The sequence below is a fragment of the Amphiura filiformis genome, chromosome 7 (genome assembly GCF_039555335.1).
Source record: "Amphiura filiformis chromosome 7, Afil_fr2py, whole genome shotgun sequence".
In the NCBI taxonomy this organism is placed as follows: domain Eukaryota; kingdom Metazoa; phylum Echinodermata; class Ophiuroidea; order Amphilepidida; family Amphiuridae; genus Amphiura; species Amphiura filiformis.
The window spans coordinates 51,207,021-51,279,109 of NC_092634.1; the positions used below are offsets into that span (position 1 = coordinate 51,207,021).

General features: G+C 38.0%; 1 protein-coding gene across 1 annotated transcript; it reads right to left on the reverse strand.

Annotated features, from left to right (window-relative positions):
* Nucleotides 1–12,230: 12,230 nt before the first annotated feature.
* On the reverse strand, nucleotides 12,231–54,130 carry LOC140157304 (splicing factor 3A subunit 3-like). The gene is made up of 15 exons (XM_072180447.1): nucleotides 53,930–54,130; nucleotides 44,718–44,765; nucleotides 43,706–43,758; nucleotides 42,140–42,245; nucleotides 41,226–41,390; nucleotides 39,852–39,934; nucleotides 37,830–37,968; nucleotides 37,029–37,097; nucleotides 36,258–36,433; nucleotides 35,268–35,340; nucleotides 21,848–22,012; nucleotides 21,023–21,133; nucleotides 17,605–17,695; nucleotides 15,537–15,592; nucleotides 12,231–12,971 (listed from the first exon to the last, which is right to left on the reverse strand). The coding sequence occupies exons 1-15, from the start codon at nucleotides 54,023–54,025 to the stop codon at nucleotides 12,894–12,896; spliced, it is 1,509 nt and encodes a 502-aa protein (XP_072036548.1). The 5' UTR covers nucleotides 54,026–54,130; the 3' UTR covers nucleotides 12,231–12,893.
* Between the last annotated feature and the right edge of the window lie 17,959 nt (nucleotides 54,131–72,089).

Consider the following 72,089-nt stretch of genomic DNA (forward strand, 5'->3'; position numbering starts at 1 on the left):
TTTGTATAAAAGTAACAATTTGATTTTTTTTTCACTTTCGCTGGGATCACTGAATGGGGCTTTGCAACGCGATATATTCAAAACTTGTATTCACCTACTGTTATAGCATTAGTCCGATTATTACACAACTTCGCCAGCGTATTCAAGACATCCAATGCAAATAATCACCTAGATTATGACGTAGCATACCGTAAATATGGCGGAGTACCATTCATTCAACAAAAGCATGATTACAAGCTATTGCAATCTACCGCGACAGCTCGTCTCACACACATAACAAATGCACTATACGATCAAATAGGTTGACGACAACGTTTGATTGAATGCACCGCATTGCGCCATGATTACGGTGAAGGACACCGGTTCAAATCCTTTGTATGGAGCCAATCAATAATTTCACGCACATCCTCTATTATTGCCCAATTATTGCCCGGGATGATTGCACACTGTAAAAGAGCTATTGTTATAATGTTTGATGAAATCGTGTTTAACTATTTGCTTAAGAACGGCACAATACAGATAAAGCAGACAGATTTACTACATGTGGTACATGTATTAATAGGCCCCTACATATAGGGAATGTGTGTGAGTCGAGTATTACCTAGTTATAATAGGGGCGTATCCAAAAATGAATTCACGCCCCTTTCAAATGTCGAGCCAAAGTGCAGGCCCTATGTCATTATTCGGTCTCTTTTCATTATCCATTATGCCAACAAAATCAGTGATTTTATGAACAGCTTTCTCCATACTTAGGTACCCCACCAGAACCAAAGTGTATATTGTTGATGAAAGACCATCTCAAAACTGGTATTAATGCTTAGATCATCTTTACAGGCATTTTGCAACAGATTGAGAAAAGATTTGAATTTGTTTTCATAAAAATGAAAAGAAATTAGCAATTTTTGTATTCACTAGAAACATGAGGTAATACTTAAATTTCCATTATTTACAACATCCTCTACCCCTACAACTAAGAAAAAGTGCTGATTATGATCAGCAGGGGATGTCAGACATTTTGAGAGTTTCAATTTTGATTATTTCCATTTCAATGTTCAGATAGGCCTAATTGACTTTTTTTGTGAAAATAATGAAAGTTTTGGTCAAATTGAAAAAGTGATGCGGGAGGTCAATAGGAAACTAACAATCGAGTTCCATTAGCCAAAAGCCTGTTTCAGAAGTTGAAACTTTTTTTACAGCTTTGTAAATGCATAATACATCATTTAAGAGTTTTGTGACCACTAGAGGGGCTACCTCTAGTTCACCACGTAAACTTGTATGGCTCAAAATCGATGGACAGGTATCAGTTTGTGAATGAGGACATCGTATAAGTTCCTTGTACTAGCCTACCTCTCAAAACAATAAAATAAAAAGGGCCTCCTCCTTTTTCTCAGATATCAATCTGTATGTCGAATACACAAAATATGGTGCCAAATGTATTTAGCATCGTTTTCCAATAAAAAATAGAAAATAAAAAGCCCCTCATCATTACTCGTTGACTGCCGATAAAACGCCCAATAAAGACTTAGTCACCGGACCGCGCCGGCCAGTTAAAGTACATGCCCTATCACACCACTCCACACCATACATAAATTCTCCCAGTCACATTTCCCAAATATGAAATTAAAAAAATTCAAACTTTAATTTACTTCTTTTAAAGTTTGGCAGAGGCGGGGTTCGAACTCACGGCGCAGCGCTTAGTACTCTATGAGCCTAACGCCTTAGACCACTAGGCCACTTGTCTTCTTGTTATTCATTTGAAACTTATTTAAAAATATAATCGCAACTTCAACATAGGCCTACCACGTGACAAGCAAAGGCAGAAAACGTATTATATTTTGGAATTTTATCTGCTTAAAACATTAATGTGTATTATAATAGAGCTACCATTATTTATATTGTTGAATTCTCAAGCGCATAGAGACAATTAATACGAGCGTCCTATGATACATACACAATACATAAAATCGATTTTGATCTTCGGCATTACTCGGTGACCCCCAATAAAACGCCCAATAACGCCGGTCAGTTAAAAAAAATGCTTAAGTACATGCCCTATTGAGATAAGCAATCCTTTTGTGATATGTCCATTCATCCATATAATAATAGCAATCAGATTTTTGGATGGATGTTTTACACAGTGATTGGAGAAGAAGCTATGTAAATAATCAAAAGTACATGTCTACAAATTGACAAGGACAACTCCTTTTGTCAAAATTGTTTTCACCTATTGCTCAGTATGTTAATTAATCCGATTAATTACGTAATTTCGCCAGCGTATGATATATCAGTACTAATATGTAGGCCCAAGGAGGTTAGATATAGAAAGAAGAGGAAATAGATTACGTATCGCATATTGGTCCTTTGTGCCTATTAGAGTTTCCGCCAAGGGAGGAAGAAAAAAGGAAGGAGGGGGGGAGGAGAGAGAGAGAGGGAGACCGATGGAGTCACAGGGCTCTAAATTACATAGGCGTAGATCGGGGGGATAAATGCCACAATATTTTGCCATGGGGATGGTCAATATAATCCCCCCCCCAATATTGACGCCTGTGTATTGGTTTGTGTCGAAATTAACCTCATATTTGGCCATTTTATAGCCACAAAATGCCATTTTTAGCGCTTTGCGTGAATTTATTCCACTTGTGTCCCATATTTCACCAGTTTAGTTTCAATAGGCCTATGCTAAAATTTTCGCGCGCATTTGTACCATAAGGTTCACTGTACTGGGTACTTTTAAAAAATCCTAACCTAACCTAAACATAACTTTAACCCTTAGATTGGAGCTCTACTAGAAGTAAAAATATTGATAGTGAACGAATTTAGTATTTCTATATCTATGTGAGAATGATACAATTCAGTATCGAAGTTACGTAATGTTACTATGTCAACGGGATCACGCGCTAGAGTAATGAACCACGATCGAAATGATCACCACATAAAGTATATGGCACTCGAAGGCATACCAAAGTAGCGTGATCCGGTAACCAAGAGAATTACGTAACCACTTCGATGCTGAATAGAGGCCCTGCATGAAATTATTGATTGGCTCCAAACAAAGGTTTTCAACCGGTGTCCTTCACCAGTCTTTCACCGTAGTTATGGCGGAGTGCAGTCCATTCAATCAAAATGTTGTCATCAACCTATTTGATCGTAGTGCAGGATTATGTGTGTGAGACGAACTGTCACGGTAGATTGCAATCATGCTTTTGGTGAATGCATTTGAGTAGTCCGCCATATTTACGGGATGATACGTCGCATGCAAGGCCTCTATATGACATGATGAACATAGTCATTGATGCATCAGTTTTAAAATAGACTAGGCGGTTACCCATATTTGGCGGTTCTCGGCTGGGCGCGATTACCAGGCTGATGGTGACATGCCCATATGACAATTTTTACTAATTTGACCTCAGATGACCCCAGGGTGACATTGGATGACCCCAAAATGACCTAAACTTATAACTCTAAATGTTGACTGTACCTACCAAGTTTCATGCCCATATATGAGCTTTTACTAATTTGACCTCAGATGACCCGTGGTGACCTTGGATGACCCCAAAATGACCTTCAAAAAATGCTGCTTTAAATGTTGACTGTAGGCCTACCTACCAAGTTTCATGCCCATACGACACTTTTTAGTAATTTGACCTTAGATGACCCCTGGGAGGGGACCCCGTGGTCAGATGACTTAACGAACATAAACATCTTCTTGCCAGCACAGAACTATACCCACCCACCGAGTTTGAGCCCCGTACGACCTAGTTTCATGCCCATATGACAGTTTTTAGTCATTTGACCTCAAATGACCCCTGGGAGGGGGGCCCCGTGGTCGGATGACTTAATGAACATAGACATCTTCTTGCCAGGACAGAACTACACCCACCCACCGAGTTTGAGCCCTGTAGGACCTAGTTTCATGCCCATATGACAGTTTTTAGTCATTTGACCTCAAATGACCCCTGGGAGGAGCCCTGGGGTCAGACGACTTAACGAACATAAACATCTTCTTGCCAGGACAGAACTACACCCACCCACCGAGTTTGAGTCCCGTACGACCTAGTTTCATGCCCATATGACAGTTTTTAGTCATTTGACCTCAAATGACCCCTGGGAGGGGGCCCCGGGGTCGGATGACTTAACGAACATAAACATCTTCTTGCCAGGACAGAACGTCACCCACCCACCGAGTTTGAGTCCCGTACGACCTAGTTTCATGCCCATATGACAGTTTTTAGTCATTTGACCTCAAATGACCCCTGGGGGGGGCCCTGGGGTCGGATGACTTAACGAACATAAACTTCTTCTTGCCAGGACAGAACTACACCCACCCACCGAGTTTGAGCCTCGTACGACCTCTTGTCATGCCCATATGACAGTCTTTAGTCATTTGACCTCAAATGACCCCTGGGAGGTGGGGGACCGGGGTCGGATGACTTAACGAACATAAACTTCTTCTTGCCAGGACAGAGCTACACCCACCCACCGAGTTTGAGCCCCGTACGACCTACGACGGCCTCACATTAGCAGTCACAGACAAAACCTAAATCTACAGAATATATCCATTACTCGTCGATACTCGAAAGAGCTCAAAATAAATAACTTAGAAAATTTTCTTGATGTCCTTTAACATGTTTTCATAGTTAACCATCGTTAGCCATGGAAATCTATCATGAGAACTGACCGGTGACTAAGTCCGATTTATTGGGACGTTTATCGGCAGTCAACGAGCAATGTCCTCTTAATTTTTAATAACCCGGACGAGAAACATATTTGTATTTTTACTTGGCCTAATAGGCCTATAAGGCGGAAAAAATAAGACTCATAGCATTGATATAGAATGGCGTGCACGCAGTCAATACAGTGGTTGCGCCCGGGGGGTCACTCCGATTGTGGCCTGTAGGCCTACACCATCCGCGATCATCAACTTTTGAAAAGCACCCTAAACAAGGATTTAACCCTTGGCTAAAACGATACCCTAAACAGGTAATATGCGCCTGTTTTCACACCCTAAACAGAGATTTCATTCCTTGCATCAAATTTCATACCCTAAATTTTATTTCCTCGTATTAGCAATTGCAATTTTGCTACCCTTTTTTCCAATTTTTCATGTTTTTGACACCCTATAAACACGATACGCGCATATTGTGCCTACCCAAGAAAAACCTACCGGTACCCTTTTTAGCGTTTTTATTATCGCGGATGGTGTACAGGCCACAATGGGAGTGAACCCCCAGGGGTTGCGCTAGTTCTGCATTGAGTAATGCATGACTGAGGACATGAATTGGGACTTAAAACCGAACAAACTTTAGTACATTTAGTACGGTACGCTCACATTTACACCATCTAGACCATTTAATTTGTGTATATTTTTGCATGTGGGGGGGGGGGGCATTTTTGTGCCGAGATGAGTGGTAACTTATTAAAAGCAATTTTTGACAGGATAGTGCTATTTCCCGGTGCTCTTTTTCACCTCAATGTGGCATTCAGGTAGTGCCCATTTCATTGGGCACAGCCTCAAATTGCTAGTTTTTGCTAAAAGCACCAGTGTACGCACATGTTTGCAGCGTGCGAAACAACTACTTCAAAGCCACGTCAGGGTGAAAAATGGTATAGGCATCTTTGTCGCTGTGATCCTGGGGCTATGACTCATGGTCTCCCATATGGGCCTGATAGAAGGTAATTTGGGAGGGTTGGGCCATACAAGGTCAAATTGGGCCAAATTTAAAGGGCCAGGGGACTTTGGGATGTCACTGGCGAGAGTGAAGATAACCACATTTGCTGGAAACTAATGTTAATTCAATGCATTGAAATCGAATTGATTGATTTTGGGGCGATTTTCATTGTGCCTACCCAAGAAAAACCTACCGGTACCCTTTTTAGCGTTTTTATTATCGCGGATGGTGTACAGGCCACAATGGGAGTGAACCCCCAGGGGTTGCGCTAGTTCTGCATTGAGTAATGCATGACTGAGGACATGAAGCTACATGAATTGGGACTTAAAACCGAACAAACTTTAGTACATTTAGTACGGTACGCTCACATTTACACCATCTAGACCATTTAATTTGTGTATATTTTTGCATGTGGAGGGGGGGGGGGGCACTTGTGCCAAGATGAGTGGTAACTTATTAAAAGCAATTTTTGACAGGATAGTGCTATTTCCCGGTGCTCTTTTTCACCTCAATGTGGCATTCAGGTAGTGCCCATTTCATTGGGCACAGCCTCAAATTGCTAGTTTTTGCTAAAAGCACCAGTGTACGCACATGTTTGCAGCGTGCGAAACAACTACTTCAAAGCCACGTCAGGGTGAAAAATGGTATAGGCATCTTTGTCGCTGTGATCCTGGGGCTATGACTCATGGTCTCCCATATGGGCCTGATAGAAGGTAATTTGGGAGGGTTGGGCCATACAAGGTCAAATTGGGCCAAATTTAAAGGGCCAGGGGACTTTGGGATGTCACTGGCGAGAGTGAAGATAACCACATTTGCTGGAAACTAATGTTAATTCAATGCATTGAAATCGAATTGATTGATTTTGGGGCGATTTTCATTTCAATGCATTGGAATTGAATTGGAATTGAAATGAGTGGGCTTGGGCATGAATTGAATTGGATTGGAATTGAAATCATCGTGAGCAATGAAGAATTGAATTGGATTGGAATTGAAATCATGTTGAGTAATGACGAATGAAGTGGAATTGAAATGAAATTCAGCTTCGATTTCAATTCAGCATTTCAATTCACAAGCAGATGTCTGTGATTCCAGATCACTTACAAAACATTGCAACTAAGTAATCTGGAAAGCTTTCATTTAAAAATGATAGCATAAAATACATATATATTAAGAAAATTAAAAGTATGATATCATTTCTCATACACAGGTATAGTTAAACTTTTTGAGATTTTTTTGGAGTTCTTCTTTAGAAGAATATCTCGTCATGTGGAAGAATTATAGGTTCTATGTTCATAAAGACACTAATATCTTCTAATACCGTATGATGCAAATTGATCCCCCCAACTTGCCAAAGATCTCAAACTTTTGGCACTAATATAACGCCCCTATTTTTCTCAAGCTCCTAATTCTTATGCTCAAAAGTCATTGTACATTTGAACAAATTGTGAGAAAACCATTAAGAAAATGCTAAATATCTTTGACAGCTTTTTTCACACTTTTTCAAAAGTACAAGGATTTTGGGTGAAATTCTTAGGAGGAGCAGGAGACAAGTAGGAGCTATCTCATGTAGTATCAAAACCCTGATTTTTGACATCTTTGAGGTCAGTATGGGGACAGGGTCCCATTATCGATCGTACCACATTAAGTTTAGAAAATAATGTGCATGGTGGACAAGAAGTTAAGACAAATATTAGGAAGTCAGTCACCTAAGAACTAAGAAGTTCCAAAGTTTCATAAAATAGGACCAGAGGTCAAGGATCACTCGCATTGTTTGAATGTGAAAAGTGAGTTCACATAACAATAAAGTATCTTCTATTGAAATGCTTTTGTGACAAGTAGTGTACTTGATTTTGACGTTGTGTTGCTGATTCAAGTGTTTTAAAATTGGTAGTAAAATTTAAAACATGCGCTGCAAAAACAGTGTCTAGATATTAAACACCATATATTCTAGACACCATCTTGTCCTCGATTTGTAAACATGTCTAAATGCTAAACATGTTTAGTAATTTGATGCCTTGTGTTTAAATATTAAGCACTTGATGTTTTGATGTTTGACATTTGTGTTTAGATTTTACATGTGTTTATAAATCGAGGACAAAAAAAGTTCAATCTCTCGACACAGTTTTTGCAGTGTGCCTTAATTTTGGTCAATTAACACAAACTGCAACTGTATTGGAATTGGAATTGAATTGGAATTGAAATGAATGCTCAGAATTGAATTGAAATTGATTAGCTGTTAATTTCACTGCATTGAATTGGAATTGAATTGAAATAATTTTGAAAATGAAAAATTGAAATGGAATCGAATTGAATTAATTCTAAAGCAAGGTGGATTGAATTGGAATTGAATAGTAAGACTCCAGGTGTAGGACGAATTGAATTTGAATAGAATTGAAATCAATTTTCTGGAGTGAAATAACAATACTGGAAACCCTAACCCGTTCCGGCAAATACGGTCCTCTTTACTGCTGGCTGTCATGAACTTGAACCCTATAACCCCAAAATCCACTAAGATGTTAACTAAACTACCGATGACTTAATACATTTGAGTATTCAGTCATTTAATGATTATAATTATTTAATATGCAATTATCTATATCATTACTATCATGTTAAACAGTATATAATACTAGGGGACCGTTCACAAACACTTGTAGGGGGCTGAAGGCTGAAGGGGGGCCTTTAAAAATATCACCTTAATTTTTCTCATGGGGTTGATGTTCATTTTTCGTGTCCAAAGATCGGGCCCTGAAAATAATTTTGGGTCCGAAAGGGGGGCCCTGAAAAAAATATGTGAATTTTTCTATTAGCATCAGGCCCCTGTTACAAGTGTTTGTGAACGGTTCCTAGCTTTGGGACTACCCAATACAGGACTACAGGAGTGAAATTTCAAGTTGCTCAAATTTTGTTGAGAATCACTTTGATGTATTCATCTTGCCATAATGAATCAATAAGTATAATGAATCTTCCTTGTGTATGCCCATTTGGTTTCAATTGATGGACCCCAATTATATCACTACTTTACAGAGAGCATGAAGCGCGCTTCAGACTCCGCATTGTACGTACAATATTGTATGTACAATACTTTTCGTGACGTCAAAAAGTATTACACGTGCAATAAATAGTATGTACCGGGAAAATATATATTTTGCTACAATCATTGGTTGCTTAATTGATACGGAGTTGCAAAATTCTAAGAGTGGTAAATTTAGTGAGTGTTCGTAACGGAATGATGAACATCTTTTTATGTCTTCTTGTATTCAACTGTACTTAATATTAAAAGGCCTATTAATACTAATAATATTAATAATATTAAAATTGTAATAATCATATAAATGGCACATTCAGTTTTTATTTATTTATTTATAGATTTATTTATTTAGGCCTATTTGTTTATTTATTTATTTATTTATATATTTATTTATTTATTTATTTATTTATTTATTTATTTATTGGTTGATTGATTGATTGATTACTGATTGATTACGTGATTTAGCGATTCATTTATACCGACATTTAGTCATATATTGATTTAGTCAGTTTCTTAAGTATTATTTGTAGGCCTATGTATTTATTCTGGTTTTGATTTGATTGATACCGATATTTTTATTGTTTTTAAAGTTTTGGCATATAACATTATACATAATAACACGTTGTGTTATGAATTTGCAACAACTTTTTACATGTTGATATCGTTGAGGCATGTTATGATGGTGTATGTTATAGACCTACTTATGATCATCCCAATACATCCATAAACGTGTTAATGTGAAACGAGATTACTTGAAATATATATTTCAGAGTTGAAAGAGTTTCAACGATACGAACATATTTCTGAAATATGTCTCTCTGATTGGTTGATTGTCAAGAGGATTACGGCATCCTCAAAGCCTCATGCTGTAATTCTCTAATCGATATCTATTATAGGACCGATTTTTTGAAATCCATACAACCGTGTCATATGAAATAGTCTCGGATCATAGTTTGTGGACCGATACAACGTTGATACGTCAGATTTCGGAATTGTATTAAAAATAGGCACAAATCACATTGAATAGGTTGAATGGTGGCAAAAGTAGATAAAATAACTATGGGTCGAATTTACATTAATCAGTGTCCTGGGCCAGGATAACATTTAGGACTCCTTCGCATTCTAAAACAATACTTTGAACACCAAAATGTCCTTGCTTTCATTTTCTCATTTAATTTGTTTTAATTGTAATTAATTTCTTTATCCACTGGCTCTGTGGTAAATCGTATTGCCAAATATTTATCGTCCATTACCCGTGTTAATCTATTTATTTATTAAAATGCACCATCTATTAAATTCCTGTAATACAACATAGGCCTAGTGTATTTGATAACAAATTTGTTTTTATTTTTGATTGGAATTTGGGTGCCATTACACGATTTCATATTATATAAAATATGTTTGGGCATGGCGGAATTAGTATATGATTAAAAATAGACATACTCTTAGGCCCCTTTTTTAATGTTTGTACATTATTAATATTAATATTTATGTACAAAATGCAAACGAATGTATATATATTTTATTGTTTTGTAAACATTAAATTTGATGTTTACTCATAATTATGTCTGGAAAGTCAGGGAAAAACTAAGGAGTATCGGTATTTAGTTTCCTGGGAAAGTGGATCAGATGAGCAGTAATTAAAAACATTCACCCTAAATCTTTATTTGATTTTTATTTTTTTATGAATTTATTAGGCCTACTGGTAAAGTGCAGAAAAAACCTCCAAACGCACTCTAGGATTTTTCATCAGCAGCAGTAGAAATTTATCTTGCATAGATTTTCTGGTGTCCTCGCTTGGATTTAGCAAACAATGAACCGTCAGGGTTATAGCGCGTTATTTAATCTGATTCAACTAGTCGTGGCACGTATATTTATTGCACGTGCAATAATTTTTGACGTCACGAAAAGTATTGTACATACAATATTGTACGTACAATATGGAGTCTGAAGCTAGCCTGAGTCACTGCAGCGATAAGGGTACTCTGATCCATGAGGTCCCTCCTCTTAGGCTGTGTTCACATAGAAGTATACTATTCGGGTATACGGTGCACGTTTTGCAGGTGCACGCGTATAGCTCAAATCGAGCAAGTCAATTTCATAGTACCGGGTCACATAAGGCTACGATCGCATAGAAGTATACTATTCGGGTATACGATGCACGCTTTTGCCGGTGCACGCAGTATAGCTTAAATCGAGCAAGGTAATTTCATAGTACCGGGTCACATAAGAGCTATTCGAAAAGGCCGTATACCTGCGTATAGTTTAGTATAGTGGGAATCGTGCGTGTTCGATTTTAGTGCAGCGTATACCGTCCTAATTTTAAAAACCTAAATCATATGTGGGTAAATTCATTTTTTAATAGATGCACTATCTAATTCTGCACATTATGACACCTCATTGAATGCAATGTGACCTCAAGAAGTAAAGTTACAAGCATTTGATAAGACGAAGAAAATGGGTAAACTGACATACTAAGCTATCCGCTATCTGAAATACGCTCATTCGATCAGGCTGAGTTCACATAGTATACTCCTATATGAACTCAGCCTGATCGAATGAGCGATTTCATATAGCTTAATACCGTATACTTCTATGTGAACTCAGCCTTATGCTACCTAATCTGCCCAAAGGAATGGTTTCACCATGGACAGACTGATGAGCATAAGTGTTAAAATATATATTGACAATAACCTCCATTTTACCTCTGAAAACTTACAAAATATGGGGAAAATATTAATTGCCCAACAAAACACACAAAGATACTTGCAAATAGACACTTATGTCAAATTACCCTATTTTATTAAACTTATGTACTGGTATGCAATTTTCAGAACATCTTGCTGTTGATTTTACAACACAATACTTCTGTTCCCAAAAGTGAACCATTCTGACATGTTACCGTTTCAATAATACATTTGTACAGCAATACAAAAACACGAAGTACAGTAGAAATCCGTCTACAAGTGTAGGCCTATATACCTCTAAACCAGGTTTATTTTGACAAGAGAAACAAAAGGCAAGTACCCTCCACAAACACATTACAATAGATTGGTCTTATAATAATACGTATTTGTACAGCCGCCTTTATCAGTAATATAGTTGTTCAAACTCCAAATAATGTTTTTGTGGAGGGAGGCTGCCTCTTGCCTCTTTCATCAAAAAGCCCATGAGGCATATATATATATATATGTTTGTAGATGAGGTTTTAAGGTATATCTTGTTGCCAGAGTAATGGAAAGTAAACCATTTAATTTGAAGTAGCTGGGACCTAAAGCCATTATTATACATGTTTTAAAACAACTTAAAACAAAATATTACTTATGGTTTAATTCTTTTCAATATTTAATTTTCATTTACTTTAGTTGTTAAAACTAAAAAAATATTGTCACATGTTCCTATGTAATAGCATGGTAATATTCAGTATTATGCGGACTTGGATGTCGACCTTTTCCCCTGATACACCACGATTACATCGCAAACCGCCGGCGGCGCCCTTATTGCGAATAGCAAGAATTGTACTTTAAATCTGTGGATTTCTAAACCTAAACTGATTTTTTTTTGGGGGGGGGGAGACAGTATTTTGCAATTACGCTGAAATAAGTCTTGTATGGGCTGTATCAACATGACTATTGTCCATCCACTTAAAATGAATACACCACTCAGTGGATCCACTTGAAATGACAAGACTTTATGTTCTATAAAAGTTTGCTTATTTCAAGGCAATGTCTCTATACAAACTATGGGATACTAAGGAATTACAAACAGCGGCTTTCATGGCATTTTACAGCCATTTCTTTCCTTGTAAATAACCATCTAAATGCTATAATATTTCATACAGCATTCTGAAATTTGTTCGAGTCAAGCCGTAATTCCATAATATGGTGCATCAAACGCCCCCTATGTCAACCGATTTTCTTCTAACTTGGTCAAAGTGTGCCACTTTCTAAAATATTAATCTCCACCTAATTCGAATTCAATCAGATGTCGTCTTCTGGGTCCACAGGGAGCTCAAAGTTTGGACGGGATGTTTGCAGCAAATTACACAATCGGTTGACATAGGGGGCGTTTGATGCACCCTATTCCATAACCTTTCCTGACTCAATTCAGCCACCCACTGTAAATGTCCCTCTTCCATGATACACTCCCTTCTATAAACTCAATGGCTATTTTCCACATTTCCATTGGTGTTGCTATAATAGTCCTTGCCTCTTCAGATCTTCAAAGGTCTTCTTGTTGACAACATTACCGCTGGAGTCTTCAAATTCCTCCTGGAAATTACAGGTCAAAAATATCAATTATATAATACTCAATATTAACAACTAAATCTACGCAGACTCATAAAGATATGTAGAAAGAGACATTTCACATCTATCTTACTAATGTCTAACACAAAATTATTAACCCTTACTGAACTAGATCTCACTATGAAAACCACTGCTCGTGCACGCATTGCACGTGACTTGATTACGCAATCAGCCTAAATCATATATGCCCAGGGAATCGTCGGCCGGGCCAACGTCACTTGTGTGGCTACATGCTGGGGATCTTCTGCGTGGCATGCGAGGAGTCCCGAGGTTCGAATCCCGGGGGTGCCAAGTGACTTCTTTCTTCATCTTCCCTCCTTTTTTGTTTCTTCTTTCCCTTCCGATAGCAAAAAACCCTTGTGTTCAGTTAGGGTTAATGTAGAGTCCGAAGTTTACCGTTTTCTAAAATCCATTTTCCGTGTTGTAAAATTTGTAAATCTGTGTCATGAATAAAGCTTAAAATGTATGAACAATGATATTAAGGGGGTACTACACCCCTCGATAAAGTTGTGTCTATTTTTGCATTTTCTCAAAAACTAATAACAGTGGTAACAAAAGTTATTTATATTATTGGGGCAAGGAATCCAATTACTACACTGGAATTTCATTTCAGTGACCCAAGACAAGCGGTTCGTTATTTATGATAAGAAATAAGGTACCGCTAGGATGTACCTCGTTTTCTATCATATATACTGAACCGCTTGTCTTGAGTCACTGAAATTTCAGTGTAGTAATCGGATTCCTTGCCCCAATAATATACATAACTTTTGTTACCAGGGTGTAATTATTTTTGGAGAAAAATGCAAAAATAGTCACAAATTGACCACAGGGTGTAGTACCCCCTTAATGTTACAATAAATTGTTCAATATATCGCGATCAATATGCTCTGATTGGCATATTCTCACGATAATAGGCCGACTATTACGATGTTTGGAGGGATATAGGGGTTCATGCCTTGGTAATATACCTTTATTTCGGTATTATTAAACAGTATTTTTATCATAAAATTTGATATACACAACTCATGGTTGTTTTTAACATTTATTTCTCTTATCTTTTAACAATTTTTGTCACATCATATTAAAATGTCATTTTCTGTGTTGTACCTCCGATTCCGTGATTTTCTTCCGTTTTCCGTAAAACGGAAAACTTCGGACTCTAGGTTAATGGGCTCTGATAACAATTAGGCAATGGTGATAAACCAAAATGTAGCTAAGAACAAGAGTTCTACATCACATTTTTCTACATCAAAATAGAATTTTAGAGGAATTAGTAACACCATCAGTGCTCCAAATATTTTCTTTATTTGCACACCATCAGGCATTTCGAAAAGAAACAATTGGTGCCTTGGTGAAACATGCAGAAAAAGAGTCAACTTGAGAGCGTGTACATGTACAGTCCAACCTCTGTTATCCGGACCTCTTTTATAGGGATCTCTCCGTTATCCGGACATGTGATCTTCATGTTTTAACGTTTTGAAAGCTTGATTTCATGCACTGAAGCATGTAAATACCAACCTAGCTTCAGTGTTATTATCCCATTTTGAGGAACCTTTGCTGTTTCAATTTTTGAACTTCAGACATTTACTACAGAATTACATATAATTCTTTTATCCAGATTTTTCACTTCGACCAATGCTTGATCCCAAATGGCTGGATAAGAGCGGTTGGACTGTAATTGCTTGAATTTGTCGGTCGCAAAGTGGCATAGACTGATTTTTTCCAAATTTTCTGTTTCACATAGTGGCAAAAAGGTAGCTAGCTTGCTGTATCCCATAATAGTTATTCCTTGTTAACTATTAAAGATACAGTTTAATAGTTCGAACCTTAAAGGATGACTCCGGCAATCACAACATTATGCCTTATATGTTAGAGAAAATAATTATCAAGCACAAATCGCATTATTTCCAGGGGCGGATCCAGGAATTTTCAATAGAGGGGGCGCCGAGCCAACACCGCCGCCGCCACGGCTCGGCGCCCACACAAAGTCAGGCGCCGCTCTGCAAAAATATACAGAGTCAGGCGCCGATCTGCAAAAAATAGAGGGGGCGCGCGCCGGGTGTGCCCCCCCTCTGAATCTGCCACTTATTTCATTAAAAACAAACTCATATTTACCATAAAAGTGAATAAAAACAGCCGGCTCTCAACACGCGATATTCAAAATTCCCGCGCCGAAATTATCCAGTGCTCAATTGTTGTCAGCCTTCATTGTATTACTGGGACGTCATTGCACTCAACAACGGATGTTTTAATTCGTTTTTATGGTCATTATGAGTTTGTTTAAAATAAAACCATGTGATTCGTGCTTGATAATTAATTTTCTAACATATATGTCAAGATGATGGCCGGAGATATATCCTTTATACTTTAATTTCAAATGGATTTGAGTCACTGAGAGATAAAAGTATCGACTCCGTTACTAGTAGCATATCCTTCAAAAATGTTTGTCTCAGATACATATTTTGTCATATGTGTTGCGACCGACGAATTGAACATTTCATAAAATTTACATATGCAGATCTGTCTTACCTCAGTGTCTGGCTGCCATCTTTCATTGGCCTTGGTTGATTTTAACTTCTCCCATACTGTACAAATAAGAAAACATAACAAACATTATTGGTGATTTAAACAATGTAATCACCATGAATACCACAGATTCTGGAGTACCGAGTACTTTAAAGGAGATTTCATTATTCCAAGTGCAGTCAGTCATTATCTCAAGACCCACTAGGATCCACAACATGCTCATCTATCAGGGCACAGTTCTTTAACCCAATACATTTGCACTTATTGAATGACCTTTCGCAATTTGGGAACAAAAACTCATACTCTGCAACTTGAGGTCAAATTTTGCACTATGATTGATTCATTGAGGTTATTGAACTGCACCATTGGGATGAGGCCATTGTGGTCCATAGTGAATGAACGGATTCACAGAAGATGCTAGACTTGCATCTAGATTGACTGCCGTAGTGATCTAAACTTGCCTTTTTCATGCGTAAATTAGCGACAAACTCAACCAATACATGCAAATACAATAAGGTACAAATGGATTAGTCCCACCATTGAAGCAATATGCATGCATTTACATAGGCTAAGAAAATAGTTGACTTGCCCTTAACCCTAAAGCTCCCGGATTGCTCAATGGAGCAGTTATGAGACTTTCTGACCCTGTTTTGAACTCTTAATAGTAATATACAGCCCTCCAAACTAAATATCATATTAGATATAAGTCTGCTATAACCATAAATTGTAACCGAGTCAATTTGGGTGTATGGAGAGGTCTACTAACGTGGTCACTGGGGAATACCTGTTGGCTCAAACTCCATATCTTTATATAGGATAGCCAGGGACCTAGTGACTTGACTTTACTGGTTTTAAGGTCATCAGATTGGTTTAGAATGACTCTTAGATTAAAATATAAATACCAGTGTACTCTTTAGACAACAAATACGTATTCAGAAGAAGGACTTTGCCTCTGTAGGGCCAGGGAGATGAGTCGAAGTTGATATCCTGTGATAGAAATATTGGATTTTCATACAAAATGGGCAAAATTGTGTTATTTATAAATTTTCCAGTATAGATGTATGTTTTTTGTGATAATAAGCATTCATAAGAATTAAATTATCAATAACAATCACTATTATGCCTATTTTACCAACTTTTTCTGGGTCTACAAGAGCATTTATTGAATGTAAACAGTTGTGACCTTGGTTGACCTCAGACCGGAAGTAGTTGGTAAAGTAGGTTCTCCAGTGCATAAATAGCTGTATTTCTCTAAATATTGGTCTAAAAGGGGTTTGATGCATCATAATACCTTGTGTGTTACATTATTTAAACAAATAGGGTCATTTGTGGTCAATTAATGCCAAAAACTAATAAAATGAGCACATTTTTACCTATTTTTCTCATTATTGCACTAATTAATTAATTTTACCTAATTAAATGTCACAATTTTATATTTGCTTGCATGATATAATCACTACATAACAAAAGAGCATAGATATGTGAAAAGGAACACCACCTTTGATAGTTTTGGCATTGTTTTGGCATATTTTGAGATTTTTATTTGCACCCCCTAAAAAAATAGAAATTTGAAAATTAATTAAGTTCTGTCTAACGAAATGTTTTGAAATTATTTTCACGGCATCAAATGACTAATAAGTAATCTAGGATAATAAATTCTAATAAAATAACCTAAATTATAACTTGTATTTAGATTTTTAATACCTTTATTGTTATACATTCTTATTTTCTTTTATATTTTAATGTAAACTCATTAAATATTCATGAGCCTAATTTGCATATCGAGAACGAAACACCAATTTTCTTTTTTTCATTTTACTTTATGTTCTATATACTTTCCATTGATATAGTACTTGGTTTCCTTATACAAAAACATAATCCTCTAATAAGTGAATGAAATCAGCAGGTATAAAATCAGTAACATACCCCCCAAAATGGCTGGGAGCTTTAGGGTTAAAGGGCCAACAGGTGGGTCGGTCAGTCATTTTTTGGTTTCAATCTTTCAATTTCATCATCCATGATTTTACAATGTTGCTCACAAACAAATCACCACTGAAAAAAAAAAACTTACATGCTAAAGCATCTTCTATGAGTGTGACATTGGCAAAGTGGGCTGTGTTTGGTATACCCAGACAACGCATACCATGAGCATGACGCCATTCCTGTAGGGAAAACAAACAGAAAATATTACTTTGATCACTTAATCCTGAAATGAAATTTTATGCAGAAAACTTTTATTTTCCCAAAGTGCCATCCACCAGTTTCATCAACTAATTAGTTTTTTGTCTGACTCTTCAGATAATCTTAAAATCAAGTTGTTGATTTTTTTTCTGCTGTAAACAGCAATTACCGTATTGATTCCATTAATCGCCCAGGGCGCTTAACAATGTCAATTTGGGTAGGCACTTATGTTTGACATTGTTTACATAATTTGCAAACATAAATAATGGCCCAAAATATTGATTATAATTGTATAAATGGTTCCATGTTTATGTGTAGTTGTTTCTTGCACATAATCATTGGGGATCATGTGTAGTAAAGTTGCTGGGTGAGCGATTATAGGGGCATGGGCGGTTAATGGAATGAATATGTTACTTGATTAAATCATTCACATACACATTTTATAAAAAATAAAAAGCAGATGAGGACTCTGATATCATAAGAATACAAGGATCTTTTGATATTGAAAGCTGTTCACAGCACAGACTGCAAGTGAATGAATATGCTTACAAATACATTGGAAGTATCAATCAATATTTGTATTGAATAGATCCCCATTCATACATTATTTGTTCAGAAGATATCAAATTGGGAGTATTTCTCGGATAAATATTAAGGATACATTTACAAGAACTATTAGTGGGTTTTAGCGGGTTAGTTGTCGGACAAGTTTAGAACTGTCAATTAGCTTTTTGTCAGGAGTAGCTTGACTTCTTCAGGACAAAGTACCTAGAATGAGACATGTGGCCCTTGTCTACTAGCAGATAGGCTCTGACTGCTTGTTCTCTGTTGACAAGGGGCCCCTTCAGTTAAGAAACAAGCAGAGTAGCCTATCTGCTAATATAAAGGTTTTGGTGGCTCATTTTAGGTATTTGCAGAAGAAGTCAGAGCTACTCCTGACTAAAGCTTGACAGTTCTAAACTTGTCCAACGGTCTAACCCGCTTAAAAACCCAGTAATTGTTATGAATTCCGTCGTAAAAAGCCTATCCCACAATTTACAAGAACTATTCATATCTTAAAAGGAAGTCAAGCTGTGGAAATACTTTCCATTGTTTGTCCGGCACGCTTTCTACAGCGTGGGGGTTTGGAATTCCGAAAATCGGTAAAAAGGGTGGGGGTTAAAATTCGTCTGTATAAAGAGTGGGTTTCTAAAAAGCGTGGGAGCAATATATTAAGCGTGTGGGTAAAGCTACCAATTGAAAAAAAAACATTATAATAAAGTAATTTGATGATCTGTGCAAAAACATTCATATTTTATTTGTAAATTTTGAATGAAAATTGCGGAAATTAATTTGCTGATGTTTTCAACTCGTAAACGTCACCTATAGTAGAATCGACGAGCCATGAATTTTATGAATGGCGATGATTTAATAGTCTCTACTCAGCTGCTTAGGTCCACTCGCGCCACACAAGAAGTAGAGCGAGCGGAACCACATCCGCTGTGTAGAGACTGATTGTATCGGAAATTCGGAACCGATTCAGGATGTCAGCCATGTGCCGAAGTTCACGCATGTTGTTGTCATCTGAACGAAACGAAATTGACGATGAAAATGGCTTTGAAAAAAGCGACGCACAGTTCGTTCAGGGACTTTTGGGGCGAGTAATTGTGCCAATAATGTTGCAAATGTTTCAGATGAAGAACAAAATCATGAGTGTTTGTTAGATGAGGATAAATGCTCCCGGGGTCACTCCCATTGTGGCCTGTACACCATCCGCGATAATGAAAACGCGTAAAAGGGTCGTTTTTTAGGTGGGTAGGCACGATCGGCGTATCGCGTTTAGGGTGTCAAAAACATGAAAAATTGGAAAAAGGGTAGCAAAATTGCAATTTCTAAATACACGGAACTGAAATTTAGGGTATGAAATTTGATGTTAGGAATGAAATCCCTGTTTAGGGTGTCGTTTTAGCCAAGGGTTAAATCCTTGTTTAGGGTGCTTTTCAAAAGTTGATTATCGCGGATGGTGTACAGGCCACAATGGGAGTGACCCCCCCCCGGGTAAATGCTGCATCAATTCGGACTCTGAAATGGACAATGGCGGGTGCAGATTGTGAGAACCCGGAAGTGACTATGTAATTGCGGTAGCGACGAAGCTTCCGAATTTGACAACTACAATGTTTAAAAGCTTTGGTCACAAAAGGGTGGGAGTTCAATTTCTGGTAAAAAGGGTGTATGGTTAAAAAGCGTGGCGGAAAAATAAACAGGGTGGGGTTTGACCCCCTGACAAACGGTGGACTGTCACTTATAATTTTCTGTATTTTATCCTTCATAAGTTTATATTCCGTTTTAAAAGCGTTCATTATATCATATGGCAAATTTCCAATGTTGACTAATAATAATAACAAAGACAGATTTAATATAGTGCCTAATTAATGCAAATGCCTCTTTACACAACCAGAAAGGGCGAGATGGCCGAGTGGTTAAGGCGTTGCGCTGCCGGCCGGGAGATACGACGATCGACGAGGGTTCGAGCCTTGGGCTTGCCTTAGGTGAAAATTCTCTTCCCTCCCAAAAGTTCCTATATGTGACCGTACACCACGAATGAGCCGTAAATGTCCTCAATTGTATTCTGAGTTACAGTGTAAAATGGGCATTAAAGGTCATATTCATAGGTATTTCAATTTGGTGTACGTGTATCTCATTAAATGAGGTACACTGTAACTCAGAATACAATTGAGGACATTTCATGCTCATTCTGAATGGTTGTACGGTCACATATGGTCAGGAATCCTTCAAATCAGTTCAGAAATTTAATTTCAGAATTTAATTGAAGAATTTCTTCTCGCCCCCATGCACTGCTTATCACGTGCAGATATAGGTAATGTATGTGCTTCGTCCGTGATTCGGAAGTCGCGTAAAGCCGTTGGTCCCGTGTACAGGAAGAGTCAAACCCTGTGCACGTTAAGTGTCAGAGCTATTCGAAAAGAGAAGGGGGACCATCCCCGGTTCTGATATCTGCAATCAATCCTGGGTTTCAGGATCGTGCATAGGTAAACTGTGCACGTAAAGCCTGTGCGTTGATACTCAACCGTTTGAGGTAAGCACGTACATGGAAGGAAGGAAACAGTTCAAAATATTTATGTAAAATACATAAAATGATAAAAATATAGAGCCTAACCTACACAAGTTTAAAATGTCAAAGAGCAATTATTTGAATCCTGGCTGGGGCATAGTCGAAATTTCCTCACCCCAAGTTAACATTTATTTCATTTAATACTATTCTAAGACCCTTAGGCCTAGACTTGAAAATGACTGAGACATAGACTTACAGCAAAATGTCTTTGGAATGCCTTTGGTCCCCTGTATGTCTGGTTACCACAGATTTCACATGCATAGGTAATGTTGAGGCCATGCAGCTTGTACAACCAGTATGGAATCGGCTGAAAAGAGAAAAAGAAAACATGCAAAGTTGATTTGGAAAACAGAAGAATTCACGCATGAGCAACGTGTATCATTATCAAACTGGTTTATTGACATATTCACTCTATTTGAACTAGCAAGTTCACTCAATCTACAGTCACCACATTCTGATCCACCTGTTAGCTATCCTTGTAATTATGGCTATGCCTGTTTGTTTTTCTGTGAAGTCCACAAACTCACTTATTTCAGACTTTTTTGGATTTATAGTTTACATGTTAGTGATAAAATCCTACAAAGGTGTCAAATTTGCAGTACTGCAGTGTCAAGCTCAGATAGCTTGGCCTCTGGGTTCATAACTCCTAAAATGTTTGCCAAAGCATATAAAATCAACACATTTTGGGCTGTAATGGATAATGAAGTGCTTCTCTATAATTTCTGCTATACGAGATACCCTGTCTACAGGAGATTGCATAGTACTCTACAGGTGCAGATGCCCGCTCTCACCGGCATGCCACTTTTTAAAAATGTTTAAATAAAAGAAAAATCATTGCTCTAAAGCTGAATTTATACTCCATTGCTGAGCGCCAAGCAATTGGTACTTGACTAATGAGGAAGCGAGCTTTTCCCAGCACAACAAAAAGCGCTACACCTCATTGGCTAAAGATCAATCGCTATAGCTCAGCGATGTAGTATAAATTCAGCTTTAGTCCATCTATATGTCACTACTGCCTTACCTTCCCATCCCAACCTAATGGTAGGTTTTTAGGGTTGTATATGACTTCATCATCATCATCATCACTGTCGCTATCACTGAAGTGTTCTTCCTCATCATCCTCACGCTCTGCATCTGTACGGGCTTGCTTACGTTGTATGTTCTCACGGGTAGCAAGACGTTGCTCCTGTAATTATCAATATGCAAAAAAATATTTTACAAATCTAAAAAAGCAAAAGGTACAAACTAATTAACTAATTTTACTGTACTGAAAACTCCTGCTACCACCAGCGCATCAAAGAAAGAAACTAAAGCTAAAGCATACAAGGCGTTGGTTCGACCTCACCTCGAATATGCGGCGGCAGTCACCGACCCATACCAGTCCAAATATATTCAGATGTTAGATAGAGTCCAAAGAAGAGCAGCAAGATTTGTTGTTGGCGACTTTCGTCGCAAGTCCAGTGTAACCAAAATGATTCAAGAGCTGGAGTGGGAAAGTTTGGTTGAGAGAAAAAAAACCGCCAGGCTATGTCAATTTTACTTCGTCCACAAGGGAGAATCTCCCAACACATTCGCCAAACTTCAACAGAGGGATACCAATCATTCCAGTAGGCACTTCACCGCAGATGCATATAAATTTATTGAAACTAGAACTGTCAGATATCAGAACTCCTTCCTTCCTAGAACTATTCGTGATTGGAATAGACTACCCCTTGTTTCCACCACGCAACCAACCTTGGAGAAATTTAAAGCATCCCTAAGCAAGTAATTTGCTCGTCTGCACCCCGCGGCGTCATGGAACCAATTTTGTTCTGTTGCCGTGTAACCCAATGAAGATGAAGAAGATGAAGACCACAGAGAGTCTGGATGTGGAGTTGCCAAGTTCTTCTATGGCTGTAACATCCCCTTCCATGTGGCGGGAATAACTTGTTCTCAGATCTCATCACATCGTTGCGGCCTGGGTACAAACTTCCTACGGCAAAAAGCATAAGTGTGCCACTTCTAAACAAAGTGAAATGTACTTGCAAAGAAATTGAATGGAAAGACTGCAACAGCAGCAACACTTGTGGAGCAACATACCCAACGAGCCAATGATGACCACATCACTTCATGTAAATGAAGAGTCATTCTTCAAGCTGTGAACACCGATGCAACTACCAAGAGTGATGAAAACTGTAAAACCATGACCTAGGAAACTATCACAATAGTGCAGGAAAAATACAACTGCAAAGTAACGGCAGTTGTAACAGACAATGGCTCTCATGTGCACAAAGCTCATTGAACATGATCCTAACTTGCTTGTGCATGGCTGCTCATCCCACTGGCTCAACTTAATGGGTGGAGTTTTGACACCCCCAAATATCATGTCCCAAGTGGTAGCAGTGCAAAAATATTTCAGAAATCACCACAAACCTACAGCATGACTTAAACAGCACCTTGGAAGTGTGAAGCCACAGCTACCTGGTGACACAAGATGGAAGAGCCAGCTGACTTGTATTGCCACTTTCTTGACCAACTGACAGACTTGTATTGACATTTTCTTGACCAACAGACCACACTACTTGACCATAATTGCTGAAGACCATAATTGCTGAAGAACATCCAGAAGACCCTAACTTTAAGTTTGACACCAACATCATCAGCAAGATACAGAGTAACCACAAAGTTTGAACTTTTATCATGATGTTTGTCCAAAGTTAAACAGAAAAAGTTTCTAAATTTGTGTGCAAGGTTTACTTTAACGCACAAAACACACGTATTTACGAGTTCAGGCACTTTTCTGACTCCTTCAAATCCATAGTTCTAAAGTCCAATGCGTACAAAATCTTGAAAAGCGTCTGCTGCTACGCTGTTCAGATATTGCAAGATTTGAATAGAGAAACACCCGATATTGTGCATTTATTCTCGGCTTTTGGCATTTAGGACTTAATCCCGATATGTAGGGCCCATCACATTTTGTCAGCATCAATCCATGTATGTTTTAGTGATTGCGAGTCGCTAAAATTGTATAGTGTCAGTTTGAAAAATTCCACCACTGATCCAAACAGTGGCGTAGATTTCTTTTTTGACTCGGGGTGAAAAAAATGTCTTGAAGGTTTGAATCCAGCACCTTTTGGAAAAAGAATAAGTTTATGGTACTTATTTTGAAGCTAAACTGTTGAAATATGGTGCAAAAGTGGAATAAATTCGCTTGAAGCACGCACAAATTTGCACTTTTGGGGCTAAAATGGCCAAATATGAGGTTAATTTGGTCAGAAACCCACATACAGGCATCAACATTGGGGGATGATTGTATGGACCATCCCCCTGGCAAAATATTGGGGGAGATTCCCCACCCCCTCCGGATCTACGCCTATGGCTCCAAAAACACACATATTGTTAAATATATCTTCAAAATAATATTATAAAAATACCCGTGGGCAATGTTTTGACTCCTTCAGAGGAAAAATTCACAATTGAAAGGGTCAAAAAATTTTGAAAATACCCCTTCAGCAAAATGGTTAAAGAAAACCCTGTTTGTGTGCATATCTTTGCCTAATATTTTCCAGGAAGATTTCTCAAGGCAATAAGACAAGACTTTTATTAGTCACAAATTAAAGCAAGGCATGGGTTTCATTGCTGCTAGTGCACTTAAGGTTACGAAGAAACGTATAAAAAGCGTATAAAAGGCGTATAAAGTTGTTCTCTAAAACCGCGTTTTCTCAGCAATCAAATATCGCAGTGAGTCAAATGTTGGTGCATGGATGTATCTTAACATTATTTTTGTGTGTTTATACAAATTTTTAGAATCCGTTTGAAAATCTTTCGTTTAAATCATTTTTACGCACCATGTTCACAAGATCAAAAACACGTTCCATGCAGTTTTTTTTCAAATATTCGCTCCGTATAAAATCATGCGGAGTGATTGTTTTCTCCTTTTTTGTATTGTACTACAAATCGACCAAAGAAATAATGTTGCCATGGGGAAGAACCAAATACAGTACCGATTAAATTTTATTAGCCCATTTTTGGGAACAATTTTCGAGAATCTTGTACCACAAAACACTGTTATGTTACATTATCGATATCTGGATTGTGGAACGTTAATTTTGATTTCTAACTGCCTACATTATTTCTCAAAAGTATGTCGATTCCTTTACCATTTGAATTTCACTCCAAATTTAAGCTACTTTTGCAAAAATCGAGGTTTTTCGCCATCGATACCTCCGACATTTAGAGCGGTGATGAGATTGTTTATCATAAGAGCCTGGTATGCACTATTCCATAATAGTCAGTTTGAGATCAATCGATTTCACAGGTCACTCAGTAGCTCAATCGGTTAGCGCGCTGGACTCACGTTCGATAATACTATAGTTTTGAGCTGGAAAACTTTGGTACGTGTTCGAGTCCCTATGTGGTCCATTCCATCTATTTTATTTTATTTTTCTCTCACTTTTTTCTTTTTTTTCTTGTTCGTTTCTTTCTTTCTGACTGCAGCGATTGATTGTTTTTGCCCGTTGTTTTTTCATTGTATAATTCAGGAAATATTATAGTGTTACGAGTCGTACTTGACTCAAGGCCAAAATCACCTTTTTCCCGAACTCACACGAATGCACAACACAAATACACTGTTTGTTTAAGCTAACAAAATCTAAGTCTTTAATTAATTGAAAACAGAGTATGATTGGTACATATAATAACAATATCGCATATACAATAAAATCACACAATGACAGTTTTTTATCTATTTTGTACTTAACCAGCTGTCTTCTTGTTGGTGATCCTAGAGTTCTTGCAATGTTCTGGACGACTGATGTAATATATCCTTATTCACTTGTCCTGCGAAAATCAGCGAAGTCCATAGTACACTTGCATTTATAAATCCTTGCGTATAAAATCCTCATCCGAAAATGATGATGCTTCCTCCAATCTCCTTTGCGCTGCTATCTCCACAAATATATCTCCTTGCGCTGCATTCTCCACAAATATATCTCCTTGCGCTGCTTTCTCCAAAAATGGTGTTTCTTTCACCATTCTCTCTTTCTCCAGGGAACAGGTTTCTTTAACACAGCTCCGCTGTTTTTTGACAGATGCGTGGCCTTCACAAACCCAGCAAACTCCAGCAATTTGACAGAAGAACTTTTAATCCTTTGATGAGGGAAGAGCACTTTTGTGTGCTCGCTGTCTTCTTCGTTGCTGTATTAAAATTAGCTCAATTATTGGCTATATAAACTGGTTAAAATGCACTTCTTTTTTTTTGAAGCACGAATACCATCACACACATGTGGAGTTTCTCAATCTCCCACGGCATTCTGTAAAGTCCCAACAAAAGCCTTCAGCTTTTTATATCAGTACTCATGCAAAAAACCCATCATCTATTAATAAACCATTACTTCAATCACATTTTCACAACATTGCTGCAATCTTGGGATTTCCCAAGATTAATTATACATTCACCTTTCACATTACATCACTTCCTGGGGGTTTTTCCTGATGGTGCAATAATGAACTGGGGCTTTCAAGTTCCAAACATAGCTCTGACTTTGTTTACAATAATTTGGGGAATTCCAAAATACAAGGGGTTTCCCATCTCATGAAATACTTTCAGCTTGTAAACAAAGTTAAATAATTAAATTAAATTAAATTACTCAGGGCACATCACACCTCCCCTTAAAAGAAGAAAGTTCGAATGTAATGAAAACTTTCTTAAAATTTTCTTCTTTTACATCAACTTCAACATATTATCAACTTTGAGTATTTAACTCATCATACACAGTGACTACTTGTCACATACAACTTCCCTTTTAAAGGAAATTTTTTGTTTGTCAGGTTTTCTTATGCAATTCTGGACAGGGCATCAGCCATTACATTGTCTTTTCCCTTAATATGTTTGATGTCCAGATTGTACTCTTGCAAGGTCAAACTCCACCTCACCAGTCTTTGGTTTTGTTCTTCATCCTGTTGATGAAGGTGAGGGATTGTGATCTGTGAAAACAAGCACAGGGTATACTGTGGTACCCAAATACACATCAAAATGTAGCAATGCTAATAGCAATGCTAAACACTCCTTCTCAATTGTGGAGTAATTTCTCTGGTGCTTGTTGAATTTCCTTGAAAAGTAACAAATGGGGTGATCTATTTGATCTTCACCCTCTTGCATCACAACACCTCCACAGCCTATGTCACTGGCATCAACAGTCAACTTGAACTGCTTCTGAAAATCAGGTGCAGTAAGTACTGGTGAACTCATGAGTATTGATTTGACTTTGTGAAAAGCATTTTCACACTGTTCTGACCAAATGAATTTTGCATCTTTCTTCAACAAATCAGTCAAAGGACTTGCTATCTCTGAAAAGTTTGGACAGAACTTTCTATAATAGCCAACCATTCCTAGAAATCTCATGAGTGCCTTCTTGTTTACAGGTGTGGGGTATTGCTCAATTGCTTCAACTTTGGCTTTGATAGGTTTCACCTGACCTTGACCTACAACATATCCTAAGTATGTGACTGTGGCATGGCAAAACTCACTTTTTACCAGATTGACTGTCAACTGTACTTCAGACAGCTTCTCAAACAATTGATGGAGTTGTTCCATGTGTTGTTCCCAAGTTTGACTGTAAACAATCAAATCATCTACATACGCTTCACATCCCTCTATGTCTCTGCCACAATTTGATTTACCATTCTCTGAAATGTTGCGGGTGCGTTTTTCAACCCAAATGGCATAACTTTGTATTGGTAAAGACCAAATGGTGTACAAAAAGCAGAAATCTCTTTGGCACGGTCTGTGAGTGGAACCTGCCAGTACCCTTTCAAAAGATCAAATTTGCTAACAAATTTTGCATTCCCAATTTTGTCTATGCAATCATCAATTCTTGGAATTGGGTGCGAGTCTGTCTTTGAATGAACATTTGCAGCTCTCATGTCTGCGACCAATCGGTATGAACCATCAGGCTTGGGAACAAGTATACACGGTGAACTCCATTCACTACTACTTGGTTCTATGATATCATTGTCTAGCATATAATTGATCTCATTTTTGAGATGTTCCATTTTCAATGGATTGACTCTGTAAGGATGCTGCTTGATTGGTTTTGTATCACCAACATCTACATCATGAAATGCAGCATTTGTTCTACTTGGCGTATCAGGAAATATATTGTCAAATTTGTGAATCAAATTTGCAATTTGACTTTTGTTGATCTTGAGAAAGATGACCTAACTTTGAGTCCAAATTAGTGAGCACATCAGAATTGTTCAATTTTACATTATACTCTTTGTGCTCTAGCTCTTTATCCTGGTCATATGTGACATCAGAATTGTCATCTTTACTCTTGTCTACATTGGTGATTTTGTCTACATCGGCATGTTTGTCTACATCAGCATGTTTTACTGTACACACAGGTTTTGAAATGCCACTGTCACTTCTTTCAACATACTCTTTGAGCATATTTATGTGGCATAACTGCCTGCTCTTGCGTCTACCAGGAGTCTTGATAATATAATCTACTTCACCCACTTTTGACTCTACCTCACATGGGCCATGATATCTGGCTTGTAATGGGTGTCCTGGAATTGGAAACAGTACTAGAACTTTGTCACCTGGTTTGAACACTCTCTCTTTGGCATGTTTATCATACCATTGCTTCATTTTGGCCTGACCCTGTTTCAAGTTTTCCTTGGCGATATCAGTTGCTCTGTTAAGCCTATGCTTAAAATTGGAGACATAATCCAATAAATTGATATCTGATTTCTCATTGAGCCACTTTTCTTTCAACAACTTTAAGGGCCCGCGCACTGTGTGTCCAAACACTAACTCAAAAGGACTAAATCCTAAAGTTTCCTGAACAGCTTCCCTAGCAGCAAACAACAACAAGTGTACTCCCTCATCCCAGTCCCTCTGAAATTCCAAACAGTATGGCCTGATCATGTTTTTCAATGTTTGGTGGAACCTTTCTAGTGCACCTTGTGATTCTGGATGGTAAGCACTTGAGGTATACTGTTCTATACCTAATTGATACATGACCTGCTGAAATACTCCAGAAGTAAAGTTTGATCCTTGGTCTGACTGTATGGACTTGGGGAGCCCCACAAATGTGAAGAACTTGGTTAAAGCTTTCACTATAGTCACTGCTTTAATATTTCTCAAGGGTATGGCTTCAGGAAAGCGTGTTGGCAGCACATAATTGTCAGAAGGTATTGATTACCTGACTTAGTCTTTGGTAGGGGCCTACACAATCAATAATAACCCTACTAAATGGTTCATCAAAGGCTGGAATTGGCTTCAATGGAGCAGGAGGTATTTTCTGATTTGGCTTCCCTACTACTTGGCATATGTGACATGTTTTGCAATATTCAGAAACATCTTTTCTGAGAGTGGGCCACCAGAAATGTCTCAGAATTCTTTCATGAGTTTTCTTAACACCCAAATGCCCTGCCATGGGACTATCATGTGCTATGTTAATTACTTCAGTGTGGTATACTTTTGGTACCACAATTTGGTGCACTACCTTCCACTCTTCATCGGCAGGTGCATCAGGGGGGCGCCATTTTCTCATTAGCACACCATCTTGTTTGTAAAAACAGACAGAATTTTGTTCTGCTTCTTCTAGGGTCAATGCCCTTTGATTGATCTCTTTGAGTTCTGGGTCATTTTGTTGCTCCAGAATCAGCTTGTCATGACTTAATGGGTCTTTCATGGTTTCCCCAATTTGTTCATGCTCAGAGGCTGTGTCACTTTTAGGGGTATTTTTATCCCCAGGAGAAGGAAGTTTATCTTCTTTCTCATTCAACTTTGACACAAATGTGTCTTCCAAATTGTAGCCTAAGTCATCAATTTGGTTGTCCTCAATTGTTTGTAATGAGGCGTTCTTACTCATTGCCCGTGTCACTGCACATGCAGGAAATATCTCCTCTTCCTCACTATTATCATCCTGTAAACAGGGCTTATCTGTAACTATTGGGTCAGGAAACACCTTCCCCCCTGCCAAATCATTTCCTAGCAACATGGACACTCCTTTGACTGGCAATTCATGTCTAACTCCTATGGTTACCGGACCAGAAACCAAGTCAGATGTCAAGTTAACTTTGTGGAGAGGTACACTAATTATTTCCATCCCAATACCCTGGATCAAAGCATTACCTGCTGAACTATCCTCATTAAAGGGCAAAGTTCCTTCCAGAATCATAGACCGTGCACAACACGTATCTCGCACAATCTTAATGGGCTTTGGACTACCATTCTCACCAAGTGATACTACTCCCTCTAACACAAATGGTTCAAATTCTTCACACACCTTGTCTGTCTCACCTCCCTTTTGTGGGAATTCTTGTTTCTTGATTTGACTGACTTGTTTCTTTGACTCAAGTGACACTGCACATCCCACAGTATTACTAGCAGTTTGCTGCTGTTTTTGTGCGTCTTGTCTGCCTTTTAAGAAATAACACTGGGTCATCGATGCCCTGGTCTCTTACAATGAGTACAAGTTACTTTGGCTTTAAATTCAGTCCCAAATTTTGCTCTGTTACCTGAACTCCCTGGGGTCCCTCTACCACCAGCACTATGCTGTGAATTAGACGGAGGTTTCCCTTCTTGTGTACCACCCTGATTTATTCTAGGTTGGTTATGGCTGAACCTGTTTGAATAACTTCTGTTATGACCAAATCTACTCCCATTCAATTTGTGAGTTAAGCCATAGTCGTCCGCCATTGTCGCTGCTTCGTTTAGCGTCTTAATTTTGCTAGCGCTTTCATCCAAATGGGTTTTAATGTCAACGTGGACACATTTCTTGAACTCTTCTATAAGAACTAATTGTTTCAGTTGGCCGAATCATCTTTGACTTCTTTTGAACCAAGCCACCTGTCAAACATTTGTTCTTTTACTCTAGCAAATTCTACATGGGTTTGATCTGCTTGCTTTCTTGAATCTCTGAACTTTTGTCTGTATGCTTCAGGCACCAGCTCATAGGCCTTAAGGACTGCCTGTTTGACTTCTTCATAATCATTACACTTCTCTATTGGTAGAGCTGAGTAAGTTTCCTGGCCTTCCCCACAAAACTACTTTGTAACAGTAGGGTCCAATGCTCTGGAGGCCATTTCAAATTTGTAGCTACCTTTTCAAAATGTTGAAAGTACTAAATCAACTTCTTTCTCTTTGAATTTAGGCACAAGCTTTACATACTTTGTAACATCAAAGCCTGACTTTGACTTTGAGGAGAAACTTGATGAGTATTTGTCACCTAGCTTAGCCAACTTCTCTTGTTCAAACTCAATTTCTTTTTCTTTCAAATGTGCTTCCATTTGAATTTTTGCTAGTTTTTCCTTTTCTTCCATTTCTAATTTGTGGTGCTCAAGCGCCATCTTTTCTTGGCGTGCTTTTTTTCTTCCATTGCTAGTTTTTGTTTTTCAATGTCTAGCCGTTCTTGTTTTTCTTTATTTTCATTCTCTAACTTGATCATTTCCAGTTTTTCTTTTTGGTCCATTTCTATTTTCTTTTGGTCCATTTCCATTTTCCTCAGTTCTAATTGAATTTCCAACTCTTTCAATTTAAATGCTGAGTCCCCACCAATTTCAGTTTCTCGTCAAGTTTCTCTGCCAAATAGGATTCATCAAAATGTCCTCCCCGACCAAAACATCAATCAATGCATTTTTGATTATTTGCTTTCTTGTAGCTTGCTTTACTTTCAAGTTATAATGTTTGGCAAATGCTAATAAATCAGGCTTCTTCAACTCATCAAACTTCTCCCAATTTATAGTTTCAAGAAACTCTTCTGCTTTAAACTCTGTCATACTGTACTTTCACGTTCAAGACTTTAGTAAATTAATGTTAACTTTTTTACAGTGTATATCCCGGACGAGCCCCCAATTTTTGTTACGAGTCGTACTTGACTCAAGGCCAAAATCACTTTTTCCCGAACTCACACGAATGCACAACACAAATACACTGTTTGTTTAAGCTAACAAAATCTAAGTCTTTAATTAATTGAAAACAGAGTATGATTGGTACATATAATAACAATATCGCATATACAATAAAATCACACAATGACAGTTTTATCTATTTTGTACTTAACCAGCTGTCTTCTTGTTGGTGATCCTAGAGTTCTTGCAATGTTCTGGACGACTGATGTAATATATCCTTATTCACTTGTCCTCACGAAAATCAGCGAAGTCCATAGTACACTTGCATTTATAAATCCTTATGTATAAAATCCTCATACTGAAAATGATGATGCTTCCTCCAATCTCCTTTGCGCTGCTATCTCCACAAATATATCTCCTTGCGCTGCATTCTCCACAAATATATCTCCTTGCGCTGCTTTCTCCAAAAATGGTGTTTCTTTCACCATTCTCTCTTTCTCCAGGGAACAGGTTTCTTTAACACAGCTCCGCTGTTTTTTGACAGATGCGTGGCCTTCACAAACCCAGCAAACTCCAGCAATTTGACAGAAGAACTTTTAATCCTTTGATGAGGAAGAGCACTTTTGTGTGCTCGCTGTCTTCTTCGTTGCTGTATTAAAATTAGCTCAATTATTGGCTATATAAACTGGTTAAAATGCACTTCTTTTTTTGAAGCACGAAGACCATCACACACATGTGGAGTTTCTCAATCTCCCACGGCATTCTGTAAAGTCCCAACAAAAGCCTTCAGCTTTTTATATCAGTACTCACTACTCATGCAAAAAACCCATCATCTATTAATAAACCATTACTTCAATCACATTTTCACAACATTGCTGCAATCTTGGGATTTCCCAAGATTAATTATACACATTCACCTTTCACATTACATCACTTCCTGGGGGGTTTTTCCTGATGGTGCAATAATGAACTGGGGCTTTCCAAGTTCCAAACATAGCTCTGACTTTGTTTACAATAATTTGGGGAATTCCAAAATACAAGGGGTTTCCCATCTCATGAAATACTTTCAGCTTGTAAACAAAGTTAAATAATTAAATTAAATTAAATTACTCAGGGCACATCACAATAGCCTATGATTTATTTCACGACAGATATCATCCAGGATAATTTTAAAAATTGAAAATTTAGAAAATCCAAAGGAAAATTGCCGAAAACGGCTGCCCACAATCACCCCCCCCATCAGCCCATATGGTCCTATCATGGTCGCCCTTCCCTATCCCTACAACACACGAGCAGCGGTTTGTCCATGCCCTAGTTCAGATTGATACACTATTGTATGCTGCGTGAGTTCATTCTTTTCTGCATGGCTGTTTCCATTATTAACTTACGCCCCTCTGGAATCAAGCCTTGAAAATCAATTGCATTTAACCTTAACTGAAATATGTTATCAAATCAAAATAAGTTGAAGAGACCCAAAACTATGAATGATTCATTAAAAGTTGTGTTTTACTGTTGATGCTGAAATGCGTCTTTGATGAGACCCAAAACTATGTTAATGATTCATTAAAAGTTGTGTTTTACTGTTGCTGCTGAAATGTGTTTTTGATGAGACCCAAAACTATGTTGAATGATTCATTAAAAGTTGTGTTTTATTGTTGCTGCTGAAATGTGTTTTTGATGAGACCCAAAACTATGTTGAATGATTCATTAAAAGTTGTGTTTTACTGTTGATGCTGAAATGTGTTTTTGATGAGACCCAAAACTATGTTGAATGATTCATTAAAAGTTGTGTTTTACTGTTGATGGTGAAATGTGTTTTTGATGAGACCCAAAACTATGTTGAATGATTCATTAAAAGTTGTGTTTTACTGTTGATGCTGAAATGTGTTTTTGATGAGACCCACAACTATGTTGAATGATTCATTAAAAGTTGTGTTTTATTGTTGCTGCTGAAATGTGTTTTTGATGAGACCCAAAACTATGTTGAATGATTCATTAAAAGTTGTGTTTTACTGTTGATGCTGAAATGTGTTTTTGATGAGACCCAAAACTATGTTGAATGATTCATTAAAAGTTGTGTTTTACTGTTGATGGTGAAATGTGTTTTGATGAGACCCAAAACTATGTTGAATGATTCATTAAAAGTTGTGTTTTACTGTTGATGCTGAAATGTGTTTTTGATGAGACCCAAAACTATGTTGAATGATTCATTCAAAGTTGTGTTTTACTGTTGATGGTGAAATGTGTTTTGATGAGACCCAAAACTATGTTGAATGATTCATTAAAAGTTGTGTTTTACTGTTGCTGCTGAAATGTGTTTTTGATGAGACCCAAAACTATGTTGAATGATTCATTAAAAGTTGTGTTTTACTGTTGATGCTGAAATGTGTTTTTGATGAGACCCAAAACTATGTTGAATGATTCATTAAAAGTTGTGTTTTACTGTTGATGCTGAAATGTGTTTTTGATGAGACCCAAAACTATGTTGAATGATTCATTAAAAGTTGTGTTTTACTGTTGCTGCTGAAATGTGTTTTTGATGAGACCCAAAACTATGTTGAATGGTTCATTAAAAGTTGTGTTTTACTGTTGCTGCTGAAATGTGTTTTTGATGAGACCCAAAACTATGTTGAATGGTTCATTAAAAGTTGTGTTTTACTGTTGATGCTGAAATGTGTTTTTGATGAGACCCAAAACTATGTTGAATGATTCATTAAAAGTTGTGTTTTACTGTTGATGCTGAAATGTGTTTTTGATGAGACCCAAAACTATGTTGAATGATTCATTAAAAGTTGTGTTTTACTGTTGATGCTGAAATGTGTTTTTGATGAGACCCAAAACTATGTTGAATGATTCATTAAAAGTTGTGTTTTACTGTTCATACTGAAATGTGTTTTTGATGAGACCCAAAACTATGTTGAATGATTCATTAAAAGTTGTGTTTTATTGTTGCTGCTGAAATGTGTTTTTGATGAGACCCAAAACTATGTTGAATGATTCATTAAAAGTTGTGTTTTACTGTTGATGCTGAAATGTGTTTTTGATGAGACCCAAAACTATGTTGAATGATTCATTAAAAGTTGTGTTTTACTGTTGATGGTGAAATGTGTTTTTGATGAGACCCAAAACTATGTTGAATGATTCATTAAAAGTTGTGTTTTACTGTTGATGCTGAAATGTGTTTTTGATGAGACCCAAAACTATGTTGAATGATTCATTAAAAGTTGTGTTTTACTGTTGATGCTGAAATGTGTATCAAAGTATCAAAAGCAAATGTTTTGATGAGACCCAATTCAACCAAATCTATGTTGAATGGTTCACTAAAAGTGGTATTTTACTGTTTATGAGCTTCCTATGTTACTCATTTAATGTTTAACCGACTATATATGTGTGTCTTTTACTTTTCTCAAGTATATCAAGTAGTATTTTGTAGTACACAGTACGGTTAGGGTTAAGAGAGATTGGATATGTGCCAACCTGCTGTGACCACCCCTTTACTCTTTATGTGATGTAAATGGCCATAATGAAAGCGCTCTGTTCAATTTTTGGATTTTTGGAAATGCACTATATTAAGCGTAGTTTGTATGTAATGGGCAACTTACCCCCAGTAATTCAGAGAAGAAATACACCTGTGACTCCAAGAAACCAATGTCCTTTTGACGCTCTGAATTATCTCTGTAAGAAAACAAACAATGCTGTGAATTACTCAAAAGATTCGCTTGAATGTATATTATGTTTAGTATGTAAAATCGGTTGTTATAGTTTGATCAGCTTGAATAGGCCGGAAATGTTTGGCTTTTATCACTACGTCGAAAAGTAGACCCACATTAAGAGTGCTGTAAGTTGACCTGTCTGGTGTCTATTTTGAGTGTTAAAGAAAGTAAACAAAGCATTGGACTTGAAATTAATAATTTGTGATGCTTCTGGCGAGACTGCACAAAACAATTCTCAAAATAAAATGTTTTGATATTAATCCACGATGTTATAATGCCCGCCGATTACGAGCTGATCAAAGTATAGCATGTATCAGCTCCATACCAGGTCTACAGTGTTTTTGCTTGTAATGTCTGTTGTGAAAGTGTGTGTTCCAGTGGTAAAAAGGGCTTTTATTTATACACATACATCTAAAGGCAGTATGCTTTACAAGTTTGTGACAGTGGCATAACATAAGTACATCTCACTAAACTGCAGGAAGGAATCCAATTGCAGAGAATATTTCAATGGCAATGTCAAAAAAAAAAAATCTCCATCACCACACGGAATACACTCCCGCTTTACGTCCCCCAGATTGTGAAACGGACCGGCTTCAAAAAGGGGTTAACAGCTACCTAGGCACCAACCTGTCAGCTTTATCATAATGATAAAAGCTCTTAATGCCTTGATTTGTTTTGACCTAAAAAAAGACACAACTTCAATTACTAAAAGTTATGTCTCTGTGCCGCGAAGCTCCGTATGAATGCACTACAGGTTGCTAAATGACATTTTATCATCCAATTCTGGAAATTAAAAAAAAAAATATTGATCTATAACCTGGGTAACCTCACAAAGAACAATAAAAAGAAATAACAACAAAAAAACACTACTGTACTTACTTTTTCCCACCTTTGCCAGATTTGCTTTTGGCGAACAATGTGGGATCCAAGTTGTCTAATGGTACGCCTTTGGTGCTGAATAATCTCTGTGCTCTCTGGTCTAATGTACCACCACATTTAAGACCTAGAGCCATCAGGGCTGATTTCAGACGATCTAAACCTAGGGACGCCAACTCCTGTAAAGACAAACAAAAGTTATGGGCTGGGGTATTTTGAAGTCCAATAAACTTTGCTTTTTTTACACTATGCACCCCTCGGATTATTCCTTGGTTCCAATGGCAAAATGTTTTGATTTTTCACAATACCATAAAAGCAATTGCTGTATAGTCATTTATCCTTAGCAAGTTACACAACAAGATTTTAGATTCTTAACCATTTCTCCAACTTATTCATCATATCTTTGGCAGTGCATGTTTGCATCTTATTAATTACAAGCAGGCTTTGAGTTTTGAGGAGTGCGATCACACTCCTCCGCACTCCTTAAATGATCATAAGGATGGCGATTTATCACACTCCTTAATCTTCAAGCTTACATCACGTTTAAGTGTAATCACACTCCTCCTTCACAAAATGGCACTACTCACAAGTTTGAGGAGTGCTATTTATCACACTCCTCAATTTTTTTAAACTCAAAGCCTGTACAAGTATTGTAAATGCAGATTTCGTTATGGATGTGATACAATACCATTTTGTCACAGGTCAAATTAGTTTAGAAAACACAATCTTATTGCTGTTAAGAGCAGTTTCATCATGAACATACTGAAGTCTTACCTCTGAGGATGAGAATGCAGACAGGTCTAAATGAGCTCCAGCATGGGTCATTGCACTTGTAGCTTCTTTCTGTGGAAATAAATCAATGTAAAAATTGTACACACTATTAAAAGGGTGGAAATAATCACTATCAAACTTACTACAGTAAAATTAAGTATTTCTTAGCTAAACTGTAGCGTACTAAGGCACCAGAAACAATTATGTTCGATCTCTGGATCGACCGTCGATGCTGCTTCGATGCTTGTTATTAATGAACTATCAACTAATTAATCACAATTATTGCTAAATTTATATTGGTCAATATCCCTACAGGCACATATTACTATCTTATTACAATCAACAATAGTAAATCAATTGATTTCATAAATAATAAGGATCGACCAAGCATTGATGGTCGATCGAAAGATCGAACTAATTTGTTTCTATTGCCTAAGCGTGTATGCGATGTAAGCCGCGGGTATGCTTTCTTCTGTTCTGCGCTATATTCTTGCATGTTTATCACGGAACCACTAGCATTTATAGTGTTCCAGTTTGGCCAAGAAATACTTAATTTTACTGTTGCAATCAAATTACCTATGCAATGACTACCTTATAATTATTTCAAACTAGTGTTACAAAATAGTACTCTACAATTGAAAGGGAGCAAAGATGAAGAACCAAGAAGAAAATAATAAAAGAAAGATAACCAAAAAATTCCACCAAAGAAAATGCTGCCCAACTATTGAATTTGCAGTCACAATTACACTAAATTGCAGGTCTGGCATTGATCACAAAATTTAGTACAACTTCCACGTCACTTACCGCCCATCCAGGAAAGTTTCCTCCTTCCCACTGTCCTTCAAAGTCTTTCTGTATTTTACCCATCTCCTCTTGAACATCAAGCATAGGTTTTAATCTCCTGGTATAACCCTGAAGGTAGTCTAATAATAGCTCCAAATATCTGAAATTTATGAATTAATCCAAACCACATTATGATATTGTACACCTCTAGTTAAAATGATGAGAGAATAATTGATGTAGACATAGTCTCGCTACTTCCTTGTTTTATTTATCTTCAATTCTACAAAAGTTTCATGTAGGGTGAAATCTTTCAGCAACAGATTTTAAGAATGGACCATATTGTATATATACTGCGCCAATAAAGTATCCTTACATTTGGAAAAATAATCACAATTTCTAAACTGAACAATATTGGAGTAAATTTGTTTTTTTAATAGATGCACTATCTAATCCTGCACATTATGACACCACATTGAATGCAATGTGACTTCAAGAAGTAAAGTTACAAGCATTTGATTAAACGAAGGTCCAGTTTCAAAAGTGACAAACTGGCCTATTCAAAACTCCACAGACCACAAATCTGGTTTGAGAGTGGTGAATGGCTAACTTATGCGTTTGGCTTTAATTTAAAACAAAAGGATCAAAAGAAAACTGAAACAAAAGAACTGACAAATAAAGTGAAAGTTATGAAAAGTACAGAGAAGTAAAAACTGAAATAAAAACTGCTTTAAATAACGCTTCATTGAAGAAACTGTGTTGTCTCTTTGTTGCGCTTGTCGGAATCTTTTTGCACCTTGTATAGGCCAGTTTGTCACTTTTAAAACTGGACCTTCGTCTATTCAATTGCATGTAACTTTACTTCTTGAGGTCACATTGGATTCAATGTGGTGTCATAATGTGCAGGATTAAATAGTGCATCTATTAAAAAAACAAATTTACCCAAATATTGTTTAGTTTGGAAATTGTGATTATTTTTCCAAGTGTAAGGATACTTTATTGGCGCAGTATAGGTGGTAGGCACTTCAACGAACATTGGAAAGTTCCTGGGCAGCAATCATTTGATACAGCTTGCAACCAATGCAACAATTTACCAGTCAGATAATTTAGAAAAGTTAAATATTCAACAGAAAATGTATCAGCCAATAGCTGACAATCAACATGTGTTCAATTTTGTGGGATCAATGTCAGAAATAAGACAGACCCTTGGTCAAAAGCCTACAGGTGGAAATCAAATAGCCCTTAAAAATTGGGTTACTTCCAACACTGGCAACAAATAACCATCAGGTATGCTACATGTGTCAATTTCAGAGATGCCACTCAGTTTCACTAAAAATACCTGAAACGGGTGAGAAATATCTGAAGCAGCATATGAATGCAGACCAAAAAGAACCCCAAAAGGGCTGAAAATAAATAAAAACATTGGAATTTAGACTCGCAAATAACCTGAATTCTGGTAAAAACCTCAAAAAGTGGCATCTCTGCAATTTTTACACTGAGCGCTGACCTGTAAACATTGTGGGGGCCAATAACTTTTTAGACCAATGGACCCAACGTAATGGCATCTGGCTTATTTCCAACACCGGAGATCACCATTTGGCATAAAAAGAACATGTCAAGATAATGGAAATGACAGCAACACAGTAGCGTAGCCAGCAGGGGGGGGGAATCAGGAGGGCAAAGGAAAAGAAAAGGGCAAGGAGCCCTTTTCTAGCAAAATTCAGGGCCAAAATAGTGTAAAATACAAAATTTTCAGCGCTTCTGGCGTGCACTTTGTAACAATAAAGCCCTTTTTTAGCCGGATAATGGGCAAAAATAGTGTAAAATACTATTTTTTTTCACGCTACGCGCGCACATCATCCCAATAAGGCCCTTTTTGGGAAGCTCGAAGACATACAGTCTCTATGTATTGTATGATGCAACTGCAATTTTTTTCGTCTGTGCCCCAAAATTTTTTATTTTGCCCCCCCCTGACCAAGAAAGCTGGCTACGTCCCTGCAGCAACAAGTTGCTATTTGCTCTTACTAGAGATGTCATCTCACTCACCTTCTGTATTCAGCATTCTTTCTGTCTTTAGGAATTTCAAACAAATGATCAAATATAGCCAAATAGGTCAGATAATCAACTTTCTGAAATGAAACAAAAACAAAATGAGATGATAAACTAATACCTGGTACATAACAATGTTGATCATCAAATATTGGGAAATAGTGTTAACAGCAAAATTTCAATGAGGGGCGAAGTTGTTACCCTGATACAATTTTTCAAACACTACTTTGCCCATAATAAGGTGAATGTTAATCTAAATGAGCCTGAAGGAAGCAGCATGCAACAAGTTTTGATTGAACCCCAGCTTGAAATGGTAATATCCATTAAGCACTGCTTTTATTACTTGTTTATCAATAACATAGCTATTTGAACCAATTTAGAACTAGTAAAACGAACTGGTAATACATACTATAGGCTTCTGTGGGTCTGTTTTTGATATTATGTTCTCATATGATCCCCCATAAATTGGGCCCAAATGTCCACCTCTCACCACAAGTTCCAACATTTTTCTCTCACCGAAACACCCAGGTGGTGGTCGCCGTGCATTCTCTAAATTCAGTAAATTTTCATTCGCAACCGTGTATTTGAATGGGATAATTTTGAAAATTTAAAACGCTTGAAATATCACAAACAAATAGGCCTATGTTAATAAATAATATACAGACAAGCTAAAACCGTTGGGGTTCGATAATGAACCCCATAAAACTAACCAGTATGGAAAATGCCATACGGCCGGGCGGTTTCACAAGTTGCCGGCTCTATCATGCCACTCGCCGCCTGGAAACACCCTTACTTTAAGCAGCCTTACACCTGTTTCAATTTGATATCAATGTGCCCCTTCTATTACAAGCGTGTGATTGGACTTGGTAAAAGAACGTTACGACTGCTCAGTGCCAGATGTGGGTAAGTCCAATAACTGCCCCGTGAACATTTGGCAACCTACACACAGTATACAGGCTGTATCAAAATGATTGGTACCCATCAATTTTGATGTTTATTGAAAGCCTGCCTCTTCCAAATGCAACATTGGATACGCTCAAAATTTCCAGAATGTGTAGTTTATGACTTGTTGTACAACTGATCTAGAAATTATTTGGATCTTATGTTGAATATTGATGTGTCGGATTCATCCATTATCAATGAAAACTGATGGGTACCAATCATTTTGATACAGCTTGTATTGTACTCATCTACACATGGCAGCTACACAAAGCAGCTATTGCACTTACCAACTTCTGGCATTGGTCAGTCAATTAGCAGTGCCACAAGAAAGGTTGAAGAGACAGTTGTATCAAGGGCTCTGCGAGTGACGGATGTGGTCTTCATACAACAATTAAAATCTGCTAAAAGAAATCTTATTTTACCACCCACCTCCACATTTTTGAGATTGATATACTTGTCATAGCATTCATGCATGTCCAAGTATTTGCCATATCCCTCCTCATCAGTGAACTCAGCCAGGGTCTGCATTTCTTCGGTAGGATTTTCACGCTCTTCTGATAACATCTCAAACTCAATGGACATAGGAACAGAAATCTGAAAATGACATTTTGATAAAAAGAGGTTAAAAACTTTTACCTTAAAATGTGGAATAAACAGTTCAATTTGTGGAAACTGCAAAATAATTGTGGCACTGATTTCACAAACAATATCTTAAAGTTACTGTCAATTGCATCCATATCTTTAAAATTAATTGCAAGGTGTGCAATGGTGAACCCTGGATCAGTTCAGGTGGATCTGGCTGGTATCCTGGTCACAGGTGGGTCTATATGGACCTCCCCTTCCTGGGTGGGGGTGCTGGTGGAGCACATGGCTGCTTGGAACCTAGGTGGGGAACTCTTGCTTTCGCTGTCTAGCTCACCAACTAACCTAGAGACTCTACCTGTGCCCTGGACAGGGAGAGGACTTTCCTTGGCCAACCTGTGGTCAGGTGGATGCTCAGAACCCCTCCCTTCTGGCCCGCTACACACGATTTCACTACACACAATTTGATTACGTATTTTTTTTGTTATAATATGTCGGTATTCAAATCTTATGGTAAAACATTTCTTGTGTCTAGTTATTATGTATTTTAATGCCGGCCTTCTAGGTACCTTAGATGCAATTAAACTGAGGTCCATCCAGGTTAAATAAGAATGATATAAAATAGAATTTAAGATAAAATATATTTAAAGAAAATATATTTAAAAATGTTACTGGCTTTTGCAAAGCCAGGGAGATAAAGGCAACCACTTTTATTAAGATGCATGTATTGAACATAGTTTGTAAAGAAGTAAACAACATACCTCATTTGGATGTCTTCTGTGGAACTCTTTGATTGACTTGAGTCTGGTGTAGAATTCTTGAAATTCATTTGGACCGGAGAGAGCTTGCACTTCTTCCTTCCGTAAACTTAATTAAAAAAATTAGACAATATAATAATAATGTACTATATACTTAACCTCAATGGTTCAAAGCATCAAAATTGCAAGAAAATAACACAGATTCACCATAGAATTCATAATGGATTATATTTTAATTTGGCTATGATACATATTTTTCATTGGGGCCTAATATTGTTTGTTACTTCAGAGCTGAAACGCAATTGACAGAAAGATAAAAATGTGTGTGACCCGATTGACAGCCTCATCCCTTATTCTTTCCTAATAATCAAAACTGAGAGTACGAGGGGGTATCAAAAAGTTTTAGAAATCGCTCAGAAGTGAAAGAGCTATATCAATGAAATTTTGTCAGTGCAATCACTGGTCCTTATGTACACTATGGTGCAAAAATGGTCTCATAAGTATGTTTACTTTTTTTACAGGCGACGCTAGATGCTAATAACCTGCTGCCACAGTTACTGCGCATAAACTGCAAGAATGAGAAAATTGAGGCAAGCAGCGTTATTAAGATCCTGCATTTGAAGGGTTGCAGTGCCTAGAAAATCGATGATGAAATGAAAGTTATCTTCGGTGGTGATTGTGATATTGTCACTGTTGCTTTTTGGAAAATGAATTTTTATTTCATCACAGATTTTTTGAGCACTGTAACCCTTAAAATGGAACTTAATCATGCTACATGCCTTAATTTTCTCCATTTTGTTGATTATGCGGTTACATAGGCAGGTACTGACATCTAGCGCCTGTAAAAAAAGTAAACATTCGTATGAGACCATTTTTGCACCATAGTGTACATAAGGACCAGTGATTGCGCTGACAAAATTTCATTGATATAGCTCTTTCGCTTCTGGGCGATTTCTAAAACTTTTTGATACCCCCTCGTATAGTACCAAAAGAAAGCTTAGATTTTTCTCATTATTCTGGTAACATTTAAGGGCCGAGATATGTTTCATTTACATGGTGAAAAGAAAAACATAGTAAAAATGAAGAAGTACGTATACATGGTTATCCTGTGAGGCATTGTTATTGTTACACAAGTTTTTGCAGTGCAATAAAACTCTATAGTGGGAATTCCAATTGAATGAATGCAGCTTTCAATAGTGTGACGAATTTTTGCGTACACTGCGCGATGTACGCCAGCGTGTGCGACTGTGCGTGAGTAACGCAGAAGTGAATCCAACCATGGCAACGCACTCGTGATTGGTTAGCATTGTATCCAAGGTCGTGCGTTCTTGTTGTAATTTGAAATACGCGATATGCGATCGCGGTTGGATCGAGTACAGCTGCTGAAAGCTGCGTTCATTCAATTGGAATTCCTACTATAAATATGTAAGAAATATATCACCACCCACCTTTAATGATAAAGGTTTACATGATTAACATTAACATACCGGTACCAGAATATTCATGGACAAATAATTATCTTTTATTTTGTTGGTTTGTTGAACAACTGTGGCAATTGTTTGTACATACCCATCTTTATCTTCATAGAGATCTTTCAAAGTTCCTGTACATTGAGCATATTTCTAGAAAAGATCAAATTATGTACATTTTGTGTTAGTAATTCATGACAAATATTATTACTGGTACCGAGTCTTTTATCACACTTAAACACACACACACTATACATGTAATTGAAAACCGAATTAATAAGACTAGTTTGCGTCTGACATCAGGGCAAAGGCGTGATGTGATTGGTTACTGACCTGCACAGTACAGCATTTTTGGTCTGGTTGACAGGACGTCATACGCAAACTAGTCTTTTTAATTCGGTCTTCAATTATAAATAATATCCATCTTTTATTTTAGGTATGGCTGTTTATTTCTTGGGATCCCATTAGTGTAGTGTTGTTTGGCCAGCCTAAATTCATTTTAGTGTTTTAATATACCGGTACATCATATTTGCAATTTAAAATATATTTTTATGCACAGAACTAATGTAAAATAAACAGTGCAATTTGTGGAAACTGCAAAATAATTGTGGCACTGATTTTACAAACAAACAATTTATGTATTGTGGCTGCTAGCTTGGAAACCAGACCAGTGGGAAACTGATCAAAACAGTTACATAGCACAACAAAAGATGCATGCCACATCCAAAAATTTGACTGACAGTTGTGAAGGTTCTTATTTATTACAGGCAATAGTTTCAGCTTATCCTTCAATGTACATGTAAAAACAACAGTTTGTAACAATACCATGAAAAAAATGTTAGCAACACTTTTTACAACAATGCTAAGTGGCAAGCAATCAATACTTTTAATACTTTCACTAAATACTAAAATATGAATCCCTCTTCAGAGCACCAAATCTTAAAAGATTTTGTCCTCTGAAGAGAGGAAAATCATAACATTTGTGTACACCTGGAGGCCAGGACCAATGTTTTTAGCATGGAAATTGCAATTTGTCCCAGTATAAAAAACAAGTTAATAAATGAAATTCATACATGATTTAAATTCAAATTTTACATCAAATCAATACTTACATCAACAAGCTTCCTTCCACGGTGGTCAGAATTAATTTGTTCTCGATTCTGCAGAAAAAGCAGATACATACATATGATACATAATCCAATTAACAAACAAAATTAAAATGTCAACGAGTGGTTAAAGCAATAATGTGTGCTTTCCATAAAGAATAGATTCCTATTTAAATGTTTGTTTTCAATGACTAATTACATTATCCCCTTTTAATTTCGAGCCAAACAAATGAGGTATAATGAAGAAAATTATGATTTCATTCCAGCGCCTACAATGCGTGTACTACGCTCGTCAATCGTATTACATGTAATACTGCACGGAGCATCGCGCTCGACGTGTGTACATAAGCTGATATCCACGGAACATGTTAGCAAGCATTCGATCTGTGAACTCTGAATAAAACCGGGTCCAGGGCTTATATTAACCTGGCACCCAGGCTTTTTTTACCCCATGGTTGCCCAGTTTTGGCTCCTGGTGTATCCAATATTTTACACTACAAACTATAGGACCAGGAGCCATCTTGGGACCAGGAGCTCATTTTAGCTCCTGGTCCAGGCATACTTTTAGGTCAGACCGGGTCTCCCCGGTTTTAATACAAAAAGTTAAATTTTGCTGTTATTTTAAAAAAAAAGCACTTTAGGCTTAAGGTTCGTTCATACTACCACCGCATTTGCGATGGCCGATGCGTTGCTTTGCGATGCGGTGCGTTGTCGCACTGCATCGTACTGCAAAATACTGCATTGCGATATCGCAGTGAAGTTAAATACATTTTAACTTGGAAATCGACGACGAGTTGCGTTGAGTTGCGGCAAAAAGTAATCGATATATCGGCATCGCAAAGCAACGCATCGCAAATGCGGTGGTAGTATGAATGGACCGTATTTTTAGTACACCACTAGGCATGATAATTATGCACAAAATAATCCGAGTAAAATTGAGGGCGTTGCTGTGAAGCAAATCACACATTATGGCTTTAAGCAGATAGGCAAAAGACAAAATCCTATCATTTATTCTCTAATTCATTTATTCAAAGGGCATTACGTGATCCACGGCCTCATCCCCCCACTTTTCTCAAAAAAAGTTGAGATTTTTATATCACTGGAAACCTCTGGCTACATAACGTTTATGTAGAAAATATTTCTTGCAGATTAATTCGTTTAGCAAAGATATCGTGAAATTTGAATTTCGTTCTGGTGCACCAGAACCAGACAGGGTCTAATTCTGCATAAAATCGGGCAACGTTATTTCTATAGATCTGCTGCGCATTCAAATTGCATTGTATTGCATCGTAATTTCATTTGTGTCTATGCTAATTATGTTAAATACACAACATGAACTCACATGTTTTCAAGCAAATTCGCCGATAATAGGTGATCAAAAGCTATCAAAAGCGATCGGAATGTTACAAAAGTACAGATCGCATTCAGCTTACTTCATATGAGATGATCTTGGGAAAAATACGGCATAATTTGTCTTGGTGCTTGCGGAATGCCATGCAGTAAAATATTAAAACGTTGCGGCAATTCATGATTGACAACTAGCAATCGGCGTGTCCTTCGTAATCCTCCACTGTCAATTTCTTATCCACTCACTAATCCTCACAAAAGCTTTGTGTTGATTACGTAATGTGTGGAGGCAAATTGCAATAAATACAATGAAATAATGAGTAGGGCGGGCTCCGAGGCGGGTTTCTTCTTCATCTTACGTAACAGTAGGCATGTCCACTAAAAATTGAAGTACTTTTAAATTGATTCAGACCTAACTTATTGGCTGGGAATTGATGAAAAGAAACATTTTGGCGTTTAAATAATCTTAATCGGACGTTTCATTCCAGAGATATGGCCTTTCGAGTGTCACGGTTTTATATAGGGCTGCTAGAACATTTAAAAAAGTTAAAGTCCAAAAAGGAATTTTTCTTAATGTATTTATTAACTAGCTTATCTGGAACATTATATTTGCTTATAATGAAACGGATGTGCCTTGGCCTACAAATACAAATATGGACTAAATATGGTAGCGTGAAAGTCCCAAAGGATCGATGTGAAATATAGGCCTAAATGTCAGGATCATGAATAGCATAAATACCTGGTCGTCGTTGATTATGAAATGGTTGTAAGATTGATTGTGATTTGCCACGGATTGTGATTGATTTAATTAATTTAAGTAACTTAATTAAAGAAATGAGATCAATAAAGGTGACTCATGACAACATATAAAATTATCAATATTATATTGTACTGGTTTCCCAGCGTAAACTATAGCTTCACAATGCACAGCAATATATTCAATATTCACGTATCAAGTTTACAATTCCAATCTCATCAATGATATTATCAGCAAAATAACGACATTATTTAATCACTAAAATCAGTCACTTCATCCTGTAAAAGTCACGAGTGCATCGGCATAAAAGCTTCACCTATAAAATCATTGTGGGTTTGTTTACAAATAAACAGCTGATTGCTGTAATTTCCACGCTCAAATTGATGTGAAATTTAGAGTATCGGACTCTATCGCCGATCTCTCAAATACATTTATTATATTATTTATTTATTAAAAGGCCGACGTATTGATTAGAAAATCGTGACAATTAATAAGATGAATTAACTAAAGAAATTAATGATTTATGATTTATCGACGATGCGTATTTTATTTATCTGACTGAAGTTAAAAATAGAAAAGCCAAAAACCTGATCACGCCATAAGCGAGAACTCACTCGGAATTAATCCGCGCTTACTGAGTCTCCGTGATCCAAAAGTATACAAAAATTATAAGTAAATTAGAAGCACATTTCTAGTCAGATATTATATTAAATACGAATCATCACGAATTATTACAACACTCACGTAGCTGATCCTAAAAGGATCAGCGAATCTATCAGAATGTCCGAGTGCCGAAGTGTGAGTTGCAAGACATGAAAAACACGTCCACCGGTACAAAGCCTGGGCGCAACTCAGCCGTTCCAAAACAACACGATCGGCATTTCATTTCTATATCGCGCAAGTAATTTGGGTCGCGCAATTTGCGTACGCGCTGCGCCTGCAAAGCAAGCACGCGATACCTAAGCAAATGAAATAAAGATTGAAATGAAAAGATTATAAAATATGATTAGTGCTGACGAAGTGTAAATGATGGTTTTCAATATTAGTAGGCCTACTGAGGTGCCTACTGGGGGTTCCGTTACAATAACAACATGAAAATAAGATCATCCTGAAAATTTAATCAATTTTGTTGACATACAACAAAAATATAAGACCTCAAAACCCATGGTTTGTTTCAGTGAAACCTCAAGCATGATCATAGATGGCCGCCATGGAAAATATCTCCATAGAGGAGATGAACAATAAGTGCATTATTTCAAATGAAAAGCGGTAGTCTTAAACATTGTTCAATCTTTTAAGGTCAGCACATTTTATCTTCAAAAATTATTATATTTCATCATGGCATAAGTTTGGTAACATTAATCACTACCAATTTTGAGAAATTTGCTCCAACGCAAAGGTTATCTTTACTACATTGAGCAATACACTGTGTGTGCATGGAAGCCATGATGGATAGCATATGCCCAGCATATGAAATGGACATGGTAGTGAGAAGTGCACGGGAAGTGCATGATTTGAGATGGGCATGGTAGGCTTAAACATTCTTAAATTTCTTAACATCCTACACATTTTGTCTTCAAAAATAGTTAAATTTTATGAGTATGTAAGTTTGCTTGTCTGATTCACTCCAAATTCGGAGATAATTGCGTTTGAACACCTGATGCAAGGAATGTGTCACTTCAACCTGTTGTAGTTCTCATCTCATTAAATTTTTCATTAAAAAAAGTTGATCTCTTCATGAAGGAAGGTCCTCTCTATTTACTGACCAAACAGGAAAAAGTTTGGTTAATGTTTTCTGGTGGAATCAGGAATTTCTTGAAACACCCTGATATAGGCCTACATTTGGATCAAAACAAGTATGTACGCCATTTAACAGGCCTGGGATTTCTTGTATCGATCACTTTCTCCATAGACAATACGTGTGTGAATGCACGCACACAGTAAATGAAAAATCGTTCTAGTGGAAACTGTATTAACAGTGGTCATCCCTACTATTATAGATCTGTAGTTACAGCCCTTTAAACATGAGTGTATTTTTTTTTAAATCAGATTGTATGATCATCTACTGTTTGGAATTAGGGTATTTGCTCCACACATAATTCCATATTGTGTTTGCTCAGTCATTTTATTGATATTGATACAACAACTTGACCTAACAAGTAGGTGTTAATATGTTAAAAAGACAGAGTCTGGACAGTAATTTCTTCTATGCTAATAGTCAATTGATTAAAATTTCCTTGCATTTCTGGTTTATATTTACAGTGTACATGATCTGTGCAAGACCAATTAAGCCATTACATCTTGTAGCATTCAATGTGTTAATTGAAAAACTAGAACCCATTGTGGTGGATATATTATGCTATATTATCTTACACTTCCCATAATGCATTTCTTCCATTTCAATATTCTGTACTGATTTGCTATGTTGTGCCACGGTCTACAAAATCTAGCTCAGTAGGACCTAAACAGAGCACATCCAGATCTTGCAAAATATGTTTAATTCTTGACTAGCGACCCTTGTTCAGCCAGTCTATTCTCAAAATGAAAACATGAAAACATGAAAAATGAAAAAAAATGAAACCTGTACAAAGCAGTGGGAGCATTTGTTGGAATGAGGGGAAGTATTATGTTGCAAAGGATTCTGGGAAGGGTAAGATATTTTCTCTGCATGCTTGCTATCCCTATGGGTTTTCTTGCCCTAAACCTCTGTGTACTTAATCTCTTATAGACCACTTGGCATTTGACGTCATTGCCCGGCAGTATGCGCGCGCATTATGGCAATTTCCATTGTTCTTTGCCCTGCAGTATGCGTACGCATCGTAGTCTGCTAAGGGCACGTGCACTTTAAATCGCCCGCCACATTTCATATAGTACAGGAAAGCCATTGAACAGTGTAGCGGCACGTTCGAGCATATCGATAGACGAGTCCCTCGCCTTTGTTGATAAACAGTGATGTCAAGTGGTCTATACCCAAAATTGTAAAAACACAAACAGATCTAGGGTTAAATGCAATAGCTGCCAGGTGCTTTATTTTAAGATTATGTACAATGTAGAATGCAGAAATTGTCAAGTGTCTATAGGGTAGCTATTGCAGATAATGGCCTTCTCCATATCATTACAAGTTTTGCAACGTATGTTTGCCTGGCCTAATTAAGTGTATTAGCTCTCATTTTATTTACTCAGTAGTTCTGAATATGCACAAATTGGGAGAATTTGAGACACTAGTTGCTCATGGCTCCTGCACAGAAGTAAGGGCCTATAGACAGTGCGAGCCCAATTGGTGCTTTATCTATTGAAGGCAAAGCAACACTGAATTGTAGCCCCACTGAAACAGTCAAGTTCAACATCTCTTTTACAAATTCGCACGATCAAGGAGTTTGTACAGTGTTTGTAATATGAAAGCACCACAAACAGTCTGCATAGGAGACTATTCCATGAAATCTGATAAAATTTTCGTAAGAAAATGCTCCAAAAATGATACTTCCCGTCCGCATTTTTTTAGCTAAATAAGTAACAATCATGAACCATCATGCAAAGATCGCCGCCTCAAATTACCAGATCCATTGCTCAAGCGATGTAGCAAGAGAAAGAAAAAAACATACAGAAAAACGGATCATGCCTAGAGTTCATTGCGCTTACGCAATGAGCTAAAAATGAGCGGTCGGACAAAAATTAGCAAAGTTATGGGCAAATGTCTTTTTCCAAATTCTGTGACCATCATCGACTGCAGTGTTTACTCAGAGGCCGTATGTCTCAATTTTGGCCCAGTGAAAATTATTTTTGGCCCACACAAATTTGTAATGCTGTATTACAATAAGTCAATTTGGGGAATTACTGAGCCAAAATTGGGCCAATTTGGGAAGAAAATGTTCCATTTGGCGCACCCAATTGCCAGAGAGAGTAAACACTGATCGACTGTAGGCCTACCTTTATAATGGATTACTGTACAATAAAGCAAGTAATGCAGCATTTTTCAGCACGGCGATCCATTTTACACAAAAGCGATTTTATTTGAAAAAATCTTACTCTCACTGTATGATAACTTTTGTATCAAGGTATACCAATTGACAGTTTTTGACTTTCTACGTCAAGTTTCTGGTGTCCAAATTTCAAATTTTTGTACTTTCCTATGGGGATTACACAGTTAAGCCATTTCTGTGGTCACAAGTTGGGTGTTGAAGGAGCCCTCTATGATAGGCAATATGGGCATACCTATCAAAGCAAAGGGCATTTCGTGATCCACAGCCTCATCCCCCACTTTTCTCAAAAAAAGTTGAGATTTTTATATCACTGGAAACCTCTGGCTACATAATGTTTATGTAAAAATATTTCTTGCAGATTAATTCGTTTAGCAAAGATATCGTGAAATTTGAATTTCGTTCTGGTGCACCAGAACGAAATTACAACGCATTGTCTATGCCAGATTATATCCTTCATTAAGGTTGGTCTGAACCCTGGAATTATGGAAACTTTCGGGCCTCATAACTTCTAAATTGTTTGTCTTTAAGTATATAAAAGTATACATATTTAGAATGGCAAAGACTGGATAAGTTCATCTGTGAGGTCAAATTTGGGCCAAAATGGCCCTTTTTTAAAATCCCAAAAATAACGGTTTTGGCCCACTTCTTTTGTGCACCGTAACAAAAAAAAAATTCTTGGGCCAAAATGGTTTTTTTATTAATTTTTAAAAACTAGATCAAAATATCTAAGACCCGTTTTTTCATTTTTTTTAATTTTGACCAATTTCACCAAAAATATTTGAAATTTGTGCCAAAATCGGGCTTTTTTATGATTTTTTTGAAAAATCAACATTTTTTGACCATTTTTGGCGCAAATTTCTCAAAGTTAGTCGAAATTCAAAAAAATGAAAAAACCGGTCCTAGATATTTTAATCTAGTTTTTAAAAATTAATAAAAAAAAAATTTTGGCCCAAGAATTTTTTTGTTATGGTGCACAAAAAAGAAGTGGGCCAAAAACCGTTATTTTTGGGATTTTTGGGCCAAAAGTGCCATTTTGGCCCAATTTGACCTCACAGATGAACTTATCAAGTCTTTGCCATTCTAATATGTATAAGCAGCACAGAAGTGCAGCTAAAATACGGCGGTTTCATGGCATAATCTAAGTTACATCAGAATCAATATCTTAATATTGTCGGCGAAATATTAAATAAACAGAGAACATGGTTAGGCCTACTCGTTTCACGGCGGTGTTGTAGAGGTTACAACATAACAACGGTAAGCTTTATAGCCACTCAACTGTGTGCGTGCTTTGTGCATGTATTGTAGGCCTATGTGCATTCAATCAAAACAAAGCAAGGCCAGCCTAGCCTTGACTCGGGCCTAGCCTAGATTTATGTATAGGCCTATGTGATAAAGCCGGCCTTTCTAATATTTTAACCAATTAATGAACAAAGAATATATTAATGAAGGATATAAAAACAAATATAATTTACTGCTCTAAATTCGGGATCTGGTGGAATCTATTGGCCCCCTCGGTGAACTGGAGACCGTGAGCCTACTATTTCCCTCGACCTGGCGGATAGTAGGCTCACGGTCTCCAGTTCACCTCGGGGACCAATAGATAGGTATCCCAGGCAAACCTTAACACATTTGCTAGTCAGCCAAATTCGCCGACAATGTCAATGCATATTTACATAGAAATTTAAAACAACTGACCGAAGAAGGAAACCTACATAAAATATGTTTTCTATACTTCACTTGACCCAAATATATGATTTTTTATGGTGATAAGACACTCGCACATGGAATTTTAGAGGGATTTTGATAGCAGTTCCATTAAAAAAAGCTGCTATCATAATGAGACTAAGATCTAGAAACACCCCCGAAATGCCGTTTTGGGGAATTTTGTTAGCTGAATCTTTTTGATGAAAGTCAATCTTTGACAAGATGTAACTTAGTCTTTGCTACGCCTACGGAAAGTGCTATGAGAAAAAGGTTATCAGTTTTGGCTTTGTTTCCTCAAGGGCTTTAATTTGATATATAAAATAATGCAGTTTGATGGCAAATTTGAATTCACCTAGCATACCTACAGATTCCACCAGATCCCTCATGAGCAGTAAATATTTGTATACTAATATCATGGACTCTGATGGAGCAGTGTAATAGGCCTACACATAATCATTCATGCATAACTCGCGAACAGAAAATCGGAATCAACTGAAATTTTGGGAATAGGTTTTTTCGTGGATATTTAATAAAAATGACATAAATAGAGGATGCTAGGATCACGAAATACTCCTTTCAGTCACTGTTCATTGATAAATTACCCTGTGTAAAGATAGTCACTTGTGCTGAGCATGAAATTGGTCACTTATCGCTCACTGTTCAAAATGTGACATCTACACCAATTACAGTCCCCGAAACTGTCTACTTTTTAGCCGACCTCAATTCCGAAACATTTAGTGATAGTTAAAAATGCGATCCCCAACCTTTTGGTTACCTTTGGACGAATTTTTGAAATCTCCATGAGTCTCCGTGTCTGAAATTCCCGGTACAAACATCGAAAATGTCGCAATTCTCAGTTCTCGGTGATGATACTATGTCCGCATCGCTGTTTTCATACATGAATATGCATATCTCTGACCCTGTAAGGTCAAAAAGCGTGGCGTTGATTTCAACCAATCCGATCCACCGTTTAATAAGCAGCTTGATACTGACGTCATATCTGAGGTGACCAGGAGGCAGGAGCTACCATTTTGGTAAACTGAACTCGACTCGTATGCGTTCTTTTGGTTCACATAAATCGAACAAAATTTTCAATAACGGGTAATAGTATGATTTCAATTTTTTATTAATGAAGTTACTTGTAGTTTTGAGGAATGACAAAGTTGTTTTGGAAACTTAGATGTTTGTTTCAACTGATGATGTAGGATCGCAAGGTGAGTGAATTCGTGAAGAGATTTGCTTGTTTGAGTGATAGTAGGATACGGGATGTAGGCTAGTCCTCTGTGTTTGACCGGCTCCGACGTCTCAATTCACAACGTCTCAATTCGTACCTGCTTACCAGACAGCAATACTGCGTATTGCTGTATGGAACCAGATATATTGATAAATGACATTGTTTCAGAAAGTTTAATTTTAATTTCATGATTTACCGTATTCTTTTTGTGCAGCGTTTCCTTCACCAAAGCTCCTACAAGCCGCTCTCGTTCTTCGTGAAGACGACGTTGTTGCTCTAATATTGTTTCCATACTAGAAGCTTGCTCATAGGAATTTTTAAATAAAAATTACTGTCACAATATTCAAGGAGTAACTTTTCATCGAGCCTGCCGAATTCAACAATTTTCACGCCGTACACATATATACCGTTTGTACTTGAGTCCTAAATCAGCACAAACTCATATGGAAACGATTGGTGGCTAATTATCATAAACCTGATACGGTAGACGGGACAGGACAAAATATCGTGCTATGAAAAGATCAAGGGCGGGCCGCGTCAACGAGATAATTATTTGGCGTAGATTTCTTTTTGACATTGGGGGGATGCGGTTGGGAAAATTTTCTTGAAGTATAGTGAATCCAGCACCATTTGGTGGCAGAATAAGTTGATAGTACAATTGCGTGCGAAGGCTAAAATTGCCAAATATCAGTGAATTTGGTGCATACTGCATAGCTGCAGTTACTGTCCGTTTTCCTATACACAATACACAGTGCTCTCACCATTGACGCGTGACCTCTACAAACAGTGTCTGTTACAAGGGCGGCGGAACCGGGGGGCCAGGGGGGCCAGTGGCCCCTCCACTTTTTTGACTGGGGGACCTGCCCCCCCCCCACTTTTAACCCATAATGTGCTGTGTGTAACATGTCTGGGTGAATATAAATAATCAAATCTCTATTCTAGACCTTAGAAAGTGTAAAAATTATGCACAAAATGGCTTCAATTGGACCTTCATTTTGCAAAATTTTCCAACTCCCCTGTATTAGGACACCCAACACTAAAAGCAATAATTTATACAATTATAGTGAAAACTTATCCACGAATGGCTTCAATTTGGGCCTTCATTTAACCCATTTTCGGATTTTTCAAACTAAAATTGTACACAATAATAGTGCCAGAATGGTCCACCAAATGGCTTTTTTTTATTGGGCCTTCATTTTGCAACTAATAGTTTCTCACTTCTGAGGGGGCACATCCCCCCTCAGACACCCCCCTGCGTCGAGCAAGCCATTATTTTGATTTTTACATCACCCTGACTGCCCCCCCCCACTTTCAAAATCGTTCCGCCGCCCCTGGTCTGTTATAGGTATATGGGCATTGCCAAGTTAACATCACTGTGTGAAAAATAACCGGCCAATATTTTAACTATTCTCCAAACTTCTAGCAAATATATTTCTCTAACATGACCTAAAATTACAGCTAGGTTAGATGTTCAGAAGGGGTCGCACTTTCGTAGAATATGAGTGAGGGCAAAGCATAGCTAGCTCATAGCTAGCCAACTCCCCGTGTTAATTGAATGGAGATTTGACCGAAAATATTGAGCTATATTGGTAACGGACCGTGCCGCTCCGTTCTGAAGGATGCCACAAAAAAAACGGTACAAGCTACATTTAAACTATTCTAAATAGGTTCTAGAAAATATAGTTTTGTAACATGTCCTAAATTTTTAGCTAATTTAGATGTTTGGAGAGGGTCGCACGTTTGTGTTTTAGGAAGGATATGTAAACGACAGATAACACCAAAAATATGAAGAAATTATTTCCAAACCGTGTTAAGTCAACAATCATTATGTTGCTCATTTTGAAGAATGCTGGTTAACAAAAAGCAGGCCATTGTCTCATTTCGTGAACAAAGGTACACATATATACCATTGTTTCCTTTCGTTTCCTTTATAATCGGTTACCCAACTGAAGCTATAATACCAGCTTTATTGCGATGTCGCACATGTAAAACAGACACTTGTGCACAACCAGAGAAGATCTGATTTAGGGGAGAGCGGGGAGTGTTCGCCCTAGGGGCAGGTTCGCCCACCCCTTGTTTCTCAGCACTACGGCTATCAGGGAATTTGGTGATGGCAAAATTAGGTGACATAGGTCATTATAAACTTCTCACATTAGCTACGCGATATATATAGGGACGTGTTCAACGAACTGCAGCCAAAAACAAAAAAATTACACCAAAACGTAATTTTTTCTTGCATTCATAATGTTGTATTATCATTGATACATAAATACAGATGGTTTTAATGGAAATCTGTATTGGGAACATATGGGATTTGTCAAAGATTTAATGCAGTTATAATCTCCTTATTCGATTTGTGTTTTGCATATATACCCTGAAGAAAATACAAAAATGTGCACAAGGGGCTCGTTCGCCCTTTTGAGGATGGGGCAAGTTCGCCCTATATCTTCCCCGGGCGGACTTACCCCAAACTGGAGGGCGAACCTGCCCCATCAGCGTATTATGCAAAATATTGATAATTAAACCATTAAACAAGGTACAACTACTGAAAAACATGTTTTTTTAAAGTTATGTGATATCGGTATTACTCATACCACAGTTTATGTCCTAATCCATTTCTCCCCGAAGTTGTAAACATGATACGTTTAAGCTCACTTTGGACCCCTACATTTTACCCTGACCCGACCCCTGCAACAAATTTAGTGACTCCCAGAAGAGAATGGATGCCCTGTATACCCTTGCTAAATGTTTGCATTGAATTATGTTATTGTTATGCAATGTTTAAACCTTTTTTGTGATTAGGGTGAACTTACCCCACCATATGGGCGAACCTGCCCCAATATGGGGCAAGTTCGCCACTTTGCAAAACTTTTTTGTTTGCTCTATCCTGTTGCTACTGTAAGGCCTATAGCCCGGGCCTATAGGTCTGGGATTGTGGCCGTATATAGCTAAGACATAGGGCTTTCACATGGGCTAATCAGGTCATCCCTAACCTTAAAATTGACATCGCTAGGCTGGTCAGAAAAAAATAGGACGAACACTCCCCGCTCTCCCCTAATCAGTTGAGCTGCTTCAATGAGTGTTATCTTGGTTTAATAGCTTTTAATGGGGTTTAAGTCCTGCAAAGATCGAGATGAATTCTACTACATGACTGCATCATGGAGAAACTCATAGGATGATAGGCAGGGCCGGATTTACCTTTTGGGGGGCCCTGGGCCAGACCAAAATTTGGAGGCCCCCAAACGCACCGTGAGGAAGGCATGTGCACTCAAGTGGCCAAGTTGTTAGATTTTACTAGGACATTTTGCGCGCGAAGCGCACGAAAAATTTCAATTTTAGACTACGGTATTTTAGCCCAAATTGAAGCTGAATTTTGCCATCTGACAAGCCAGTGCTCGCGAAGCGCGCAAAATTTAGCAGGGTATATATTTGTACCCTATTAATTTGGCCCAAAACATGGTGTTTTTCGGCTAAAATGGAAGATTCACACTGCACAGGGCAATTCATGGGGGCCCCAAAAAAATTGGGGCCCTGGGTTTGAGCCCATCTGGCCCTATGGTAAATCCGGCCCTGATGATAGGCCTACAGGCGTCACACTGTGTCATCATCCCTATAATAGGGATGATGACACATGCAGTGTGACGCCTGTAGGCCTATCATCAGGGCCGGATTTACCATAGGGCCAGATGGGCTACCGGGTATATCTTCGTGTCAAAAAGGGCGTGATAGTACGCGGGCGAATCTTCTCGTTTTTCAAAAGCTACGCATGGCGATTTTGTTCGAGATAGGCCGAGCGACTCAGGCTAAGCATACCATTTACATGATATGAGATACCATAGCCCAGCCATAGAGCCTGCCGCTTAGTTTCTATTCTACGATTTGCGCATGATCAGTACCACATATGGTGTTACTATTATAGAAAATTCGATTTGTTTTCAGGTAAAACGCAGGTTTTGTTTCCAGTACACTAACTCGAAAAGCAATACACTAATTAGCGGGGCCTTGCTGTTTGATGGATATCTTTAACTGCATTTTATAAGTAAAGATTTTGAAATCCAAAGTAAAAATTGTGATATATTTAACTGTTTGAGAAATGAATTATACAAAGGAACCCGTGTAAAATCCAGCTGCTGTATCTATAATACAATGTACCGTACATTATCCACTTTCTTTATCTGCGCGTGAATAATAGAACATCGATTCAATCGAATTGAATACATGTCTCCATTTTGAGTTTGTACTACACCTCTGAGCGTCAAAACGATCGATTTCTAGCCAATCAGATACGGTAGGGCTCCTTTTCTTGCGTTCGGTGAAATACCAATCGCCCGTCGCTCACCAATGGAGTATTAAGTTTGTATTTATAACACTGGCTGTTGACACGGTATACAGTGTTTCTAATTGGCATATATTTATTCTTAGTGTATTAACTCAGTGATCCCAGCTGTCCCTCAACCAATTACAACAATTCGGCACGGTGTGTGCATGCTTTTGGCTTGGCATAGCTCGAGATACTCTAGCTAAAATACAGGTTTACACCCGGGGTTTACATTTACTATCTTACATTATCTTGCTGTATTTCAGCTAGAGCTCCAAACGACAATAGGAGAAGGTCAACACATATGACCTCCTATATGACATGTTATAATACATAATATATAACGAGTAATATTTAGTATTGTAAATATGCAGTTCATATGCACAAACTACTCTCTGCGACAAGCTTCCGGGTTTTTTTTGAGAACAATACTGTTACGTAAGATGAAGAAGAAACCCGCCTCGGAGCCCGCCCTCCGGGCCCGCCCTACTCATTATTTCATTGTACTTATTGCAATTTGCCTCCACACATTACGTAATCAACACAAAGCTTTTGTGAGGATTAGTGAGTGGATAAGAAATGGACAGTGGAGGATACGAAGGACACGCCGAGTGTTAGTTTTCAATCATGAATTGCCGCAACGTAGGCCCCCCTATTAATATTTTACTGCATGGCATTCCGCAAACACCAAGACAAATTATGCCGTATATTTCCAAAGATCATCTCATATGAAGTAAGCTGAATGCGATCTGCTCTTTTGTAACATTCCGATCGCTTTTGATCACCTATTATCGGCGAATTTGCTTAAAAACACGTGAGTTCATGTTGTGTAAACATAATTAGCATAGACACAAATGAAATTACGATGCAATACAATGCAATTTGAATGCGCAGCAGATCTATAGAAATAACGTTGCCCGGTTTTATGCAGAATTAGACCCTGTCTGGCTTGGCACAATTCTAATAAAATTCAAATTGTATGCCATATGAATGTTCTGATGTTATTGGTGAGGAGTATAATTCACAATACACTCCAGACGCATAGTAACTTGCCCTATCATTTGTTATAATGCACCAACTGTGACATCTTTTGAGTTATAGAGAAGTTGTGCATGAAATTATTGAGTGGCTCCAAACAAAGGATTTGAACCGGTGTCCTTCACCGAAATCATGGCACAGTGTAGTCCATTCAATCAAATATTGTCATCAACCTATTTGATCGTAGTGTATTTGTTATGCGTTTGACCATGGAGCTATTATAAGATGGAGAGGAAATAGATTACGTAACGCATTGAAACCTTGTGCCGATTTGAAATCGGACAAGCTATTCATCGAAAGGTACCTTTTGTTTGGGACAAAGGGCTTCCACCATTAAATCGGTAAGCTGACCCGACAGTGTATTAACGCTTTACCTGGGAGGCTACTGTCAATAAGTGATCAAATGCAAGTCGCGTGAAAGCGCTTAACGGAATGAAAAGTACCTATTGTTATACATAAACCCAAGGATGTGATTGAGTAGCCGTAAGCACAAAAGGCACACATTAGCCGCTAATGCATAGTTCGTTGTCACCCCACTGACATTAGGTGCTTCATTTAAATAAATTGAATGCGCCTGCTGAATGATTACACATCATGGCTGGCTGCCATGTCTATAATGGTATTAAATAGCTACGCCCCGGGAGCTACGTATACATGTGACATATAATAAGTATACCGGTATAGGCCTATATAAAAGTTGTTTTACAAATTGAGATTTTATTTTATTTTATTTTAAGAAGGAGAATGTCATAATCAGTGGCGTACTGAAGGGGGGGGGGGGCAGCTCTTCTGTGAGAGGTCTTGGGAGGGGAGGAGGGTGAAGGAGGGGAGAGGAAGAATGAGAGGGGACTGGAGGAAGAGAGAAAGAGGAAGAAATAAAGAGAAATAAATAAATAGACGTAAATAAATAAAAAGGTAAGGAAAATGATAGGAATGAGAGGGGACAAAACGTAAGAGGGGATGGAGAAGGGAAGGGAGATAAGAAGAGGGAGTGATACTTTAGCAAGTACAGAGAAAGGAAAAGAAATGAATGACAAATAAATGTAGGCCTTATAATAATTATTATAGAAACTAAACACAGCCCCCCCGCCCACACACACACACACACACCCCCACACACACAGGCCTAGCACTAACAGCACTATAGGCAGCCATTCGATGATGCCAATGCCTTTTATGCGTTACGTATTTAAAACGCCCAGTCAGATGTATTTTACACCTGCCAAGCACAAGTCACCCAATTTCGAAAATTGGACGTTGAATGTACACTCTCATGAATATTGATTGGCAACATTTTCCAATATGGCAGCGCTCAAATCGGACACAATAGAACAATAGACCATTCAGTGCGTTGCGTTTGACGACCTCTCGCGGTAGATTGCAAACATGCATGCTTTTGTTGAATGCATTTGAGTATAGACCGCCATTATTGCGAATTCATGAATTAGTAAAAGGATCAAAGAAAAAAGGGTGGAATCACTGATCAATATGCATGATTACAATGTTCAAACACCCCTTACTGTAAATAGATTATCCCATCAAAAGTTTCAAGTCATTAGGAATATTCGGCTGGACCTCGATATCTTGCTGTAAATTGGTCAAAATTGAATAAAAGTAGACAAGGAAGAATATTTTTTATCGCTTTACTAATAATTTCTGTTAGGTCTGACCGTGTTTAGCCACTTTTCTTTCATGACTTTTTGCCAAAGTGAAAACTTTTCGAAATATATCCTAATAACCGGGTGTCTAAGTTATTTGGACAGACAATAGTATTCAGTAGGTAGAACAAAAAACCACATGCAATTAAAACCAAAACTAAATGTAGCCACATTTGAAATTTTAATTTGATCTTCAGAAGATAGCCCTCCCCGGACATTACGTAATGGACACCATGCTCATTTATGGACTCTCGAAATGCACTCAGCGCATGCAAAACATAGGCCCCTACCCTAAACAAGTATTTTGCCAAAAGTTTAAACATGTTTAACACTATAAGTAGGCTATAGTTTGATGTTAATGTTTTACCCTACGATTTGTTCTGATAGAAGCCAAACATAGCCTATTTCACCCTTTTTTTTATGTTGCCATGAAACTTTGGTACCCTAAGGCTGCCGCACATAGAAGTATACTATTCGGGTATATAGGGGGCCTACGGTGCACGTTTTGCAGGTTCACGCGTAGGCCTATAGCTTAAATCGAGCAAGGCAATTTCATAGTAGGCCTACCGGGTCACATAAGGCTACGATCGCATAGAAGTATACTATTCGGGTATACGATGCACGTTTTGCAGGTGGACGCGTATAGCTTAAATCGAGCAAGGTAATTCCATAGTACCGGGTCACATAAGAGCTATTCGAAAAGGCCGTAGGGGCCTATACCTGCGTTTAGTATAGTATAGTGGGAATCGCGCGTGTTCGATTTTAGTGCAGCGTATACCGTCCAAATTTTAAAAACCTAAACCATATGTGGGTAAATTCATTTTTTTAATAGGCCTAGATGCACTATCTAATTCTGCACATTATGACACCTCATTGAATGCAATGTGACCTCAAGAAGTAAAGTTACAAGCATTTGATAAGACGAAGAAAATGGGTAACTGACATACTCGCTATTCGCTATACGAAATACGCTCATTCGATCAGGCTGAGTTCACATAGTATACTCCTATATGAACTCAGCCTGATCGAATGAGCGTATTTCGTATAGCGAATACCGTATACCGTAGGCCCTATATGAACTCAGCCTAAGAAAGTATTTTGCTTGGAAAAGTAGGCAAGCACTGGGCAAGGAAATCAATGGTACCGTACAGCATTTCATCTTCAGCTTTTCAGACGAAAATTTCGTGAATATTTTGTGAAAATTGTATAAAAACTAGAGGCAAATGGTGGTCATAGACCACAAACCTAGCTGGGGCATGTTAGTATTTTGGAGGTATCTGACCCCTGAAAGATGTTCCAAAAATGTTCCCCTGGTCATGAGGTTTGTTGTCACGAGTTTGAGTCTTGTACTCCTTACAAATGTCCAGAAAATATAATTCTAAGATTTGACCCCAGATAACCTTTGACCTGATCCCTGCACAGTGTTCCAAAGTGTTCCCCTGGTCAGTAAGTTTGTTGTCACATAGTTTGAGCCCCGTACCCCTTACAGATGTCAAGAAAATGCATTTCAAAAATAAATTTGACCTCTGCATGACCTTTGACCTGACCATTGCAAAATGTTCCCCATGGTCATGAGATTTGTTGTCACTGAGTTTGAGCCCCGTACCCCTTACAGATATCCAGAAAATGAAATTATAAGATTTGACCCCAGTTAACCTTTGACCTGACCCCTGCAAAGTGTTTCAAATGTTCCTTTGATCATTAAGTTTGTTGTCACCAAGTTTGAGCCCGTACCCCTTAAAGTTGTCCAGGAAAAGCATTTCTAAAATTTGACCTCTGTATGACCTTTGACCTGACCCCTGAATTTGAATAACTTATCCTTCCCTTTTAAGCAATTTATGAACAATTTTAAATTTTTACACTTTCGCTGGGATCCATGAATGGGTCTTTAATGACCTTTGACCCCAATTCCGTGTGCAAGTTATGGACACTGGGTAAAGCCGATGCACATGTGTAAGTGACGTCATTGTGCTATGTAATATGTGGCAGAAGGAGCATTTCGAAGGTATTTGGTTATATACCGGAAATGCCCCCTTAATGACCTTTGACCCCAATTCTGTTTGCACCTTATGGCACTGGATATAGCTGATACATATGTGCAAGATACGTAATTGTAGGGTGTAACCTGGAGGAGAAGCATTTTGAAATTTCCTAGTTTTTGTTGCCAGAAGAAGAAAGCAGAATCGGATAGCATTAGAATACCCCAGCTAGGTAAGGGGTGGTGCAATAATTGTGTGTACCCCGGGGGCTGAATTATAGGGGGGCAAAGATTTTTGGCAGGCCAAAAGGGGGAGGCAAGCATTTTTGGCAGGTCGAAAGGGGGTCAAGCGATTTTGGCAGGTCGAAAGGGGGGGCAAGCAATTTTTGGCACAGATATTTTGGGCACCGTTTCTATATTACGCCCTAAAAGGCGTAGGAAAACGTTACGAACACGTTCAAATATGCAAAATTTCCTGCTCGCTGCGCTCGCATTAGATGTTAAGACAATTTAAGGTTTTAAATTCGGGTTCCCCAAAATCTTGCATGTGTAAGGGGGGGGGGGGCAAAGATTTTTTGGCACATCAAAAAGGGGGGGCAAAGGTTTTTTTTTTTTTTAGGTAAAAACCTAAGTGTACAGAGCAATGTTGAAATAATTACAGTACAATACATACAGCAGAATATGAAATGGAGCTGCATTAATTAAAACATTTTTTATATCTAAACCACAAAATGTAACTAGTGGCAAATGGTGGTCATAGACCACAAACCTAGCTGGGGCATGTTGGTGTTTTGGAGGTATCTGACCCCAGCAAAATGTTCCAAAAATGTTCCCCTGGTCATCGAGGTTTATTTTCACCAAATTTGAGCCCCGTACTCTTTACAGATGTCCAGAAAATGCAATTCTAAGATTGGACCCCAGATAACCTTTGACCTGACCCCTGCACAGTAGTCCAAAATGTTCCCCTGGTCATTCAGTTTGTTGTCAAAGAGTTTGAGCCCTGTACCCCTTACAGATACCCAGAAAATGCATTTCGAAAAATTTGACCTCTGCATGAGCTTTGACCTGACCCCTGAAAAATGTTTCCCTGGTCATGAGATTTGTTGTCACTAGTGCGTTTGAGCCCCATACCCCTTACCAAGGGTGAAAATAAGAGAGCTTGAACCAGGGGCCACTTTGGCAAGAAATGGTCCCTGGTTCACCAAGATTGGAAGGATCCAGGGGCCATTTCCACTTAAGAGGGTCAATAAAAATAAAGATGTCCTGGATGAGTAAAGCACTTGTTGCTTTGAATTTAGTTCACTATCCAGGGGGCTAGTTTTGTGAGAAAAGTGTCCCCTGGTCAACTACAATTGAGATAGAACCAGGGGCCATTTCAGAGCTTCTGGGGCCAAACGGCTCCCATCACCCACTTAATTTCACCCTTGCCCTTACAGATATCCAGAAAATCAAATTATGAGATTTGACCCCAGATAACCTTTGACCTGGCCCCTGCAAAGTGTTCCAAAATGTTTCCCTGATCATTAAGTTTGTTCTCACCAAGTTTGAACCCTGTACCACCTACAGCAAGGCTAGGGTAGCGCTAAGTTGCTTTTTGGGGTCCCGGACCCACCAAAATAGAGTTGGGACCCCCTGTTTTTAAATTTTCTGCAAGTTCAGGGGTCCCTGCAGACCCCCGGTTTTTCAATCTAGCGCTATTGCAGATATGCTATTTATGCTGCATTTATGCAACTGGGACTCACCAAACTCTACTCCGGACCCCTACTTTATTATTTTTTTGCAAGTTCGGGGGTCCCTGCGGACACTCGAGTGTTTAGTTCTAGCGCTACCCCTGACCTACAGATGTCCAGGAAATATACTTTTAGATAGCAAACACATAAATGTATCAATGTGGCCAAAATCTTGTGGCCACATGTGGATAAATACTACATGATGAAACATGAGGACACAGACACTCACAGGTTTGTTATTATATCAGCTATATCTTTTTTTCTTTCTTCATTTAAAGGGTTAATATTATGCAATCACCAGCACAAAAGTTTATATTAAAGCCCCAGCTGATAGGATACTGTTTCACCCCGCTGACCCCATATGACCTTCGACCCCAGTTGACCAGTTGGATGACCTTTGACATTAATTAATTACCGGTAATTAATTTAATTAATTTATTTATATATTTATTTATTTTACTGACTACTCTTTCTTCCTTCCTTCATTTAATGGGTTAATATAACCCTCCCCCAAGCTATCTCTCTATACCAATCCATGTTATTTGCAATACCAATCGTCTACCAATCCATGTTAAGATACACCCGTGAATGGCTCAACCAATTCTTGGAGTATTATAGTCTTCTAAAAAGCACGTTTTCAACAGATAATTGAGGTAGGATCGTTTGTAATTTTGTATAGCAGTTCCTAATACATCATGGGAAGGATCACAAATTTACAACACTGTGTTGTGTTAGCCTCACCATTGTAAACTTATTGTCCATTTTCCTATACTAGCTACACAGTGTGTCTGTAATTGACGCGTGACCTCAGCACACGGCTCTGTGTTGAAGGTATAGGAAACTTTTTTTAGAATGTCGTCCTGGTGTTATTTATAATTCAATGTCTTAGAAACTCAGATCATCATTTGCAGAAATTTGTTGTGATTACTAATATCTTTTCAAAAAATAAAATAGAGCATGTTTTCAACGTAGTTGTAGGGTTTATATGACATGTTGTGCAAATCTATCACTCAAGAATCTGTGTACTAATTGAATGGGGATTTCATGCCTTCCACGGCCTGAAACTGTCTCTGACTTTGCAACAGCGCCACAAGCGAACCATAAATTCGATTCCTTAGAAACTCACATGTCAATCATCGTCATTTTTTTCTCTATCATGAGTCCAAAAAGCAATTCTATTGGTCAATGTCTTCAACGTAGTCGCCCTGTTTGTATGAGTGACAGTTTTTCCTCAGTTAGTGGCCCTCCCAGCCAAACTCAACCAAGTCAGCAGACCAATGCATGACCAGTTATTGATTTATTGACGTCATAATTGGCCAGTGCCTTTGTGATAGGCAAACAGTTATTGATTGGCCTAGATCAGTGTTGAGCAAAGAGTTTTTAACCAGGATTAGGGTGATAAAAGGTCGAATTTTATTTTACACAGGGATAAGTTTATGATGCTGGGCATACTAGCCTTTTGGTTGTCATCTACCCAAGATACTACGTACCATAACTGTAGTTATTTGAACAAACAATCATGGCATCGCCAACAAACAATGAACGGAAATCACAGTGACTTGAACTTGTATGGATGTCAACAACATATGAACAAAAACTGTACTCTTTTGTACTTGAACAGCAAATTGCTGTGTAGTAGTAGTACTAAGAACCATGTAAAGTTACCAATGAGGTATTTGTCAACTATATCCGGCCCTCTTTACATCATCAATCAGCGTATAGAAATGTTTCCTCATGTAAGGAACAAATATAGGCCTACGTGTATAGATTCAAATCTAGAGTTTTTGCAGCATTCGCTGATCAATTGCCTCTCCACATTATGTCCAAGTTTCATCAATCAAAGGCCAAGTCTTTGTATTATATCCATGTCCATACCACTGAAGAGCTCAAATTCCAGATTCGTTAATTGGAATTTGCAAATCAATCAGAAACCTGTGATAAAGCGAATCTTCTTGATGTTGTTTCTGATGATATCTGGTGATATACAATGCAATCCAGGACCGAATACTCCTCAATGCTCAATATGTTCGAGCAATATTGAGTCTGAAAATCCATCATTGCAATGTTATGAGTGCCATAAATGGACTCATGCTAATTGCGAAGGAGGAGTCTTTCTCACCAATCAATCCCTAACAGGTAAAATGACTTATTGGGAGTGTCCAGCCTGCTGTCTCCCAAATGTCTCAAACTCCTTATCTACTATTTCTGACTTTGAACTGTCAAATGTGTTTTCAAACTTAGATGATTCAATGGATAGCTCCAGTATATTCATAGCGGACGAGATGCTAACATCTAGCCCTAAACCACCAAATACTAGAGCTAAAAAAGATCAAGGTACAAACACAAAACCAAAATCTATCAAAGTAATGTTGGTTAATTGCAGAAGTCTTAAAAGCGAAAGAAAGCAACATGATTTCTTAGATCTTGTTGAAACCCACAGGCCTGATGTAATATGTGGGCAGGAGTCTCACATTGATGCTTCGTTTTCCTCTTCTGAAGTATTTCCATCGGGTTACACTATCTCGCGTAAAGATCGAGATGTGCATGGTGGGGGTGTTTTTGTAGCAATTACAGATCAGCTCGTATCAACAACCGAATATACCCTTGATTCCAAAAGTGAAATCGTTTGGTGTAAAATCAGTGTAGTTGGAAGTAAACCATTGTATATAGGGTCTTTTTATAGGCCAACTAATGACAGACTTGAGCCCTTAAATGAGCTTAATGAATCTCTTAGCAAGTTATCACAAAATGGTGGTCTGCCAAATGTAATTCTTGCGGGTGATTTTAATTGTCCCAGCATAGACTGGGATGATCATATTGTATTACCTAATCCTCAATATGGCTATGCTGTCAATATGTTGTTGCTAGATACAGTGAACGAGCATGGATTACATCAACATGTTCATGAACCGACTCGCTTAGATAATATATTGGATCTTCTATTTACCACTAACCCTGATCTTGTGGAAAAAGTAACTGTCTCCTCTGGTATGAGTGATCACTCTGTTGTAACAGCCACAGTTAATATCAAGGCTAAGTTAAGCAGGAAACCTCCTCGTAAAATTTTCATTTTTAGGAAAATGAACGTCGAAGGTATCAAGAACGATGCAAAGGTTTTTCAGGATAGTTTTTTACAATCTGCGTCTGAAAATGCACGTCCTGCCAGTGACAATTGGGTGCTGTTCAAATCACATATCAATGAGTTGCTAACTACTCATGTGCCTCAGAAAGTAGTTAAGCAGAGATGGGACGTTCCTGGATGACGCAACCAATTCGTAGACTCATCCGTAAAAAGAAAAGGGTATACAATGCTTATAAGAGTCATAAAAACAGCCAAACTTGGGAGAAGTTCACAAAGCTTAGAAAGACCGTGCAGACAGAATTAAAGCATTCCAAAAATGATTATTTAATGGGTCTTCTTGAAGACAACAATCAAGAAAACTCAAAACCATCTGTCAACAAAAAATTCTGGGGACATGTAAAAAACCTTAAACGTGATGGCACAGGCGTTGCTACACTTCAGGTTGATGGCAGAGAAATGGTGAGTGGGAAAGATAAGGCAAATGCTCTTAGTAATCAGTACTGTAGTGTATTTACTACAGAGAATCTGTCTTTTATACCAACTGTAGCAGGTGACCCTATACCTACCATAGATGATCTCAGAGTAGATACCGAGGGAGTTGAAAAATTGCTTCATAATATAAATCCAAAGAAAGCAAGTGGCCCTGATGGTGTTCCGTCTGCGATCTTGAAAGAGTTAAGCAAAGAACTCGCACCAATCATGAGTCACATTTTTCAACAATCCCTTGATACAGGTGATGTTCCTGCCGATTGGCTCATAGCAAATATAACAGCTATTTTTAAGAAAGGTGACAAGAGTATCCCTGCCAACTATAGACCTGTATCGTTGACATCAGTATCTTGTAAATTGTTCGAGCACATTCTATTTTCTCATATTATGTCACACCTGGAGAAATTCCAAATATTATCCACCTTCCAACACGGATTCAGAGCACAGCACTCTTGTGAGTCACAACTTGTCATCACTGTGGAAGACTTGGCTAAAAATCTTGACAGCAAACTCCAAACTGACATGTTAATATTAGACTTCCAAAAAGCTTTTGACACCGTTCCCCACCAGCGATTGATCCAGAAACTTGATTTTTATGGTATACGTGGCACCATCTTGAATTGGATTAAAAAATGGCTAACGACCCGAACACAACGGGTCGTTGTGGATGGAGAATGTTCAATACCAACTTCCGTCAAGTCTGGTGTACCTCAGGGAACGGTGTTGGGACCTTTGATGTTTTTAATTTACATTAATGATATAGCAAACAACCTTGATAGTTCCACGCAAATACGCCTCTTTGCAGACGACTGCTTGTTGTATAGGTCAATAACATCTGAGCATGACTCACTGGCCCTGCAGAAAGATCTCAATTCACTTGTTGAATGGTCTGACAAGTGGCAAATGTCATTTAATACACGTAAATGTAAGACATTGCGAGTAACTACAAAGAAAAATCCTATCATTTATACATATAGCATGGGCACTGATAACCTGGAAACCGTATCTCATCATCCATATCTGGGGGTTGAAATCAGTAGTAATCTAAAGTGGTCAAATCATATCAACAATATTACTGTTAAAGCCAACAATGCTCTATGGTTTATTCGCAGAAATCTCTGGAGGTGCCCAAAGTACGTAAAACAGCAAATGTACTTCGCATTGGTAAGACCGCACCTTGAGTTTGCTTGCGCTGTATGGGACCCCCCTAATGTGTCCGACATCCAACGAATTGAGGCAATACAGCGCAGGGCAGCTCGGTTTGTATCCAACAATTACCGGAGAACCGAGGGCACGGTCACTAGTATCCTTCAAAATCTGGAGTGGCCCTCCCTTGAGCAGCGAAGAAGACAACATAGATTAACAACAATGTATAAAATTCAAAATGGTGAAATTGCAATACCCATTCCTGAATATGTTCAAGCACAGACAGTTAAAACTCGTCAATACCATCCCCAAAGGTTTAGAGTTATGACACCTCACATAAACACCTACAAATATAGTTTCTTCCCCCGGACAATCATAGAATGGAACGCCCTACCTCCTTCCGTGTATATTGCCAAATCAGTTGATTGCTTCAAGAGTTGTATTAATAATATGTAATTTAATGTATTTTTTTTTCTTCAGTTTTGTATAGCCATGTTGTATTCAACTGGCGCCTTTGATCACCTCAACTAGATATTGCTTTCATGCAACTTTGTTGAGTATTTATGTAGATGTAGATGTAGATTGGATTCATAGAGCAAGTGTAATTTACCCTACTCATACATACAACATTAGCAAAGTTATAGTTAGACTGCTTTGCATTCCCTTTTAAATAAAAGTTCACACTCCTATGCCATTCCATGCATAAAACACATCCCCCACTGAGTGATTGCTCTGCCCAGAGAAAAAAAGGTGTTTTTTCTCGGTGGCGTGGCTCTCAGGGGACAGCGGTTTTCGGAGTGGGCTACCAAGATTTATAGCTGTTGGATCAGAAGAGAATACAGGGATGATAATTAAAAGGTCTACTAAAGTAGACTAAGTTATAATCAATGAACTTTCAGATAGGAAACATAACTAAATATCCATTTGGCCAATACTATAATAACTAAAGACCAACTGGCACTTTGGATACATGATAACAGGTGTTTTACTACTAAAGGCACATTCAAGAATTAATTTTCGCTATTTAATAACTGCACTGTCCATACCAAACTTAAATTAGCATGACCCGCCAACATGAAATAAGTACAGCTTGTCTGTACGCAGTACGATAATACTCAAACATATGAGGCCAGCACTATAAGGAAGAAGAATTTACCACAACCATTTTGTCTCAGCATTTTGTACCACATTTTCCACCTCCTCCAAGTATTTAATTTATCATATTTATCAAATTGTTTTTTACCAACATTCTTTTTATGGACAATTGTACATGACTCAAGTATAATAATGTAAATACACTTTAATATCATCCTTATCATCCTTTATACCCGGGCTTTAATATAATACACAAGTTTTAGCAATGATATGTTAAAACTTCAGCAAGTTATAACTGTGCCTTTAATGAAACCACTTCTCTGAAGTGTCAAGGGTTAGCCATCTAACAGGTGATAAGGGGTGGTGCAATAATTATGTGTACCCCGGGGGTGAATTATAGGGGGGCAAAGATTTTTGGCAGGCCAAAAGGGGGGGGCAAGCATTTTTGGCAGGTCGAAAGGGGGGGTCAAGCGATTTTTGGCAGGTCGAAAGGGGGGGCAAGCAATTTTTGGCACAGATATTTTGGGCACCTTTTCTATATTACGCCCTAAAAAGGCGTAGGAAAATGTTACGAACACGTTCAAATATGCAAAATTTCCTGCTCGCTGCGCTCGCATTATATGTTAAGACAATTTAAGGTTTTAAATTCGGGTTCCCCAAAATCTTGCATGTGTAAGGGGGGGCAAAGATTTTTGGCACGTCAAAGGGGGGCAAAGGTTTTTGGCACGTCGAAAGGGGGGCAAAGGTTTTTGGCACGGCCAAAGGGGGGGGCAAGCGATTTTTGGCAGACCATTTTGAGAATTCACCCCCCGGGGGTACACATAATTATTGCACCACCCCTAAGAGATTTACTATGACATGTGATGTAGTACACAAAAGCATAATTCTGGGGTTGATAGCCAGAAATGCTCCCACAAAATGAGCACAAACTCGCCAGGGCACTATAGAAGATAGAGTCCATTATTAATTACAAAACACATTGTGGAGGAAATATATTTTGAAGACCAAAGCAAGGAGCCAACTTTATGCTCATTTTGTGAGAGCTGGTCATACTGAGTTACAACTTTCTGGTTCTGAACCCTCGATATGAAAGTTTAGATTACCCTAGTTTGTCCCTTGCATGTGGAAAGCTATGATTCTTATCTACAAAGTGTCCTGAGGTGTCACAAAAAAAATTGCAGTAAGCAAAAACGGATAAATGCTTCAAATACTGTCTTTAACAAGTGGCTATTGAAAAATTTAGCCTTTGACCACAAACACTGGCCAGTGACCATGCATCAGTGCAAGTTGTTATCAACATACTATGTTGCATGTAGCAGATATAAATTTTAAAGCTTTTTAAACTCTGACCGGAAATGACCCTTAACGAACTTTAACCCCAATTCTGTGTGCACCCTTTAGACACTGGGTATAGCCGATACATATATGCAGGTGACGTCATTGTGCTATGTAATTTGTGGCACAAGAAGCATTTTACAGGTATTTGGTTTTATACCAGTAATGCCCTCTTAATGACCTTTGACCGCAATTCTGTGTGCACCCTATAAACACTGGATATAGCCGATTCTTATGTGCAAGTGACGTCATTGTAGGATGTTGTATGTAGGAAGAAAAACAATTTTAGCTCAATTCACATTTTTGGCTTATTTGACCCCTCAGTGACATTTAACCCATTAAAAGTCAGGTGACATGTATGGTTGTGGTCAATGATGCTTGTGACCAAGTTAGGTCAAAATCGGCCGAAGCATGTCTGAGCTAGAGCAAAAAATGTGCATTTTGTTGCCAGAAAGAAGAATCGGATAGCATAAGAATACCTAGCGGC

Coding starts and splice junctions, on each gene's coding strand:
- LOC140157304 (XM_072180447.1), bottom strand. CDS start 54,025: ATGGAAACAATATTAGAGCAACAACGTCGTCTTCACGAAGAACGAGAG. Junction 36,434..37,028: donor CTGCATTCTCATCCTCAGAG/GTAAGACTTCAG, acceptor TTGTCTTTACAG/GAGTTGGCGTCCCTAGGTTT. Junction 22,013..35,267: donor TCTTCTCTGAATTACTGGGG/GTAAGTTGCCCA, acceptor TGATAATTACAG/GAGCAACGTCTTGCTACCCG.